General features: G+C 38.4%; 1 long non-coding RNA gene across 1 annotated transcript; it reads left to right on the top strand.

The window, feature by feature from the left end:
* Positions 1 to 23,806: 23,806 nt before the first annotated feature.
* Positions 23,807 to 25,204, top strand: LOC111908586 (uncharacterized). Its single transcript, XR_006189173.2, has 2 exons — positions 23,807 to 23,965; positions 24,339 to 25,204. It is a non-coding gene; the product is annotated as an uncharacterized LOC111908586 (long non-coding RNA).
* Positions 25,205 to 72,089: the final 46,885 nt, after the last annotated feature.

Below are 72,089 nucleotides of genomic sequence, written 5' to 3'. Positions count from 1 at the left end.
TCTAAGCCTCGTCGCATGTGATGGTATCTAGGTGATGGCTAATTGGCATCACAAGGAGACCTTCAGCAGCTGAGGACTGGTTTGAGTTGAGTTAGAGGTTTCCCTAGGGTAAGCCTAGGATGAGATAGAGTTGGGAGCAGTATTAGCGGATAAGGGACCTGGTGGAGTCAAAGCAATTCCTGAGGAAAGTACGGATAGATGTGGAAGGTAGTATGGGCCCGTACTACTGAAAGCAGAGGATCCGTACTCGATTCAGGAAGGGCAGAGGCAAGACCGGGAACCTGGTAGGGCATGTTTGGTCTCGTATCAGTGATGAGTATTCTGATAGTGGTTGTGGTATATTTTCAGCATTGTGACATTGCGAGAGAGACCAGCGGGCGGATCAGGCGCCGGAGAGGGATCAGGCTCGGGTTCAGGGACCGAGCAGCTCGAGGAGCGGATGAGGGAGTTGATATCAGCTGAGGTTACGCGCAGTATTCTAGCTCAGACTCCTGTGATCTTTGGCACGGTCAAGGAGGGCATACTGGAGATCTTGGAGGAGAGGCTGGGAGCCTTCCGTACTGAGATGATGGCATTGATGGGAGCGCGTACCTTGACATTTCGAGAGTTCAGAGCCTGCAGGGCACCAGACTATCATGGGGCTAGGGACCCCATTGCTAGCAGCAGATGGTTGGCTGATGTTGCCAACGCTTTTCGTACGAGCAAGTGTCCCGAGGGGGACAAGGTTAGACTCGCCTCCTGTCTTCTGAAGGACAGAGCGAGGGATTGGTGGGAGGAGATTGGTCATGCTTTGGGGGATGATGCCGCGTTGGACGCGATGACTTGGAGCGATTTCTCGGCCAGGTTCAGGGCGGAGTTTTCGCCGATTATGCAACAGCTGGCACGAGAGTTTCAGGATTTGACGCAGACTACTGAGACTGTGGCGGAGATCACCGCCAAGTTCAGGGAAAGGGCTCTTCTTGTACCGCAGTATGTAGCGGATGAGGAGATGAAGAAGGCTCGGTACCATGAGATGTTGAGGGACGACATCAGGGAGTTCGTGAGCAGGTCCAGCTGTAAGACGCTGGAAGATATGATTTCTCGGGCTAGGGAAAGGGAAATTGATTTGGAGCAGATCCGGAAGAGGAAGCCGGATGAGGTTCAGGTATCAGCGGGTTCGGGCAAAAGGCCCAAGGGATCGGATTCGAGATCGAGGGATCGTCAGGACCGCAGTCGGTGCGGAAAGTGTGGCAGGGCGCACGGGGGCGCGTGTAGGAGTGGTAGCGGTGGTGAGTCTGGCTGCTTCAAGTGCGGTCGGACTGGTCATTTTAGCAGGGATTGTACTGTTGCCTCCGTGCAGGGATCAGACATGATATGTTTTCATTGCAACCAGCGGGGCCACAAGAAGGCCCAGTGCCCCAGTTTGTCTTCAGCAGGACGGGTGATGGCACCCGCCCTTGCAACCTTGAGGATCGCAGATGGCCGTCAGGGCCGGGTAGAGGCACCTGCAGCAGGGAGCAGGGCTTTCCAGATGACGACTTTGGAGACGTGAGCATCGCCGGACGTTGCAGGTATGCAATTTCCATTCTCAGTTCTTTTATTTTGTGCATGATTTCATTGTTATGGTTCTGCATCATTATCGGTATGAGTATTTTATTTTGATTGGTTGATTGTGATCGAGTTATATGCCATCTGCATACCTTGGATATTTGTATGGTAGCTAGGGGATGTACTCTATTGAAGAAGGTTTCGAAAGATGCAGTATCTGTAGCATGCTTGGGAGGGATTTGGTTCGTTCCGCTAGTTCAGAGTGGTGCAGTGATTGTGATGGATTGTCTAAATCCTTAGTTATGGCAGGCTTGGATTCCTCAGTAGACGGGCTATGGAATGGTAGTAAAGATCGGGATCTCTTTGAATATTGAGCAGAAAGGGGTAAGCAGGATCGAAGTGGGGGAGAATCCTCCGGATGTGCCCAGAGAGGAGCACGCAGACCCAGAACGAGTACGTGACCTCCGAGAGGGAAGAGAAGTAGTTCAACGTTTGATGGATTGAGGATTCCAGGGTTGGGAGTTTGAGAAACTCCATATCAGCTAGCGCTTGGGATGGTATGGTTGGTTATGATTGAGAATTCAGATTGTGGATCGCCTGAAGGACTCGCAGAAGTCGGAATAAGGATCTTGAGAAGTCGATGGCACGTGGGTGCCTTCGTATTAGCAGTCAGTGGTAGGGAGTGTTGTAAGACTACGGGGCAGCCGTAGCATTCACTAGCAGTCGGCAATGGTTGGTGATGTAAGACTACAGGTAAGCCGTAGCATTCCTTAGTAGTTTCGTTAGCAGGAGTCGGGGCGAGGCCCTTATCTCCTAGTGATCAGGTAGGGATCAGGAATGGGTAGTGAATTAGAGTAGTAAGGAGTTGCCTGTGTAGCTCTAGAGAGATGAGACCTTGGGAGAGGCCGCTCCAGGATATAGCTGGGTGAGACCCGTGGGCGAGGCCCGTATGAGATTGGCAGTGTAGATGAGACCTGGGAGCAGGGTTGCTTAGTAGTATGGTTGAGTGAGACCCGAGGGCGAGGCCCGTGAGTTTAGCAGTGCAGGTGGGACCTGTTCGGGATCTTAGTGTCAAGTTAGGGGATCGGGGATCCCAAGTTTGTAGTGCCTGGATGGCAGGATTGTATGATCAGTTATAGGTGGTCGAGGTTCTTTGGAAGTCGTTGGGAGCGACCAGTGATGGTGTTGGGACTAGCTACCGGTGGGAACCGGTAATCCAGTCATTGATAGGTTGGTAGGGACCAGGGCGGTCCCGGTTTATCAGGAAGTCAGTCGGGGAATAGTTGAATTGCCAATCGGTGGCAGTGCGAGTATGCAGCGTATGGTGGACTTCAGTTAGTTGAGTCGAGGGGTGCTCGACACCAAGTGTTGGCAGCAAGGAGTGTCAGTGAGTGTTGACGGTGATGACCCGTCCTGGGAATAGCAGGGAGATGATGGAGTTATTGAAGGATAGGACCTTCATAGTGTCAAAGGAAAAGTCGGTAATGAGTCTTTGCCTTGGGAAGGTAAGAGATTTGCGCAAGGAAAGAAGTGGAGAACCCCTGCGGGTTCAGTGCAGTATTCGGTGGAAGACCAGCGTAGGTAGGCGGCTGGTGTTGGGTATTGGGGGCAGATCGCAGGCAGTGGGCCATGGTAAACTTCGAGGACGAAGTTCAGTTTAAGTGGGGGAGAGTTGTAACACCCAGGATTTTGAAAGCCAAGAAAGCAAAAGGAAACCCTAAATTTAAGAGGGACTCGACGAGTCCAAGGAAGGACTCGGCGAGTCGGAGCGGGATCCGGGTCGATAAGGAAGTGACCAACTCGACGAGTCGGCCAAGTAGACTCGGCGAGTCTGGTCTGTGCGAGGAAAACCCTAAATCCGGGGATTTGAGCCTATTTAAACATCTCAATCTTCTTCCTAGGGCTCCTTTACAGCCTCTCACACCCAGAACGCCGCACCTTAAGCCCCCATTGTGTTTATTCAAGCTTTTAGCCATTCTTGAGTGGTTTTAAGGAAGAAGAAGGAGTGGGAATCTTGGAGGCATCAAGGAGTGGCCTTGGATCTGAAGTTTGGGGAACATTTCAGAGCATTGGAAGGTATCAATTCGTTTCCCTCCTTTAGATCTTCTTTGGTTATGAGTTTTGGGGCTTTTAAGCCATGTTTAAGACCAATCTTGAGCTTGAGGTCCAGATCTGAGGTTGCTACCTCAGATCCATGCTTGTTTTGGTATGGAATCCCATAAAGTATCAGCCATTGGGTGGAAATTGGAGTCTCTTGGTCCTAAACCCTAGTTATGGGTGTATTTTGCCTAGATCTCCCTCTCTACACGTAAAGTTTGCAACTTTACGTGGGAAATAGGCTTGGGGAGGGTAGATCTACAGTTTGGAGCTCATGCATGACTCGGAAGTCCTCTGCATGTAAGTGGATCTTAGTGGACTCGACGAGTCCTTCGAGTGGACTCGGCGAGTAGCTTGAAGATGAGGAGGAACTCGACGAGTGGGATGAACAGCTCGTCGAGTCGGATGAAGATAGGCATGAACTCGGCGAGTTGGATGAACAACTCGGCGAGTTGGATGAAGATTGTCGTGTGCTCGACGAGTCTGTTCTTAGACTCGGCGAGTCAGGTCGAATGGTCCCAAACCCTTCGAGTTAAGACTCGAATCAGCGAGTCGAGCCGGGACTCAGTGAGTTGGACAGGACAGGAATAGAGAATCAGTAAACTCGGCGAGTCAGGGGCTGACTCGGCGAGTAGAGTCGCGAGTGGAAGGACTCTGGATTTATGGACTCGGCGAGTCAGTAGGGTGACTCGGCGAGTAGGGTTGACCTGGAAGGTTGACTTTGACCAGGACATCGACTTTGGCCAGAGTTGACTTGGTTGACCTTTAGAGGTCAGTTAGACTAAGTGTTGGGTTGTTATTGGTAGCTCGGGGAGCTAGCAGAGCAGCAGTTCAGAGTTAGCGGTCAGGTAGCGGTCAAAGGGGTTAGCAGCAGCAGTTCAGCAGTATCAGGTGAGTTTCCCTTTGTATGAATGGGTCTACGGCCACAATGCCGGCCCATGTAGTTATGAGTAGAAGACCCGGGGGTTAGCCCTAGGCACAGTATGCTAGTATGATATTTGGACGAGGTCCAATGACAGAGGGCGGGTGCCCAAGGAGCGGTTTATGTGATAGTTTATACTTGTTGTCTGTGTGATACTTGTATGTGCCTGGTAGGGAGGTGAGAGAGGGCGAGGTCCCGCATCTCACCAATAGCAGAGTGTGGATGGTGTTCCATATCTCAGTAGCAGCAGAGCAGGGGCGAGGCCCAAGTTAGAGAAGGAGTGAGGGTGGGCTGGGCCCGAACCTCACTATCAGCAGGAGTATGGACGAGGTTCCATGACTCATCAGTAGCAGGACTCGGGCGGGGCCCAGAGATAGGCGAGGCCTTAGAGCAAGAGTTGTTAGTATATGTTTAGCTTATGTAATGTTATGTGATACGTTTATGTGCTATTATATGATTAGTGGGCGAGGCCCTGTGACAGGCGAGGCCTAAGTGAAACAGATCTGTATCCGAGCGGGGCTCGAAGCCAGGCGGGGCCTGGAGCGGCGGGGCCGTTGTAGCGGGCGAGGCCCGAAGTAGGGGGCGAGGCCCCGGATAGCGGGCGTGGCCCAGTATGTGCAGTATGTGGTTATGCATGGTATGTGGTTAGGTGGGGAACTCACTAAGCTTCGTGCTTACGGTTTTCAGTTTTGTTTTCAAGTACTTCAGGTAGTGGAGGGAGGAGCTCGGGGTGATCGCATGGCACACACCATAGATTAGTCAGTTTGGGAATGTTTACTCTGATAATAAACAAGTGTTTTGAAAACTTATAATGATATTATGATTTGAATTTATTACTCGAAAGTTATGTTGACTTATGATACGTTTTATAAATCCAGTTTTAGTAATGTATTAAAAAGAAATTTTTGGTCTTGAATTTTGGGATGTTACAGTACAAGATAAGAATATGGGCGGAAGTCTCTAAGGAATACTGCCAGAAAGAGATTGGAAGTGAAGCTTGACTCATCATGGAACGAACCATGTCCAACAAGGTTCGATTACGCGTTTCAGCCACCTTATTAAGTTGTGGTGTCCTAGGAGGTGTCAATTGTGAAATTGTTCCACATTCATTGAGGTAGTCATGGAACTCAATTCTAAGATACTTACCACCTCTATCGGATCTAAGCATCTTTATATTTCCTGCCCAAGTGATTCTCAACTTCTTGTTTCTGACTTATGCTTGATTATGTAAATGTAGCCATATCTGCTATAATCATCAGTAAAAGTCACATAGAATCGATTTGCATCCCTTATGGTGGATTTGAAGGTCCCACACAGATCTTTGTGTATGAGATCCAACAATCCTTCACCTCTTTCAAAGGAACCATGAAAGGTGATTTTGTCATCTTTCCTAGTAAACATGACTCGCACATATCATCTGACCTTTAGTCAAATGATTCCAACACTCCATCATTTTGGAGTTGGTCCATGCGTTTCTTGTTGACATGTCCAAGACGACAATGCCACAAGCATGCTTTGTCTATACCATTAGATGAACCAATATGAAAAACAGTATTACCTAAATTGTTTACAATCATCACAGTTTCATACACACCATGACAAGGTAAGGCTTCAAAATAAAACACACCATTTTTATAAGCATAAATAGGACCATTCATATCATCAAAAGAATATCTAAAACCTTGTTTAAATAAAGCATGAAAATAAATGATGTTTCTCTTTATGATCTCACTTATGGTACTTTTCCGTAAGGTCCTTGTTCATCTCATACAGCCAATAATCCTCTTAGTGTCTCTGTAATTTTGGAGTCAGCATGGCCACCATGATGCAAGAAACTTTTGCTGCATCCTTGTAGTGTTTCTCGTAGGCAGTCATCTCTTCAGGAGTGGCCTTCGTTTCATCGATCTCATTGAGTGGTTTCGTGACGAAATACTCCTTATCCTCAAAATGAAGTGCCATATTGATGTTGCGCATCTATTCGTTGTAGATGGTGCGATCCAATTACACCTTTGAGTAGATGTTCAGTAGAGAAAATTTGTTGTTGTTGTTGCAACAGGAGAAACCAGAAGCATCAGTTGGGGTAGACATCTAAAAAGAGTAGAAAAGACAGTTTTAGTCAGATAGAATAGAATATTCCTCAATATCATACCCAAAATGAAATATCATGGCTAGGATACAACTAAATAATTCACAACTTAGAAAAGGGATGTCGTAATCTAATTGCAAATTATATAAAGGTAGGTAAATGATGATTTACCAATTTCACCATCGAAAAACGATATTTTAACGAATTTAGCTTTGAATGAAATTCCTAGAGCTTTTGAGAATCATTTAACTTTTCAATAACATATTTAATCTCGATTATGCTCTTCCATTTGTGACTGGGATACCGAGGATCACAACCAAGATGTGAATAACCATGCAAATTAACTTGGTACCCACGATGACATTTTTCATCTCATTTTAATATGCTAGTTAGACACACGCGCTCTATTAATCAATGATAATTTACGAGACACCCAAGGCCACTCTTTATTCGTCCCTATTAGCATGTCGGTTAACCACACACGCTCCACTAACGACTCACAAAATGCAATATGTAATTTCATGAGTTAGCATACAGGTTCACATTTTTCCTAACTAAGATTGGGAATTTTTTAGAATATGTTTACTTACTTTATAATTTATTATACATATTAATGAGGATTAAGTTACCCTATCAAACTCATTCGGCTAACGACCCTCCACCAATCGAGTAAGCGGTACGTGAGAGTGGACACCCATTCAATCGTCATTTTATAGGCAATTTCTTTATACCCCCTTATAGATCGGCTTCGTGAATAAGACGTACTAATGGTTCGACTGACTTTTCTTATATATATATATATATATATATATATATATATATATATATATATATATATATATATATATATATATATATATATATATTAGATCTTTAATGTTACATATAATACAAGGGTGTATTTTTAAACTTTTCAAAAACACTAAGGTTATATTTTATATATATATATATATATATATATATATATATATATATATATATATATATATATATATATATATATATATATTAGATCTTTAATGTTACATATAATACAAGGGTGTATTTTTAAACTTTTCAAAAACACTAAGGTTATACTTTAGCATTTCAAAATTAATATTTAATTAATTAAATTAAAAATAAAACCAATCACGAATTCAAGATAAGGATAACAAATTACATTTTAAAATATTCACTTTTATACAATTAAAAACATTGTTAAAGGTAATTACCCTAATCAATTCATGATATATCTTAAAAAGCCGAATTTTTCGAATCTGACAGTCTACCATGTCGTGGTAAACAATTACCACGTCATGGTAGATCAAAATCGTAAGTCACCACGCCGTGGTGGCGGAATAGAATGACGATTCTATTTTGCTTCTCGTCGTTCAAGTTCAACAGTTGTATCAATTCAATAGAAAACTAAACCTACGCTCTAATACCACTGATGGGAATTATGCAAAGCATGTAATCCTATATGAACAACAATGTAGAAACCCTAGAACACTAGTATCTAATCAAAATACACAATTAGGGCTACTGAAACATACCTTAATTGTTATATAGAAATAACAATTAAAATCCTTAGTATTGTTGAAGCTTTGAAAGCAAGCATTGCAATTGTCACGCCTCTAATGGCTCGCACCGTATGCTAGCAATGAAAGATGATTGAGAAGGAAGAGAAAGACTCAAAATTTTGAGTAGGTCTTCCAATGAACAAGTGGTCGAAAATCATTGGGTAACAACCCTATTTATAGTGCAGTCAGGAAACCCTAGATAAACCCTAATCCAATATAATCTTAAACCGGGTAATTATCCACTTTCATGTTTATCTACTAAAAACTATTCTAGAACCCTTAGGCCATAAGAAAACTATCAATGCCTAGAGGAGGGTTGTAGACTGCCTCTTGCTCAACTATTAATTAATTACACTTCAGTCACTACACTTTTAATTAATTCTTTTAATCCCAAAAATTAATTCCAATTAATTTCTAACTTAATATTAATTAGTTATTACTATTTCTAATTAATATATTATTTTCATAATATATTAACAAATCATTTATTTCAATTTATTAATCAAATAATAAATTAACCTCTTTCTCCAAAATCATTTTTGTCTAGTTGCTAGTCTTGAGAGCAACCCAAAAGGACTGTGTTGCTATCAATTTAAGTACATATCAATTATAGTTATACGCTTAGACACCTAATCCAACAGGTGTTCAAGAGGTGGCTTACAAGGAGATCTGTTGGGAGTTCTGTTCGACAGTCATCTTCGAAAAGGAGTCGACAACATCGGTTGATCGATTGGTCTGTACATTTTGCCTAGGAGGCGTATCCCGCTCCTGCAGCCTGATCGAGACGGGGAGGCGTCTAGGGATTTATACTGTTGAGGAGACTTTGTTTCCTCATTTTTGTGCTTATTTTGACTACTGTATTATTACCCCCATCACATAAGTATAGCTACATGCAAGTCTGGGGTCATGCTAAGGGGACTTATGTTTCTAGGACGGCCAAGGAGAGCACCTTTTGATCTCCTATCTATTGGTTCATCCACTGACTAGTCGCTTCTACCATTTTCCACCACCAGGAGTGTTTAAAGGTTCCTTTTGGAGACCTCTTTTATATTTGGTGCCTCACTCAAACGGATGGTTGCCTTCATTTTCATTTTTCTCTTGCTATCTACTTATCTGTCATGGCTCAAGGTTACATACCTTCAAGAAGGAAATGCGGGGTCACTGGGTTACTAGGTTTGCCTTATCTTATGAGGTTAACAATAGTGGGATGGCTCCTATTCCTATCCGAGAGATAGGTACTACCATTCTTGGGAACATACATGTGTTGGTTCGAGGAGAGGGGCAACAATGGAGGATTCTGCTTGATGATGATATTGTGGAGCTGGTTCGATAGGTGGAGCCAAAGGACATCCCTAAGCCACCTTTATGATCCGTCATAGACCTAGGCACATAGATCCTGATCAGCCGGATCCGACTCTATGTAATATGATGTAGTGTCTGTTTCTTGGCAGGAGGAGCATCGTTGGATCATGGTTTCAATCGCTAGGGTAATGTGGCATCTACGGATGGACCATCCACCTTTTCCTCAAGCGGGTCTTGCTGTTCCACGCCTTCTTATCCATCGGGCGTTGGTCATGATGGTACTAGTCCTTCATACACACATCATCGGGATACCGATGATGAGGGTACGGAGGACAAGGAGGGTGATTATCATAGCAACGATGAGTATGTTGAGGTTTTTGGATTGATACTTTGTATTTTATATTAATTTCTATTTATTTTGTGGGATGTATTTGATACACTTAATGTATGCTTTAGATCTGTATTTGTATATATGATTTCCGTTCTATCGTTTATCTATCCCCAATCCAGTCGATGTATTGGTTCACACAAGACTAAACATAGTTGATCAGACTACGTTTAGGAGTCACTCAACCTTTACATACTTAACCATCTTGGATAATTGTCTTATATATTGTGTTTTAGATTTGTATAAATTATCAATATTGGCGGTTATTATTGCTTTGTACTTATATACTATCAAGTAAGGATCGGCCAGGTAAGAGAAGTCGAAGTGTTGGTCCATTTTGGTATATAGCTATTAGAAAATCCAGCAACCCAACATGACAATTCTAACCTAGCCACCTTTCTGGTACTTAGTCTATTAGTAGGGTTATTAATAGTAAACCTTTTATAGGTTTGAGATAAAATCTAATTGAAGTATATGACCTAATCTATAGTCGTAATCCCAAAAGAAATACTAATTCGACATAGCATCTAGCTCTGATACCATTCTGTCACACCTTAGCAGGCCACTAATGGAAATGTCGAGTAGTGATGGTACATAGATTTCCCAAACCACAGAGCGCCAATCATAACTATATATTTAAACAAAAGCCTATATGTCTTTAAGCTGATAATCTTTTCTTGACTTGATCTTTACTTCACCCTAGGAACACATGTGAATTTTTAAAACGTCAAGCTGATGTTGGTGAGTTCATAGGTTTTGAGGTAAAGGTATAATAAACTCTTTTGATGACTTTTTAGAAAACTTTATGATTCTTAATTTCTTACCTTCCTATGTTTTATTATATCACCTCGTAGATTATTTTCTTTTAATGATATTATGTTAACCATATCTTATTATCTTTTTAGTATATTTTATTAATCCTAATTTACTATCTTTGCGGGATATCTAATGATCCTATCTTATTATCTTTTAGGATATCTAACGTTTTAGCTTTTCTATGCATCAAATACAATCTAAACTAAGTAGCATAAAAATCGAAACTACGATATACTTAAGTCTACATGCAACTGATGGATATATGATTTCATGCTAATTACATATACACTAGAAAACGGTAATCCAATGAAGAAATACATTCCTTTTATGTAGCCCTTGATCTCTATGCTTGATATCTCATCCTCCATGAAGTTTCAAGGATGAAAAGAACCAAACCAGAATCCTTCTAATGGTTTCATACCTAATGACACCAAAGAGTGGAATAAAAAAACTAGGATAAGGGTCAATTTCACAAACCCTAAGAGGGTTATAAATTTTCTATAAAAGGGGAAGGAAGAAGGTTTAGTGAAACTTCAAGCCAATGTGCAAGGAAGAATGAAATCCCTATGCCCCTATTTATAGCCTTGGATGTCTTCCTAGGTTTTGTACTCCTTCCCATGTGGGATGGAATACCTAGAACGAAAATCACACATTTTCCCATGGGGATGGAGTTATTTTCATTCAACCCTAATTCCATAAGGGTTATGTAACATTCTTGATTAACCAACTATCGATACTCTTTAATTAATTAAACTGTTAATTAATTCCCAAAATATATTTCCAATTAGTTTCTAATTAATTATTAACCAAAATATTTAATATACCACTTTCTCCTTTATTTATTCTACTCAATTTGGGTCTTGAGGGCAAAACAAAAGGACCCTTTTGTTAGTAGAAATATTACCAATAGTTAATGACCTTGGAAATTCTTTCCAACAGTCTCCCACTTGGACAAGTCATCAACTATATGAGATCCAATATTAATAAACCGCTTTCTCCTTTATTTATTCTACTCAATTTGGGTCTTGAGGGCAACGCAAAAGGACCTTGTTATTATTATAAAAATTACCAATGGTTAATGACCTTGGACAATCTTTCTAACAACCTCCCACTTGGAAGAGTCATCAACTATATAAAGTCCAATATTTCTCCAACAATCAATAGAGATTTAGTCATCTAATGGAACTACCGAACTCTTGATCTAATCAAGATTTGACCTTAAGATAAGTGATCAAATATCCCTTCGTACAATGATATCTTTAAGAACTCGAGACATGGATAATGGTCAATCTCATAATTCAATATTATGTTTCCCGATATATATTTGTGACGATTGCATCTGACTACTAAATCGAACACAACAATTAGTCAGGGTTCGGCCTAGCACTTTAGATATCATCACAAGATCATTAAGGGACCCATAGATATCACTTCTCTTGTTAAGCCATAAGGAACAAATAAACTTAGACTACATAGTTTTTGTCTAGTTCATCATGTCACACATGGGCATACCCTTTGTAACTACCAGTTACGAATTGCGTTGGAGTAGACCAATGGATAACAGAATCATTGAGCAAAACCCCACATGTATCTACGTTTGAAAAGTAAAAGATATTATCGTTTTAGAATTAATCATGACTGGATCCATGAAGTAATCTCTAAGTGTGGGTTGATCGAATACTTAAATCTATGTTATGTACTCATGAGTGTTAGCACAATAGCTATGCTATGTCCATTCACTATGGATAATCCACTAATACTCATAACAGTTTTGAATTACTACTTACTTCCAAGAGCATGACCGACTGTGGACATTTGAGTAATTAATACTCGGGAAGTGTGTTCTAAACATGCAAAAGGATAACACATTGATAAGCTAATTGAAATGACCGAACTCTATATATATTAAGATCTCCACCTAATTATCGTTAAATCGAATTAACAATTATACTACTTAAGTTCTCAAGTTCAAAACAAACTAAACTAAGAATCTTTAAGCCAAATCCTTTTCAAATCTAATGCCTCTCAAATTTGTCAGACTTGGTCAGTGACATTAGCTTACGGAACAGATCGACGAGATTTCGATATGACTTATTGAATACGATGTCTTTACATTTGGCACATTATCAAATGTAATGGTAATTACTGAGTATATGTCTTGTGAGATTGTGTGACTTAGGATCCATACTAAAGGTAAGTTCACCCTTAAAGTCACAAAGAGCCTCTAAAAGGACCATCAATGATTGAATTTCAACAAAGATGTCACTAACGAATCTCTTTTAGTCACATTGTTTTCTTTGCAATTTAACCAACTGAAATATACTCTAAGTTTGTTAAATCCATTACTAGGTGTAGAACCCGTGTATTACACGGGTTGATTAAAAATAATATATCAAAGTTTAAATATTAAGAATTTTTTAAAATAAAATTTCAAAATAAATAGATATATTCAACTAATGAATAAATATAATCACTATTAAGAAGATCATCCATAATATCAATGATTGTTTTGTCATATTCATTAAATTTATTATCCTATTCAATGTATTTTTTATATATTATATATTTTTTAAGATTCTTTCCATTTATTATCACATTGAATATATTTAATACTTTACATATATAAATTTAGTATTATATTATGTGGCACATTAATTGATTCAATTCAAAAAAACCACAAAATGACATGTGGATTTAAATTTAATCAAAAAATTTACAGAACTACATGTGGCAAATTTAATGAGAAGATGACATTTGGCAAAATGATCTTCATTTATTAGGATAGATGGTGTATTACTTGTTACTCTTCCAAACTAATACATGACCATTAAGTAAAAGCAAAAATTCCAACAACAAATGAATTTGTCTTTATCACTGTGGAAATTAGCATCATGTAACTTTTAGAATGATCTCTTCCACACTGTGAAGATCATCCCCTCTATCCTCTTAGGACACTTAAGAATGTTCTTGATCTTGATTCATTGATTCTTGCTAATTTAATCTAATCAAACCATTCATGATCAGAGCATACGATTCATCAGATATGGTACATGTCAAGGCATATATGATCGATCCCATAGTAGAAGCATGTGAGACACAAATCATAGCCTCTAGTTCAATAGTACAACTAAGACGTTTTCATTCCATATTTTAATTAAGCATGAACCTTTCCAAGTTCTGCATGTCCGCAAGATTCCATGTACTTTGTCTTAATCGAATGAATCACTTTGATCTATCTCCATAGATCCTTATAATGTACGTGTTTTGTATCTGCCATTCATATCACAACAAAACAATTCCCATACAAGGGTGACAATAGTACTCCCGCTAACACTAACATATATATATATATATATATATATATATATATATATATATATGTGTGTGTGTGTGTGTGTGTGTGTGTGTGTGGCTTATCTATGTTTCTTAAAATTTAAACTCCTTGAACTTTCTCATTGAAACAAATATTCCAATAATTCCCACTAGCTTTGACATATGTATGGCATATCTTTATTTATTGAAATTCAAACTCCTTGAACTTTCTCATTGAATGAATGATCCCACTTGCGAGATGTTGATTTTGGTCCATATATGAACTTATTAAGCTTACACATCCTTCACAACATGTCTTGGTTTTATTATGTATTTGTCCCTATCCATGATTGTCTCTTCTTGAAGATCCACTTATACCTAATCGTTAAGGCCAACTTCTTGATCTACCAAGTTTCAACATACATGGACTGGATTTCGCTTTCCATGTCTTTCTTTTATTTTGTAGCCTTTTGGGCCTATTATAGCTTCCGATAGCTGGTAACTATGATTGCTATCTACCAGTGGCTCATATACCTTAGTAATAAAAAAACTTGTATGACGTCCTCTATCAGATCTATAAGGAAAAAGTGGAAATATTTCAGTGTCCTCAATGGCTATTTTAATCCCAACTTGAAGGATATGTCCAACTTTAGCTTCTTTTTTGGCTGAGTCTTGAATCTTCTCAAGATCACTATAGCTCCCATTCGCCCTTTTGGATATTGGATCCCATTCTTAGAAGGTTTCCCTTCGAATGACATACAATTTCTTCTTAAAAGGTTGTTAAACAACTATGCAAAATGCTTGATGGGTTCTCCAACTAGATAACACATCTCTATTCTAAGTTCTAGATTGTCGAGTGCTTCATGATGAGTGTAAGCCTCGTAATCGTAGATTTCCATATATGCAAGCAAGGGATGAATCCCACTTCATTTCTCATAGATTGTTTCATGAACTTTCTCAGTTGGTACAAGACCAAAGGACTTCTCGTAACACTATCCATGGTACAATCCATGAATTGTTAGCAAAAATAGAGTGACTCGTCTAGTACAAATTAATGAATGATTTGCCTCACTATCCAACTAACACTCCTAGTTGCATTGTTTTGGGTAGAGGAAGCTTATGAAACTCTTTCACAGTTACTTAGATGATCGATAAGGTTTTGGACTAGGATGCTCACTATGAGTGTCTCATCCTATTGCTCAATTGATTTTTAACTTTGCTTTATGAGAGTTCTAATCATTTGAAAAGTTCCAGAATCACGTTCTACGAAGTCGATCTTACCAAGTTTCGTAGTTAATATGAGTGGTCCATTAGTGGAAACTAATTCCAACACATATTCCCATCACCTAGTGATGTATTCATCATCTATCTTGATAAATAAGATTTGCAATTATCATAAGACTTGCAGTAAGATGATATCCAAAAGCCGATGTGACTGGATACTTGGTAATGCGTTTCTCATTTATGTATCCAAGACTATGATTCACAAATACATTTCACCCAAACCTTTTGGATGTATTTGAATAAGTACGTATTGCGGTCAATCTGAACGTTCCATTAGTTAAACTAATTTGAACATATATTTGCACCACTATAATACACCTAATTTAATTATTCAAATCAACTTTGAACTATTGTTACTATATTAGCTTCATAGATTTCATGACTTTCTTCTAACATGTTATAATGTTCTACATTTAAATAATTCGAAACTATCGCATGAAACAAAGTATAAACAATTTCAATTATAAGACCATAGACTAATCATTTTGAAAAGAGCTGTCTTTTGATCCTACGAATAGTGGCAAGGGCTTGGCATTCATGATCGAATTATCTTTTTTCATGCTTTAGTCTTCTTACTTCATTTTAGTCACTGCACATTCTTGCAAATGTCAGTACTTAATTCATAGAAGTAATTTTCAATAATATTATAAATTCATATATATATATATATATATATATATATATATATATATATATATATATATATATATATATATATATATATATATATATATATATATATGTTTGAACACCAAACATAGGAGGACCAGTTAACTTTTGATCATATGGATAGTAACATGGGCTTGTACCCCATGATCAAATTATTATCTCCATGTTTTAGTCCTTTATTGTTTGAATCACCTCAGGAAAAGATTTATCAAAGGCATGATCTTTCTTTTCGTTTATGAGAATTATTCCCAAACTACAAATTTCGACAAATTTGATCATCCTCATAGCTAATCTTTTCAAAGGTTTTATAGCAGTAGATTTTAGTGGATAAGGTTATAGACATCATTCAATATCAATTTCCATTATAGTTTGTTTTACTTATCCTTAGAAAATAATAACCCTAAATAAAATTATTTAAGAAGGCTAGGATCCATATTTGGCTCCATGATGTATAAAGGGATGTCGTAAACACACCATAGAGATACTTAGGTAAGCAAAGCTCTTGATTTCAAGCCAACACAACCATCCATGGTGGAATTCAAGAATTTTATTGTCAGTCAAGAAACAATAGTAAAACAAATAGGAGAAATGTCACTTAATGCTAATGAAGAGGTCCTCTATGTTGATAAATGGTAAAGTAAAACATAGGGTGAGTACTAACCACAACTACAAAAGTAATTGGCAAAATAATAGAAATCATGAGCATCAAAACAATAATCATGGCCATGAAGTAGGAGAGCAATCTAGAGAAAAAGCACAAGCTTTGTCACTCCAAAAACAAACACTTCCCATTCAAGTTCCACAATTATGGTCGAAGAGGGTACATGGCTTGAGATTGTCATTCAAAACTCATGGAGGAAGGTGTCATAGCCACAACCTAATATAAAGAAGCATGGGATAAAGAAATGCATTTTGACTCGAATTGATAGCGTTTTGACCCTTACTACTATAAACGAGAGTCCATGAATCAGACTTAATGAATGGATTATGGAATCATGATGTTTAAACCAAATAATAGAAGAGAAAGAAATGCTTCTAAATCCCATAAAGTGTCATGGAAACAAATTATTTATGATTACAAATGTTTTTAACCTCTCTAATGCTCATGTTGGTGATATCAAGATTAAGTCGGGAGATAACAAGAAGGAACTTAAGTTGCAAGGTGTGTATTAGATACCTAGAATGAAAAAGAATCAAATTTTTGTGTCTTAAATAACCTTAGTAGGACATTGTGTTGTATTTAGGCCCGATGATGAAAATATTTGCATAAGTTTTGAAACTGCGTCAAATCCCATAACCTGATGATGTAGATCATATTGTATGCATGTGATGTGTGCTTAAACTACATAAGTAGAAAAATCGAAGAAGTAACAAAATATCGATCTGGCACATGCGTCTAAGCTACATAAGATGAGGTGTTCATGGTGTGTTGTGGTGAAGTTTAGAGTCAAAACTACAAACTACAATACACATGCCGTTTGAGTTTACGACCAACAACAAATCGCATCACATAACGTATTATGCAGTGCAGTTTGGTGTAGAAAGTTTATACGGTTTGTCTGTGATTTGTAATGTTTAATGAGTTGCTCAAATTTGTAAATATTCTTTTTATTTGTTTCCCTAATTGAAAAATAAGCAAGATATAGGACATTGTAATTCTCATTTGCTAATTAACTTGGTACCTATTTAACGTTTTAAGATACAACCTTATACTTTTACACAATTGGTATTACACAATTTACATCTAGTTCTTGAGTTTTAGAAAAAAAAAGGGGGGGGGGGGGGGAGGGGGGAAATAAAGTAAGGAGATAAAAGAAGAGAACTGAAAGGAAAAGAATATTGTATTTTGTGTTCCCGAGTTGGAGAGAAGTGAAACGAAAATTAAACATTTTGTTCATTTCTCTCCGAATCCTTCCAAATTGGAAGGAAAGTTAGGACATAAAATTTCCCTTCCATTCCCTTCCATTTTATTCCTTTAACGAAACTTAGGATCACACTATTTTTTTTTTACTTTTTCTTCATTTCCATCCATTTTGCTTCTTTTCCCTTATTATGTTGAACTCAAGAACAAGGTGTAAGATGTCAAGTCCACAAATTCTATAAGGGTTTCCTACACCTAAGTCATCATAAAAATCATTTCTTTATGAACATGCATGTCTCTTCCCAAACTAGGTCAAAATCCTGAAGAAAAACACTCAGCTTATTCATGGGACCAAAAACTCCAAGAAACTCTAGTTCTATAGCATATAACACCAACAGGACTTTAAGGATCCATAAGGTTGCCAACTTTATAGGATCCATTCCTCCAAACTTCCATAACATGAAGAAAAGAGACAAAGAACTTAGATCTAGAAACATGAAACCAGCTTGAATCTTGGACACTTACAAAGGTCTAAAATATACACAAGAGGATGATGATGAGGTTTCCTTGCTAGATCAACACACTAAACACCTTCTTTTTCTTCTTCAAGCCACCAAAAGTACACAAAATGAGCCAAGAATCACCAAGAGGTATTAGGGTTGGGATTTCTGAGGTTTGAGGGTTATGGAGGTTGGGAATGATGCCCTAATCCTTTGGGCGTGATGCTTAAATATGAGAGAAACCTTAAAATCACGGGCTTGTGCCAGAACAGATGTCATGTCGTGGCCAACTTACTGGCACCTCATGGTGCTCATCAGATGGATGCATTCCATTTAAGTCATGCCATGTCGTGGCATCCATGCACCATGTCGTGGAGTTTTTGCTAAAAAAACTCCACCTCTGATCTCGTCGAGTCTTAAGCTAAACTAATCTGGAAAACGGGTGTTACAATTTAGAGAATGTAAGTCAATGGAGGAGTTAGTGTTTGTAACGCTATACTTGTAGATTAAGGTTAAGAAATTTAAGTCAATAGAGGACTTAGTGTTTGTAACGTTATACTTGTAGATTTTTTTTAAAAGAATTAGTGGTATGCGTGGTGATGTAATTACCACTATTTAGGAATCAGTTGTTAGTGGTAAACTTAGTGTTGTAATTATCACTATATTATCTTCGATGTAAGTATTGATTGTAATGGTATGCTTAGTGACTATAACACCATGGTATTGAGGATAAGATATTTGTGGTGGTCTTGGTGACTGTAACATCACTGTATTGGGATCAAATATTCATGGTGGACTTGGTGACTGTAACACCACAGGGTTATGAGAATGTATAAATGCTTGAATGTTATAATTTCAAATTAATAGTAGCCTTGATGGCTGAAATACTATACTTGCAAGAGAATACATTATAGTGATAGTTTGAATTGTTGTGATGTCAATTAGAGGAACATTGGTTGGATAAATTGTAGTATATATAGTATACATGCATTATAGTGAAAGTTTGAATTATTGTGATATCAGTTTGAGGAACGTTGGTTGGATGAATTGTATGTAGTATTAATTATTACTAAATAAAGGTTAATTAGATGTGAGAGTAGCTTGCTTGGCTTTAAGTCTATTATGAATAAATGACAGACATGGTGTCACTAATGTCGTACTTATGTATTGAATGTTTGGAAGAGACATTAGGATTATATGGTTGACAACGTGATGATATATTTAATGGTGTAATTAAATTATTTCTTGTTGATATGGTTACTCACTAAGCTTATTGTTGGTTACCATTTTCTTGTGTATATCTTTGAGCTTCAGGTTCAGGTTCACTTATAAAAAAAAGGTGGAGTTTGTAGTGTTTGTCTTAGATTCTTACACGAGGTTATAGTAAGATTATTTTGATAACTATTTGTACTTATTTGTAATATGATTATACAACGAAATTGTTGTGATTCACGTTTTATAAATGAATTTTTTTTGGAATATTTTGTAATAAAAAGTCAGATGCTACAAGAATTTGCATGAAAAACATGATAAAGGAAAAATGTGCATGTTTTTTTAGCGAACCATCTCAATGAATCATTAAAAAGTTATAAAAACATGATCTGGGAATATAAATCCATATAAAAGTACAGGAATTGATTATTTTGGGATGACTCGCTAAAATAATCCGAAAATTGAATCCTCGCTTAGTTAACTAAAAAATGGATCACAAAAGCGTTTTTTGGAGAGATTTGTTGTCAAGCATAATATATATATATATATATATATATATATATATATATATATATATATATATATATATATATATGGTCAAGTTCAAATGAGAACAATATTTAATGTGAGAACGTGAGAACACTACTTTATGTTACTATTCTACTATGAATTTTGTATATACAACGATATGACATTATTCATCAACAAATATACGAACAATCACACATTAATATTAACATTAAAATTTTGTATGTACAACTTTATGACATCATTCACCACCGAATATATGAACAATCACATATTTAACATTCACATTAGAATTTACTAAATTACTATATATATATATATATATATATATATATATATATATATATATATATATATATATATATATATATATATATATATATATAAATTTTATAGTAGAATAGCAATATAAAATTGAATATATTCATATTATAATTACTACAATACGATACATATTAAATTCATAGTAGAATAGTAAATAAAGTAGTGTCCTCACGTTCTCACATTAAATAGTGTTCTCATTTAAATTTAACCCTATATATATATATATATATATATATATATATATATATATATATATATATATATATATATATATATATATATAGGAGTAGGATCAAATGAGAACACTAAAAAGGTTGAGAACGCGAGCACAAATCTGGACCATTTAAATACTTAAATCTAAGGTTATTATTGAAAGGGGGGTTTTATGAAAAATTCTTAAACTGTTGGCATTAAAATGTAACTTTTAAATGGTTAAAAGGACATAACAGGAATTTCAACTATACTATCTCCTATAATTTCTCACCCGTTCATATATTTCCTTTAGTCTATCGTGTATATATTTCCACCTCTTCTTTTTAGGGTTTCATAAAACTCATGTCGTCATCGATCTGGGCATCACCTACAACCCACCACGAAGATCTGTTCCCATCATCAGTGGTGTCGGTAGGTGCAGCAAGGGCTGCTCAAGCAGTTTTTGGCTGCTTCTCCTTCGATTCTGGTAGCATATGCGAAGGGGAGGAGAACATTTGGCCCGGTGGAGCAAGGCAAGCGGAAACAGCAGCTCCGGTGAGGGTTTTCGCCGTGGTGCTATGGTTAGTTCCGCCTCCTCATCGACTAATCCATGCTTCATCTGCTTCGAATCAATCCAACCGACTCACAATCGCTTCTTCCCCATATCTCTACAAATCCCGATCAAAGAAAGGTACGTTCGACTTGCTGTTGTTATTCGATTCAATTGCGTGTTTATATTCTAAAATTTGGTTTTTGATCCTGATAATCGACTTTCTATTTCCTGAATTTGTGGTTTGTTAGTCTCGATTACGGAAATCTCTCTTAGGTTTTTGTCTATAGATTTAAAATCTACATGTGATCAATCACATTGATAAACTGTTCTTTCTGATCCCAATGTGATACATTCGTTCAAAACTCATATGAGAAAATTGCCTGGATGATTGAGCGCAGGAGAGATGGATCTAACATATGTGTTTTTTTTAAAGGCGATGAACTGTGCACATAAGGTGCTTGATAAAATTTCTATGAGAGAATTTTTGAGTGGAATGATGGAAGGGGTCTCGATGGGGCAGTTGCTTCGATCGATAATGATTATCTTCTCTTTTCTTTTTATTTTGACTGTAAATCAATGAAGTTTAATCAACTACATTTCTTTACTCGTATTTCTTTCTATTCATACATGAATCTAGCTATGGAATTAAGTTTTATGAACCACACGATCTTATCGTGAAAACGTCTTCTCAAAACCACAAGGTTTCTGCTATTTTGGTGTTCGGAGACTTCACTTATGATCCTGGAAACAACAACTACATTCTGACCCCTTTCAGGGGCAACTTCCCACCTTATGGGAGAGATTTTGCAAACCAAAAAGCGACAGTGAGGTGTACCAATGGAAAGAAACACAATCCTAATTTTCGATTTTTTAGGTAATAATTTCTTGTAGGGGGTGCGTGAATGGTTGTATTTATTTATGAATAGCACGTGTATTCATTTATGAATAACATTGTAGTTATGTGTGAATAGTTGTATTCATTTATGAATAACACGCGTATTCATTTATGATAGAATGTGTATTAATTTATAAATAACAGTGTATTCATTTGTGAATTGCAATGTATTCATGTCTGAATGATTGTATTTATTTATGAATATTAGTGTATTCATGTGAATCGGTGTATTTATTTATGATTAGAGGTATTCATTTTATGAAAAGAGATAATTTTTACACTTTCTTTTATTTTCAATTTATGAAAAATGCATTGAATTATTTGTAATTTGATGTGTTTTCATTTATGACTGGAAGCGTATTGATTTGCGATTGGATTTCTATTCATTTTTTTTTTTTGAAAAACAAAAACGTGAAATAGTATAAAATAATATTTTTTTAAGATTTTCTTTTCAGATATAAAATAAAAGGAAATATTAATTTTTTTAGATAATTTTTTTGAAACGGTCATAAATAATTTTTGGGAAAAATCATAAAAAAAAATATTTACATATATTTTATTAACTAAAACGAAATATTAATTTTGTTAGGTAATTAAAATCATTATCTCTAGATTTTAGGAAATCAATAATTAATATTTATATAAAGTTACTAATATACCCTTATAAAATGATTGGTCAAGAACTGTTCTCGCGTTCTCAACCTTTTAGGTGTTCTCATTTGATCCTCTCCATATATATATATATATATATATATATATATATATATATATATATATATATATATATATATATATATATATATATATATACACACACGTGGACGGGTTAACATTCGTTGGGAAGATAGTAGCGTTTACAATTTCTTTTATTCCTAACATATACTTCTATAAATAGCCAGTAGCACCATTGAAAAGCCCCCTCAATTAGCCATGTCGAAAATACCTGATATCCGAATTACCTGCCCGATTTTTCGGGTATCGAGTAAATCGGGTCGGGTAAATTTTTCCAAGTAATCGAGTTACCCGATTTTTTTTCGGGTCGGGTAAAGGGTACATTTTTTGGGTTTCTGGTATACCCGAATTACCCAAATTATTTTAAAAATTCTTTTTTTTTGTAGAGCTTGTACTATATAGCAGGTATTTGATCACGCTTAAACTAACTATCATTATTGTAAAACATAAATATATTTATTATTACAATACGACACTAACAATATTAAAAGTAATTTTTATATATCATCACGTTCTTTAAAACTTAACTTTTTTCTAGATTATAGTTTTTATTGCAACTAACAAATTTATTATCTTAACGAAACTTCAGAACATGGCAAAACTTATGGTTACATTTATCTTAAACATTTTAAACTTTTAAATTAAGATCTTTAGGTATTTGTTTTTTTTAACATCTTATTAGATTAGATTAAGTTGTTAAAAAATTAGTTGATATCTCATGTATTATTGACTAAAAAATCTCAATGTTCAAAGCTTGAGTAACTTCGTTTATGTCTCGTTTGTTTATATAAACAGGACTAATAAAGCACGACGTATTTATTTCATTAAATTTATTTTTAGATGAAATTAAAAAAAAGATTATATATTTCGGGTAATACCCGAATTACCTAAACCCGACCCGATACCTGAATTACCCGAATTTAGTTTGGGTAGGGTAACGGGTAATTTTTCTAACATGAAAACCCCGAATTATAAACCCGAAAAAAATACTCGTTCAACACCCCTACCCTCAATACATGATCAATTCAAAACCCTACTAACTTTGAGAAAAGTATATTGATATGCTTTTACGTTTGGCCTACAACTCGAGCATGAATAGATGCACGAACGTTATAATGATACAAGACAAGCATTATCGACATCTGCTTTCATTTCATATGCTTTGAAGGAGAAGTGGAGGCCGAAGTATTATAATATAAAGCAAATGTACTTATCCTACCACCTGCTTTTTAATTTTATTTTGTTTTCTTACTTTAAATTATTAGGCTGTCAAAAGACAATGTCACATGAAAACAAGCTTTACAGCCCGAATTATAAGCCAGATGCAATATGTGGTGCTAATTTCACAATTTAAAAAGGAAAATCTTTAGAAAATTTTCCATATTTTAGGATCTTTAACTGTATCTTTAATTTTTGAAAAAAAAAACACTTTAAATTAGTACTAATGTCATAAAAATCCTCAACTTTTCAAGAAATGTTTGGTTATATCCTAAATCCATTTTTATGTCCACAAAAAATTGTCATAATTGCCGTATTTTCCGATTTTACCCTTCAATGGTATTAAGTGTGTTTGGTTCAGTGGTTTGTTGTTCAGTAATTGTCACTCAAACGCCATGCCCTCTTGCTCGATTTCTATTGCTGCTGGAGACCACAATCAACTCCACCGGTGAGCTTCCTGTCGAGAGAATACGAGCCAGAAACCCACCGGCTGCCATCTCCTGCTCATAACCGTTGCAGCACCTCATTCGATTGTTGAGCAAACCGACAAGCACCCCATGAAGATCGATGCTCCCCTCTGAATCGAACCTCAAGTCCAATGAATCGAACGATGTAACATTTCTTCCCCAGAATTCCACCCCCATTTCTCCCAACCACTGCCATGAAACCCAACGCTTGTCGTCACCCCTGATTGTTTATCAGATGCAAACTTCTACGACTTTACCCACTTCCCACCGCTGCCCTTAATTGTTCATCACCATCATCTCCTTCACCTTAGAGCAAAAAAAATGTATGTTTTGGTTTAGGTTTAATTTCAAGTTTGTTCATTTGTGTTGCTAACCACGATTATGATTTCATCTGTGGTTTTTTAGTTTAAATTTTGGGTATCAATTTATCATAGTTGGGTTTAATTTTTAGGTTTGAGCACCCATGACATCATTTTGGGCATTGAGTTTAGATATGGGTAAGAAAGGGAGGTGGTGGTGGTGGACGATGTCAATGTAGATGTGGTGGTGGTGGTAGATTTCAGGGATGGTAGCAGTGATGTTTGATATTTGATGGTTATGGTGATGCATATCACAGGTGGTGGTGGTTTCTGGGTCACGAATGGATGATCTTGTTCATAGGAATTGATTCCTTGAGACCAACCATATATTGTTAAATGGAATTTGTTCTATTACATGATGTAATTACTTAATTTAATGATATTATAACCTTTTTTTCTCATTCTTTTCTAAAAATAAATATTTACTCTTACTTTTTACACATGTTTTATTTTATGAAAACAATTGGTTTTTATATTACTTTACTATCTAAGATATGTTACTTTATTATTATAACTAGGAGAAGCTCCCCACTTTAGTGCGGACAAGTGAGGTTAGTGTACGTATGGAATAATGTTTACCAACACAACCATTTTATAATTTTTATAAAGAAAATTTGCATACATACCTTTAGAGTAGGAAGTTATAAAGAGTAGGGACTAGAAGTGGCTAATCTCAAAAATATGGGGCCAGCACACCAATTTAGTAAAGAGTAGGGACCAGAAGTGGCTAATCTCAAAAATATGGGGCCAGCACACCAATTTAGTATAAAGAGTAGGGACCAGAAGTGGCAAATCTTGAAAATATAGTGGCAAGTTTCTGAAACAACAATATTGTACTCTTCCTCAATGTTATGGAAATTAATTGTATGTATAATTATAATTATTATTAAGTTTAAATTTACATAAAAAAATAACATTTTTTTCATAATATATCTTGGATGAACACAACAAAAAATAATATTTCCAGTTTAACAGGCAAGATAATAAAATCATAGTAACATCATATCATATGTTTAACAAAATAGTGTCACTATATTGTTATTTATAGTAACACAATATAATAAGATTATAGAATATAAACAATGTTGCAAAACTCGATACTAGTTGGTAGACTAGGGAGTACTGAATAATCGGCAGTGGTGAATTTAGCACGTAGAACTCAGTTGTGAATCTTGAACAATAAATCGCATGATTCCCAAATTAAGTAAAGTCGATAAAAAATCAACAACATATGTGTGGGATCGAGTCGGGTCATGTACTATAAAAACTGGATCAATCAGTTCAACCGATTAACACCAACTAGGCATAACCGGTTAAAAATTTTAAAAAACCCGACTGAAATATAACTAAAAAACGTACGGTTTGATGAAAAACTAGTTGATTATTAGTCCATTGATAAAGCGGTGAACGGAGAGTGAAAGTCCTTGTCAGTGTCTAACGTCAATTCTAAAGCGGCGAGCGGATATGCATGGTTAGAGTTTCTTATTTTTCGCTTTTAGTTTTTTCTTATTTATTTTTTCTAGATTTATAATAGTTAAAGAATCGGGAGGAGTTGAGGCAGGTGCTTCTTTTTATTAGATTCATTTATTTATTTATTGATATTTTGAGAGTGTCGATTAAAAGTGACTAACCTTTTGTTATCAATCTCATAATTTAAAATAACAAATTGCTCTTGTTAACTTATTTTTTTTTCCTTATAAAATTGGTTTTAAGACAGATTTTAGAAAAACAAACTCAAGATAGGTCCTCTATTTTTTTAATAGTTCCTAGTTTTATTTTGCTACATATATTCTAAATAAAGTTAAAAATTTAGTTAGGTCCTTGCACCTACCTTTCAAATATGTTATAGCTTGGATTACCGCATACCTCTTCTAAGTTATAATATATTGTGATCGGATCCTAGCCTTAATATTGCATTTGGGTGTTTTATTAAGGACTCTCTTAATATCTAAACTAATCTTGTCCTCTTCCTTCAGATGTCTTCAGACAATGCTGCTTCTGGCTCGAATCCTAATGGCTCCTTTACCCTTATGAACTTGTGTGGGAAAGTCACTTTTGATGGATCTAACTTCAATGAATGGATCAGAAACATTAGGATGATTACCCGCTACGAGGACAAAGAATATGTCCTCGATAAGGAGCTTAAAGAGATTGATGAGACCACTGCAACTCCCCAGGAGATCGCTGACTTCCAGGCACATGAAAGGGATGCTACCAAAGTGGCATGCATCATGATGGCCACGATGGCAGCAGAACTCCAAAAGTCCTATGAGGACTTCTACCCTTTTGAAATGCACCAAGATCTGATGGAAAGATACCATCAAAGTGCACGACAAGAGAGGTATGAAATCATCTGCTCCATGATAACAACCATGATGAAGGACGGGAAATCCGTCACGAGCCACATGCAGAAAATGCAAAGGTATGTGGATCGGTTGCTGAAGCTTAATGTGAACTTCCCTGAGGAGCTTGCAATAGATATCATTCTGCACTCCTTACCATCGTGCTATGATCAATTCTGCATGACATATCACATGAATAAGGAAGAGGTCACACTCAGCAAACTTCAAGGTCTTCTCAAGACCGTAGAAACAAGTCTTAAGGGGAAGTTGGTTGTTAACACTCCTACTCCAAACTCCACCCCGGTTTTGGCAATCGGGAAAAGTCGAGGGAAGAAGAGAAAGATCTCTTCGAAGGGTACCAAGGCTAGGACCCTTGATGGCTCTTCTTCAAGTGGAACCAAGAAAGGTTTCGTCACTCCTTCTTCTGACCCAAAAGAGGGTGAATGCTTCTATTGCCATGAAAAATCACATTGCAAGCGGAACTGCCAAAAATACCAGCAAGATGTGAAGGATGGGAAAGTTAAACCCAACCATGCAGGTATTTACACTATCTTATCTAATAACTCACCCCATTCTAACTCTTGGGTCCTTGATACCGGTTGTGGTATTCGTATCTGTTCTGATTTGTAGGGACTAAGAAGAAGTGAGAATGTGGAGCAAGGAAGAGTAAACTTAATCATGGGGAATAGGAAAGTTTTACCTGTCACCAAGATTGGACTTTATACTTTATCGCATAAGCCAACTCCAAAAGGATGGAGTCTTGGAGTCATTTGACCTAAAGTCAGATGATAGTTGCGAATCATACTTACTTGGAAAAATGACAAAGTCACCCTTCACAGGTTCTTGTGAGAGGGGTGAAGGTTTGTTGGATCTTGTACACACGGACGTGTGTTGGCCCTTCAAACATGCCACAAGGGATGCTAATCGTTATTATTTGACTTTTACTGATGATTACAGTAGATATGGATATGTCTACTTAATCAAGCATAAGTGAGAGACTTTCAAAAAGTTTAAGGAATTTAAACAGGAAGTCGAGAATCAATTGGGCAGGAACATTAAGATGCTTTGATCCGATCGAGGTGGTGAGTATCTTAGTTCAAAGTTCCTTGACTATCTTAGGGAATGTGGGATTGTCTCACAATTGACACCTCCTAGGACACCACAGTTGAATGGTGTGGCTGAGAGGCGTAATCGAACCTTGTTGGATATGGTTCGTTCCATTATGAGTCGAGCTTCGCTACAAATCTTATTTTGGGGGTATGCCTTAGAGACTGCCACCCATATCCTTAATTTAGTCCCTACAAAGAAAGTTGCCAAAACTCCTCATGAGATGTGGACTGGTAAAGTACCCAAACTAGACCACATCAAGATTTGGGGTTGCGAGGCTTTCGTGAGACGCGAGACTCATGATAAAATCGAATCTCGAAGCGAGAGGTGTATTTTCATCGACAACCCACAACAATCCTTTGGTTACCTCTTTTACAGACCAAGTGAAAATGTGGTCTTTGTAGCTAGAAGGGCTTTCTTTAGAGAGAGAGAGAGAGAGAGAGAGAGAGAGAGAGAGAGAGTTCATAATCCAAGGAAACAGTGGGAGGCAAGTTAACCTTGAAGAAATTCAAGAGTCAAGCGGTGAAGGAACTTCAAACCCTAGCACTCAACTTGAGGATGATACTCCTGTTGAGCCAATTGACAAGTATGTACCTCTGAGGCGATCCACAAGGGTTAGGAATGTACCTGAGCATTACTATGGATTCCATATTACTGCGGAAGGTTATACACTTATCAATGATGAGACACTGATAAGTTTGGATGAACCTAACAGTTACGCAGAAGCCATGGGAGGCCCTGAGTCAGCCAAGTGGAAAGAGGCAATGGACAGCGAGATATAGTCCATGTATGACAATCAAGTTTGGAACTTGGTTGAGAATGTACCAGGTCGTAAGACAGTAGGGCGCAAATGGATCTTCAAGAAGCAGACCGACATGGATGGTAAAGTACACACTTATAAGGCACGAATGGTTGCAAAGGGTTTCTCACAAACTTCGGGAGTTGATTATGATGAGACCTTTTCTCCAGTGGCCAAGATTAAGTCTATTAGGGTTCTGTTAGCCATAGCCGCATTTCATGACTATGAAATATGGCAAATGGATGTCAAAACCGCTTTCCTTAATGGAAAGTTGGCTGAGGATGTTTACATGAGTCAGCCAGAGGGTTTTGTCAATACAGAGTACCCTAATAGAGTGTGTAAGCTTGAGAAATCCATTTATGGGTTAAAGCAAGCACCTCACAGATGGAATCTTTGCTTTGATGAGAAATTCAAGGAATTTGGCTTTTCTAGGAGTGAAGATAAATCTTGTGTATATGTCAAGGCTAGTGGGAGTATAGTTAGCTATTTGGTATTGTATGTGGATGACATACTGCTCATAGGAAATGACATCCCAACTCTATAGGAAGTTAAGTCCTGGCTTGGGAAGTGTTTATCTATAAAGGACCTAGGAGAAGCTGCCTATATTCTAGGGATAAGGATCTTGAGAGATCGGAGTAAAAAGACTAATTGGACTTAGTCAAAGTACCTACTTGGATAAAGTGCTGAAGAGATTCAGCATGCAGGACTCTATGAAAGGAGGGTTACCCATCCAGAGTAATGCCGGATTTAGTAAGACACAAAGCCCTAGTACTGAGGATGAGATAGCAGAAATGAGTCGAATACCTTATGGTTCGGCTGTAGGATCGATCGTGTATGCTATGAAGTGTACTCGACCTGATGTAGCCTTTGCCTTGAGCATGGTTAGCAGGTATCAGGGGAACCCTGGCAATGCACACTGGACTGTGGTAAAGAATATCCTCAAGTACCTATGGAGGACTAAGGACGGGGTCCTTACTCTCAGTGGAAGTGATGACTTGAGGGTTGTAGGGTATAGTGATGCTAGCTTTCAGACTGATAGGGATAATTTCGGCCCTCATTCAGGCTGGGTCTTTACCCTAAACGGAGGAGCAATTTCTTGGAAGAGTTCCAAGCAAGAGACAATGGCTGATTCAACTTGCGAATCAGAGTATATTGCAGCTAGCGAGGCAGCAAAAGAGGCGATATGGCTGAAGAACTTCATTGGAGACCTTGGAGTTGTACCAGCTATTAAAGAGCCAATGGAAATTTTTTGTGATAGTGAAAACGTTGTTGCCTTAGCCAAGGAACCAAGGGATCACGGGAGATCCAGACACATCAACAGAAAATACCATTTTATCAGACATCGAATAGAAGAAGGACTCCTCGTGGCAAAGAGGGTATCATCGGATGAGAACCCAACAGATCCCCTCACAAAGGGGCTGTTTCGGATTAAGCATCTCCAACATGCTCGGAGCATAGGGCTGAAGGATGATATTAGATTCAGTAGTTAGATAACCTCGAAATTTGTAAAGTGTAATTGACATTAGATGATGAATAAAAGGTTTTTTTATTTATGAGTAAAGTGTTGCTATCTCTTGTCGATCGTTTACTGTATTTCTTTTGCATGTTTTAACTTCCAGAATAATTGTGTTTGGTATATCATATTATTCAAACGTCCACAGTCGGTCATATGTCGGAAGTAGGTATGAATCAAGACTGTCATGATTGGTTACAAAGGTCTAAGGTGTTGGACATGGCTACAACAATCTTGAGTGCTCATAAGTTCTGAGCATTGGACTCAACCCACGCTCACTAGAATCACTTCATGGAATTTATCTCGAGTGATCGTGAGACGGTAATATCATATAAGTCTTCAAACCTAGAGATATGATTTGTTACTTACGAGTTGGTTATGCATTGATTGTACGAAAATGCATTCGTAACTCGATGTTATAAAACGTGCTTTTGTGTATAATTCAATGAGTGGTAGAACAAACATATGAGTTGAAGTTTATCTGTTCCTTCTTGGATTAGAAGTTGATACCTGGGCCCCTCAATGATTTTGTTTTGACCTATGTACCGGACCCGGTCAAAACTAAGTTGATGTGTTCAATTAAGTTCTTTGTCAAACAAATCGGAAATCGGGAAACAAACTGCTGGACAATAAGTAAGACATTGTTCCATGTATTTTTCCGGCTGATATCTAGAGCAGAGGATTATATGATCAGTTATCTTAAATGGCGTATCATCATCTTCTCAGTTTCGAGACACCTTGAAAGAGCTACGATTGCCGATCGGTTCCTGAAGTACTGCAGTTATAGTTATTAGACTTATCCAAGTGGGAGACTATTAGATAAGGTGTCTAAGTCAATAACTATTTCTAGTAAGTACTTGACCTGACCCGGCATGGTCCATTTGGGTTGCATGGCACCATGCAATTGGATAGACTAAATGAGAGAAATAACACTTGGAGATTATTAATATATTATAAGTTCTAATATATTAATAATATTATTTAATTAGTTTGATCAAGAATTAATTTAGAATTAATTAAGTGATCAAGAGATAACTAATTAAATATATGGGTTGATTATGTAAATCATCCATATCTTGTATAGTGGGCTAAGAGGCTCCATGGATTATCAAGTTGGGTTCCACCCATAGGATGCTCCATGGATGCTCCATGGGAGTTACAAACCCATGGGTCATGGAAATGAAGAGTCATGACACATTAGGGTTTTACATGGTGTAACCCTAGATGTGTCAACACTATATAAGAATCCCATTCTCCACCAATATCGGACACACATATGAAACAAGAGGGCTAGGCCGATTTTAAGAAGTGTGTGTTCTCTCAAAAGTCTTTCCAAGAGCATTTGGTATTGTGTGAAGCATTTGAGGCATCACACTTGGGGTGCTAGGCTCACAAGGTTTCAAGGAACACTTTCAACAACAAGGTATGTAGTTCTATCTTTTATACAAAGAAAATTGTACCCCATGTATGCTAGATAGGTTCATAACCTTGGAAAACAACTTTGCATGATTATTAGAAAAACATAGATCCAAGGTTATTAGGGTTGCATGTACACTTTGGAAGTGTTAGAATGCTCAAAACCCATCCTGTTTCAGGTACATATGAGCCCAAGGGCAAGGGCAAGGCTTGATCACACGACGTGCGCTCTCTCACCAACATTTTATGGGACAATCTGATGCTTTTAAATAAAGTTGTAATAAATGTGGATTTGAAAACAATTGTTTTGGGATTTCATGGTTTACGGAAATGTGTTTGATTAATTAAAAATGAAAAATTTTCTTTTGAAAATTTAGGTCGTTACAAGTTGGTATCAAAGCCTTGGTTTGAGGGATTCGGGCACACTCTCGGGTGTGTCAGGACTCAAACTAAGGAAATGGTAAAATGGTTTTCAAAAATAAAATAAAAGTTAAAACTTTTGAGACTGGAAAGAAGGAGAGCACAACGTGCGTGATCAGCCGAGCCAAGTAAGTAGTTTCCCTAATGTGTTAGCCACGTTCTACTGATATTTGAGATTTGATGATCATACGAAATTTGCTATGTGTATGCTTTTAAAATTGTATACGGTTAGGAGCTTATAGCCCTGTAATGATTGATTTGGCCTTATTTCCTGTTCCTTGTACGGTTTTGGTCCTAGGGTAGAATCTTTTATTCAAAAGTCTATTTGATCCTTTTCTGTCTATAATTTGCATGCATAAAAGCAACCTGTTATGATTGGTATGACTGATGTGAGTAGAGAAAATCTTCGGACAGCCTAGGATTTGAGATATGCGGTAGTCCGTCGGATATGGTTTATTTGGGACGAATTGGAATTATCAGTGTGACAACCCCAACCTTTTCCGTCAACGTTAATCAAATTTTGTTAAATAAAATTTCAAATTTTATTTGTTCTGCTAAATTATTATGGTTTAGAAAACCGTTTTGTAACGACGTAAATTTCAAAACAATTTTTCACATTTAAAAAAAAAACACACTTTCATTGATAATTGTTATAAAATGTCATTGTATCACATAACATCACATCCCAAGATCATAATAAGTAAAACTCCGCATGTGTGTGTGCTGATCAAGACGGCGCCTTCCCGCGATCCTCACGGGTACCTGAAACACATCAGACAACACTGTAAGCATAAATGCTTATTGAGTTCCCCAAAATACCACATACAACACACATGGCTTTCCAGGCCATAACTTTGTGGAACCTTCTAGTCCAAGTGTCTCAGGGGACTTCCGTCCCGAATCCCGGTAGACCTTCCGGTCCTACCCGTATCGACCTTCCGGTCCGTAACCTCCTGACCTTCCGGTCCATGTCCTCTTGACCTTCCGATCCATATCATCTTGACCTTCCGGTCCTTATCATACATAGAATACATAACACATACATATCACATATTAGCATATAACACATATATCTCATAACATATAAGACCTTCCGGTCACACATAGGTACCCTTCCAGGTACAGTATAGTGAGAAGACTCACATCGGTATCTCGGATAGTCTTGCACTGGATCACACTGGTCTAGCCCCCGCCTAAACACATAGCAATACTCTCAAATAAATAACGGCTCTCAAAGGCTAGATTAAACCCATTCTACAATTTCCACAGAAGGGTAAAAGACCATTTTACCCCTCCCTGACCCAAAAGTCCAAAGGTTGACCAAAACCCTAAAAGTCAACGAAAGTCAACAGGAGGCAGTACGCGGTGCGTACCTTCTCTATACGCGGGACGTACGCCGACGAACCACAATCAGGGTCTCAACCCCTTACGTTGCGCGTATTGAGAGTTACGCCCAACATAAGTCTCAGTTTCAGCCATTCCATGGATTTTGGTCTTAAACGGTTAAGACACTCCTTCAACTTCGAGATCTGACTCTCCTAAAGCCTCTTACCCCATAAAGTCGGAACCTTTAAGCCTTTGCATGGCTGTAAAGGTCCCTGCACCCTCTAACACCTTTCCTTTCTCCTCCAAAGGTCTAGATCTCATGCATGGTTCAATATTTACGTCCAAGATTGCATTTTTATGAACATACAACTCATACAGTCCTGAAATAAGATAGATCTAGGCCAATGGAGACCATTTTCTCATAAAGTCTCCATCTTGGGACCAAAAACCCTAGAAATTAATCCAAAAATCACACAACACAAAAGACAAGGAAAGCTTTGAGCAGTTTACATTAGGAAGAAGTTCCAACCTCTGAAAAGCTCGGATCTACTCTTTCCCACAAACTTCTAGCTTCAAAAATGTCCTCTTCTTCTATTACACCACCTTGAAATGACATTTAGAAGCTTAGAACACCAACACACTAGCTAGAAACGAAGGAGGACTCTCTTTCAGGGTTTCACTCTCTAGAATAGAGGCTGAGGTCAAGGCTATAACATTCCTTTTATAGTGCACAAGCCCCAAATTAGGGTTTACACCTGGGCTCGCAACGCCCAGCGTAACCCTGGGTACACCCAGCATACCCAGGCGAGTCCACGTCCAAATTAAGTGTGCGAGTACGCGCAACGTACTCCTCAGTACGCCCAGCGTACTCACAAGCCTAACATTTTACTTAAGGGACTTAACTTGACTACTTGGGAAAAGTAGAAGGGTTAAATAGCTTTACCAGAATTTCGGGATGTTACAATTCGCTCCCACTAGAACCAGACTTCGCCCTCGAAGTCTCATATCAAAAACAACTCCGGATGCTGCTCCCGCATCTCCAACTCTGGCTCCCAAGTCAGCTTGGACCCCCTCCGAGTACCTCCCTGTTCCTTAGAACCTTAATCTTCCGATCCAAGATTGTGATCGGCCTCTCAACATAACTCAGACTCGCGTCCACCTGGATATCCTCCAACGGTACCACTGCCGACTCGTCGGCTATACACTTCCTCAGCTGAGACACGTGGAAGGTATCATGAATCTGGCTCAACTCCGCAGGTGGCTCCAAACGGTATGCTACTCTGCCCACCCTCGCGATCACCTTATACGACCCAATATACCAGGGCCCCAGCTTGCCCCTCTTCCTGAATCAAATCACTGCTTTCCAAGGAGACACTTTCAGGAGTACAAAATCCCCGATATGAAACTCGAGCTCGGATCGTCGCCTGTCCGCGTAACTTTTCTGGCGACTCTGAGCTGTCAACAACCTCTGCCTGACCTGTTGTATCTGCTCTGTCGTCTGAAGCACTATCTCAGTGTTGCCCATCACTCGCTGCCCTACCTCTCCCCAACAGATGGGAGTCCGACACCTCCTCCCGTACAATAACTCAAAGGGAGGCATACCAATGCTCGAATGGTGGTTGTTGTTATATGAAAACTCAGCCAATGGTAGATACGTGTCCCAACTCCCTATGAAGTCCAACACACATGCCCGAAGCATGTCTTTGAGCGTCTGAATCGTCTGCTCACTCTCTCCGTCCATCTGTGGGTGGTAAGCGGTATTGAAATGCAGCCTCATGCCCAACTCGTCGTGGAACTTCTTCTAGAACCTGGAAGTAAAACGTACATCCCAGTCTGATACAATCGAGATCGGCACTCCATGCTGCGATACCACCTCCCTCACATACAACTTTGTCAGCCTCTCAGCAAAAGAGCTCTCATTGATAGCAAGAAAGTGAGCGCTCTTCGTCAGCCGGTCGACGATCACCCAAATTGCATCTACACCCCTCGCGGTCCTCGGCAACTTGGTGATGAAATCCATACAAATCTGTTCCCACTTCCATTGTGGAACCTCAAGTGGCTGCAACATGCCATGCGGTCGCTGGTGCTCGACCTTAACCCTGCGACAAGTTAAGAACCTCTCAAGAAACCATGCTACATCCCTCTTTGTACATGGCCACCAATAATCCTTCTTCAAATCCAAATACATCTTAGTGGCCCCGGGATGGATCGAAAATCTCGATGTATCCGCCTCCTCCATCAAGGTGATGCGCGCCCTGCCTGCATACGACACCCAAATCCGACCCTGAAGGGTCATTAGCCCGCGACCATCGGTAATGAACTCCGGCACCTGCCTAATCACCCGCTCCCTCTTACGGTTCTTTGGTTTCACGGCCTCTGCCTGGGCCTCCCGAATGGTGTCCAACACCGAAGTCATCACTGTCAACCGCATACAAATATCTCGAATCGAGGCGCTCTCTGCCCTATGGCTCAGGGCATCAGCTACGACATTAGCCTTGCCTGGGTGGTACAGAATCTCACAATCATAATCCTTTACCACATCCAGCCATCTCCTCTGTCACATATTCAGATTAGGCTGGTCCATCAAATACTTCAAACTCTTATGGTCCGGTGTAGATGGTACACCGAACCCCATACAAATAGTGACGCCAGATCTTGAGGGTGAACACCACTTCCCCCAACTCCAAATCATGGGTGGGATACCTCGTCTCATGAGGGTTTAGCTGCCTCGACGCATATGCTATCACATGTCCCCTCTGCATAAGTACTGCACCCAACCCCGATATCGATGCGTCACAATACACCACAAAATCCTTCATCCCTTCCGAGAGGGCTAGCACCGGGGCTTCGCACAATCTCTGGCGAAGTGTCTCAAACGAGGTCTGCTTCTCTGGACCCCATGAAAAAGCAACACCCTTCCGGGTCAACCTGGTGAGAGGCACGACGATCTTGGAGAAATCCCTGATAAATCTCTGATAATAGCCGGCCAATCCTAGAAAACTTCTGATCTCAGTGGGTGATCTCGGCATCTACCATTTCATTACCGCCTCAATCTTGGCCGGATCGACCAATATCCCATCCTGGTTAACGAGGTGTCCCAAGAACTAGACCTCTCGTAACCAAAAATCACACTTGGTGAATTTGGCGAAAAGCCTCTCCGATCTCAATATCCTGAGAATCTCTCTCAGATGCTCCTCGTGCTGCTCTCTAGATCTCGAGTACACCAAAATATCATCAATGAACACGATCACGACCGATCCAACATCAACCTGCACACCCTGTTCATGAGATCCATGAATGCTGCCAGTGCATTGCTGAGCCCAAAAGGCATCACCACGAACTCGTAATGCCCATAACGAGTTCCGAATGCCATCTTCTGGATATCTTCATCCCAAACTCTCATCTGATAATATCCCGACCTCAAGTCTATCTTGGAGAACCAAGACGGCCCCTGCAACTGATCGAACAGATTGTCTATCCTCGGTATCGGATAACGGTTCTTGAGCGTCAACTTGTTTAACTCCAGGTAATCAATGCACATCCGGTGTGAACCATCCTTTTTCTTGACAAAAAGGATCGGTGCTCCCCAAGGTGAGCTACTCGGTCTAATAAACCCTTTCCCCAACAGCTCCTGAAGCTGCAAGGATAACTCCTGCATCTCTTGTGGCGCAAGGCGATAAGGCGCCTTGGCGATAGGTGCTGCCCTCGGAACCTAATCGATACGGAACTCAACTTGCCTCTCAGGAGGCACACCTGGCAATTCCTCAGGGAAAACATCCGGGAACTCGCACACTATCGGAACCTCATCAATCGAACATGGCCTCTCAACGGCCACTCGTGTGTCCATCACATAGGCTACGAACTCACTGCAGCCCTGCTGCAAACTCTGTCTCGCTCTGGCAGCTGAACAAAACGCTGACCCACATCGGGTACCCTCGCCGTACACCGTAAGCACTCCCCTGCTAGGGTCTCGTATCGTCACCAACTGATGCTCACCGTCTATAACAGCTCCAAATCGGCTCAACCAATCCATGCCCACTATGACACATACGTCCCCCATTGCAATCGGAACCAGATCTATTAGGAACTCCACACCGAAGATCTCAATCCTTGAATCACATCTGTAGCATACATTGCTCGCTCGTCTGCTATATGAACTCGCAGAGGTCGACTCAACGCCTCTCATCGGATACTGACGTGTTGACTAAATGCCAAGGAAACAAATGACCGACTCGCACCCGAGTCAAATAACACCAAAGAAGGTACACAATTCACAAGAAAAGTACCTACACATGTCGTAATATAAGCACAACACCTCAACTCAACATAAATAAATGGAAGAATACATACCAGCCACGACATCGAACGCTGCACAGACGTCCTCCGCTGTTAACTGGAAGGCTCTCCCGCGAGCATTCGGTGCCTCGGCCTTCACCGGCCGAACCTCAGTAGCGTGCACAGCGGCAGGGGCAAATCCCTGTTGTGCTCCCTGTGTTGTTCCCCGCAGCTGTGGATACTCGGCCTTCCGATGGCCCGTCTGGTTGCAATGGAAGCAAACCGTGAATCCCTTGGGGGCAGTCCTTGGCTATATGCCCCTCCTTGCCACATTTGTAGCAAGCACCAGATCGACAAACCCCATCGTGTCCCTTGCCGCACTTTCTGCAAGTGCGGCCCTTCTAGCCTCCAGATCTCGAATCGGCGGGTTTGCCCGCTTGGCTACCGGCTGAGACTGCGTCGGCCGCCTTTCCATCCCCTGAGACTCGGCCTCCTCCCTGGCCTGAGTCTCCAACGAACTCCCGAATATCTGTGACATCCCCAATTTCACGGCCAGAAAAGACCGATTTGTTTATGCTTTGTTTTTAAAAGCAGTGTAATCGTTTAAAGAAAACTGTTGCGGAATTTGTTCCCAAAAACAAAAATATGATAACCATTTATCCAAACATTTCTCAAAGAGAATGTATTTTCATTAAATAATAAAACCTTGGGATGTCACGTTCGATACAGACCAAAAGCATAAACAATATAAAATAGACCTTACAATAGTTATTTATAACTACTGATCTATAATCCAAAATCTCTCGTCAAGTCCGCCAACTTATACCCTTGTGCCATTACCTGTAATGAAAAGAAAACTGAGTGGGTCAGGCTTGGGAGCCTGGTGAGCATATAGGGTTTTCAACCCACAATAATATAATTATTATATGTAATCAGCAAACAATCAACCCAATTACCCATCCCCATTATCTTCTTAAGGTTTCACCCTAAGAACCAACTATCCTTCATTCATTTATTCGTAAGGAATTGGCACGAATTTCATTGCTGCCAAAGTTTATTTATAAAGTACTAAATCCATAGTTATCAGGCGCTAACTCCATAGTCACCAAGGTTCACTTAACAAGCGCTAACTCCATAGTCGCCAAGGTTTACTCAACAAGTGCTAACTCCATAGTCGCCAAGGTTTACTCAACAAGAGCTAACTCCATAGTCGCCAAGGATTACTCAACAAGCGCTAACTCCATAGTCGCCAAGGTTTACTCAACAAGTGCTAACTCCATAGTCACCAAGGTTTACTCAACAAGCGCTAACTCCATAGTCGCCAAGGTTCATCAAATAGGCACGAAGTCACATCGTCGCCAAGGTTTATACAATAGGCGCTAACTCCATAGTCACCAACTATCCCATCTACCCAAGTTCTACCCAACATTTTTGTAGATATAAATACTTACACAGTTTAAATCATTTAACACTTGTATAAAACATCAACTCCACACCCATCTCAAATAGACAAATAATGCATAAACACATAGCACGTATTTCATAGCAAATACTTCATATTTATGTGATAGAAGAAAGTAACTACACCCTCACACATATAAACAACAATATACTTAATACACTCAAACCATACTTGTATTATTATCGTGTTTGTGAAAGGTAGTATACACTCACTTGATCAGAAGATGATCCGATAGCACTACGGCTTGCAGAAGTAGTATATCTCCGCAGATCTGGAAGATCTTCACAAAAATTGAACTTCTCGCGGGCAAAGCTTCGGCTCGGGAATCACACTCTTCGGGATTCTCGGGGCTTCGGATCTTGCTTCGGGACTCGGGATTGAGACCGGGGCTTCGGGACACTTTGGGCACGCAAAACAATGCAAAACGGGAGAGAGAAGAGAGAAAAAGAGCAAATAAGCCGGCTGCCCTCGCATCCTATTTATAGGAGGCTCGAGCCTCGGAGTACGCGGGGCGTACTGCGTTACGCAGGGCGTACTGGTCCGAAATTGTCATTGCTTACGTATCCGAAGAACTCGAGTGCGAGGCGTGTCATGCTTCGCTGTACGCGGGGCGTACGCTCGTACGCTGGGCGTACTTCGGATGAGTCCGATGGCTCCTCTTCGGATAATGCTGGATTTAATAATTAAATTTAATTATTATTTATTTAATAAACTTCGAAAATTCATATCTTCTTCATACGAACTCCGTTTTCGACGTTCTTTATATCCACGCGTAGGTGAGACTACGTTCTACGACTTTCGTTTAGACTCCGTCGGCTAATTTTGACTTTTATTTTTATTATTTATTTTTAATAGGCCGGGACAGAAAGTTTCGTTATAAATTCATAACTCCTTCGTTTGACGTCCGTTCTTGCCTAACTTTTCATCGTTTCGCTACTAACAACGAGATCTTCGATTCTCGTTTAGATCGCTAAGGCTAAATATCACTCTAATGTAAATTCACTTTTTACGTCATTCAGCGTTGTGCCGGTTCTGTCGCGAAACTTCAACAAGTCATAACTTCTTCGTTATAACTCGGATTTTGGCGTTCTTTATATGCACGGAAGCCTTGTAACATATACTACAACTTAGTTAGGATTATTCATCCTAAATAATCTTCTATCAAAAAGTCATTTTTGATGCTTATCGTCTCTAAATTGACTAGCCCTGATCTACGGGCATTACAATATCCCTCCTCAAAATGCTCAAATATCGGCTCTTGCATGCCTGCTCGGTAGACACCTGCTTAGGGCAGAACATCGCCCTCTCATGAAACTTGCTGGTAATCACAGTAACCGAATCAATACCCTGCTTGAGGGTCAAGAACTCCTGAGCCAACCACTCCCTCTCCACAGGGGGACATACTCGTCTCTGAACATGGTGGTGAACCTCTCCCAGGTCACCTCAGAAATCTCCGCAAGAGTGAAGCTCTCCATCACGAACTTCCACCAATCCTTCGCTCCCAAGCGAAGCTGGTTCAACGCGAACTGTACCGACAGATGCTCCGAACAAGAACACGTGTAGACGCATCCCTCGATATCAGAAATCCATCTCATCGCAGTGATCGAATCCTACATCCCATCAAAATCTAGCGACTTCATGTTGTTGAACTCCCGAAACAACAACGAGTGACCTCCCTGAGGCCTGGCCGTAGCAACGGCAGCAGTAGCTGCAGCAGCCACAACCTCAGTCACTGTTGTGTACCGCTCATCGAAGGTATCAATCAATGTAGTCTTGATAGAACATAACATCTCTAGAATCTCGGCTCGGATGGCAGCAACCACCTCCTCATGAATCAGCCTACGGATCTCATTCTCGCTAACAGTACTGCTCTCAGGTGTTTGGCGTGTCCCAACCATGATGTCTCTCTGAAATACAACATAAAATATCAGAGACCCGCTCGAGCATACTCGCACTCGATAACACATCCCTACTTGTTCTCCAGTACCCTAAGGATTATTACTTGGACTGCGCATTGATACGGTGTCTTCGGTAGTACGGGCCCTTATACTACCCCCAACACCACATCAGTATTCACCCCAAGTCCTCCTCCTTGGATCCTAGATCACGAGTACTCTACACCTTGCTAGCATAGGCTACCCTTCGATAGATCTCTCATAAGCTCCTCACTACTATCTACTCACTCTCAAGCAGCAGAAATCTTCCTAGGCTAAGGCATCACAAATCAGGCCACTCTAGTCCTAATATGAATAGCTAGCCTACTCTAGCATGCATATCATATCATAACATATCTCATAACACATATTGTAAGGGTATTTTGGGAAATCACCGTTCGGGCGCTGACTGACCGTACACACTGGTCCGTTCTGCCTTTTTCCAAAATCCTTTACTCTCTTAGAAAAAATGTTTATTTATGAAAAACTTTCTCAAATCCTCAGTTTGAGTTCAGATACATCCGAAGTTGCACCCGAATCCCTCAAACCAAGGCTCTAATACCAACTTGTAACGACGTAAATTTCAAAACAATTTTTCACATTTTAAAAAAACACACTTTCATTGATAATTGTTATAAAATGTCATTGTATCACATAACAACTCATAACATCACATCACAAGATCATAATAAGTAAAACTCCTCATGTGTGTGTACTAATCAAGCCCAGCGTAACCCTGGGTACGCCCAGCGTACCTAGGCGAGTCTGCGTCCAAATTAAGCTCGCGACTACGCGTAACGTACTCCTCAGTATGCCCAGCGTACTCACAAGCCTAACATTTTACTTAAGGGACTTAACTTGACAACTTGGGAAAAGGAGAAGGGTTAAATAGCTTTACCTGAATTTTGGGATGTTACACGTTTTATTTATAAATAAATTTTATATAATAGTTGGAACCACATTAATGCAAAAACCTGAGTTTTTCTTCAATTATCAACAAAATACGGTCTGAGTGGTGTTGACGGCCGTGAACCCGATCACGGCCGTAAACCGTTCACGGTTGGTGGACCCCACCAACAACCATGCACCCAGCCTATGTGTATACATGATTCCTACCCTCATTTATACTTTTCTGACCGCAAACACACTTTCTCTCTCTAAAAATCATCACCCAAAATCCCAAATTTTCGCTTCATATATCACTCAAACCACATTGGAACTCGTTTTAGGAGCATCAAACATCCGTGTTTTCATCATATCAAGCCTAGTTGTTCTTGAGTTCACAACCATAAACCCTTTAAATCTTCATATTTCACCAAGAACACCAAGAACAGGTCGTGAACCCTTCAAGGACCGTAAACCCTTCAAAGGCAGAGAAACGTTAATGGCCGAGAATAGTTCACGGCCATAATCCCTTCATGGCCGTAATCAGCCCTATATCGTGAATTTTGGCTACAAACCTACTTTTCCATTTCAATCGAGTCTTGGTAACATTCCTTAACCAAAAGAAAGTGTTTATCTAACACTTTAACTAATGGATTCACTAATTTAGATACAAATATGTGTTTAATTATTAGGATTCCGTTAATCTCGCATACAACTCGAGGGTCCTCAATTCTAGTCCCGTTGTCCGGCACGTACACGCAACCAACTATGAGTTCGTACCCCTATACCTTTACTGTTATTAACATTTTTAGGGGGGATACAAGCAAGTCACAAATAAATTTTGTGATTTATATAAAGTATTTAAACAGGATTAAAACTTATGCGGTTGATTCAATCCAAAGATTATTCATTTTATAAAACACATAGATCTTTATCCCTTTTGTAAAATGTGGAGCATAAGGGAAGATTTCAACATATTTATAGAGTTTTCAGTGTAAAACATGAATTGAATACATTAATGAACATATAAGCTATAATAGGTGTAGTTTATGGAGCAATTACCTTGTCAATGCACGAAACATAGATTCAATGCGATCGAACATATAAGCTATATACGGTATAGTTTATAGGTCATATAAACAATAATTTAAATACAAGGGATCCATTTTATTCTACACTTAATCGTTAGTATAGCATTTTATGAGTAAGCATTCTTTAGGTACTTATTTAAGTACTAACAAAATCCTAAGATTCTAACCAGAGTCTCCTGGAGGGAGAACGTGAGTTTGTGTATAGATCAATATGAGATTGACAATCCCGCACCACAACTATTAGCTACAGTTAGGCCAATAGGCCTGGGTGACATTCATTTCAATTCCGACACCTGAAGAATGTCGTTCAGGCAATTCAATGGTCAAGTATGGTTATAACAACTCATAAATTTGGTACTAAATAATACGATTAATGTATGAATGGTAACAACTTCAATTAGTTTTATTTTAAGGTAATAGAACTACTATACATACTGGAGGATTCCTGTGTTTTCATAATATAGTTTTTAAGTAAATTAAAACTATAAAATACGACTGGTGGTATCCAGATATATAAAATAATGTTTTCATATAGTTTTATAGTACACAGTAACGAACATACACTTCGGTCTTAGGGTTAAACACTACTTTTCAAAACTAAAGAGAATATTGGATTTTCTTGAGAACATGTAAACATTTTTACAGATTCATAGACACGTTTCCTTTCTAAAAACATTCTTATGAACTCACCAGTTTTAATGTTGATACTCTTCCAAAACCGCTTGTATTCTCAGGAAATTAGTAGACAGGTAGTCCCGTAACTTTTGAAAAGATGGAGCGTATAGGGTCACGTCTTTTATAATTTTGTTATACTTTTGATGTATACAAATTATGTATCTAACAAATATAAATATTTTTACTTATTAATGTAATGGTTGTGTTTACTTTGATTACTATGATGTAATTGTTGTGATACTATACATGACGTCATCCACTCCCGAACATTTCTGCCATTTTGGTTTGGGGGTGTGACAATCAGGGAGAGCCTTAGGGAAAGGTACAGGTAGGTGTGGAAGGTAGTATTCGGCCCGTACTACTGAAAGCATAGGACCTGTAATCGAACAAATGTTAGACCTGAGAGCTCTAAGGAGGACGATTGTGGGAAGATCCATGTTATGGATATTCTGATCATTATGTTTTATGGCATTGCAATACAATATGGTGGTGACACAACACAGAGCTGGGGGATCGGGATCTGGATCTTGGTCGGGCAATGGTATTGAGCCCATTGACAAGAGGTTGTGCAAGCTCATCGCAGCCGAGGTTACAACAGGCATTCTTGACGCTACCCCAGTTATATTTGGGACGGTCAAGGAGGGTATGATGGAGATTATGGAGGAAAGGCTCAGGGCATTCAAAGCCGAGATTGTTGCGGGCCAGTTCGGGGATCGAACTCCCTCGTTCTGGGAGTTCAACACGTGTATAGCGCCAGTGTTTTTCGGGGTCAGGGACCCCATTGTTTTCCTACGTTGGGTGGAGCATACTGAGAACGCCCAACACACGAGTTCTTGCCCTGATGCGGCCAATCTAGGTTTTGCTTCATGTATGCTGAGAGACAGAGCCCGAGATTGGTGGGGAGAGGTGACCAGCCTAGTGGCAGCAGTTGGAGTTTGTTTGGCGATTCGATGTGGAGTTTGCACCACCTATTGAGGTGTAATGGCTTGTGAGGGAGCTTCATGACCTTCAGCAGACCACCGAGACTATGGTGGAGATCACCGCCAAGTTTTGGGAACGAGCTTTGTTGATACCACGGTACGCTATGGATGAGGATATGAGGAAGACGAGGTATCATTCCATGCTGAGAGATGATATCCGGGAGTTTGTGAGTTTCACAGGGTGCAAAACCCTGAATGAAATAGTGGAGAAGGCCCGTGAGTGGGAGATGGAGTTGGACTTCTACAGCAAGTGGAAGCCTGAGCAGGTCCAGATAGTAGTAGGTCAGGCTAAAAAGCCTAAGACCTCAGACACTTCCAGCAGCGGACAACATGGTTGTGGCCGGTGTGCCAAGTGCGGTAATTCGCACAGTGGGGTTTGCCGAGTGGCAGGCTCGGGATGCTATGCTTGTCGCCAATTAGGCCACGTGATCAGGGATTGCCCCATGAAGGGCTTGATTTGTTTTCACTACCACCAGACCGGCCACAAGCGGGCCGACCGTCTGAAGTTTCAGGGAGGGGGAGGAGCAGTGGTGGTGCCAGTGTCCACCACGATGAGGATCACAGATGGTCGCCCTGCTAACACAGATGCTCCAGCGGTGAGGAGCCGGACATTTCAGTTGACCACCGAGGAAGCTCGGGCAGAGCCAGACATTGTGGTTGGTATGTACTTATCTACCTGTTCTCTATTTATTTATTTGCATTGCTCATGTATTCATTGTGCTTATGTATAGGGATCTTTATGGTCAATGGTATGTCTGCTCATGTATTATTCGATTCGAGGGCTACCCGATCATTCGTATCTCTTGCATTTAGAAAGAAGTTTCGGGATGCACCAGGGACTTTGGATTACCCTCTTCAGGTTGAGATTGCAGATAATTGCCCCGTTAGCACAGTAAGGGTGTATCGAGACTGTTTCCTGAATGTGCTTCGGTAGAGGTTTCGTGTTGTTCTAGTTCCGATACCATTACGAGGACTGAAGGTGATTATCAGGATGGATTGGTTGGGGGCCAATGGGGCCATGATCGATTGCGAGCATTAGTTAGTGAGGGTTTGAACCTCAAGTGCAGGAGAACTGGTTATACATGGTGAGAGGGCCTCATAGGAGCCAACCCTCTGGCCGGTTGCGAGGGCTAAGAGATTTCTGCAGTAGGGATGTATAAGATTTCTAGCTTATATGTTAGATACGAGGGTTGAGACCACGACGGATGTGGGCAGTGTGCCAGTTGTACAAGAATTTTTGGATGTCTTTCCCGAAAAGCTACCAGGGGTGCCTCCGGAGAGGCAGGTGGAGTTTAGCATAGATTTGGTGTTGGGTGCCACTCTGATCGCGAAGGCACCATACCGGTTGACACCACCCAAGATGCAAGAGTTATCTATGCAGCTTCAGGAGCTACTAGACCGAGGGTTCATCCGTCTTAGCAGTTCCCCATGGGGAGCACCGATCTTGTTCATGAAAAAGAAGGATGCATCACACAAGATGTCCATTGATTACCGAGAGTCGAACAAACTGCATAGATAAACTAAAAATGAAAAAATTATAAATTTGTTTGATTAATTAGAAATGAAAATTTTCTTTTGAAAATTTAGGTCGTTACACTACAGACTCAGAGGATGCCGAGGTTAGGAAACCCACCCATGTCGGGTGCTTTGTGGTGAATTCAGAGAAGTAGGAATGTGAAGGCAAGTCCTTGATGGTTCAGAATTGTGTTTCAGAACCAAGGGGATATGCTGTTGGATTAGTGTCTAAGTCCATAACTATTTTGGTATGTACTTGACCCGATGGTGCACGGTCCTTTTGGGTTGCCTTCACCAAAGCAACTTGATAGGATGAATTATGGAGAGAAAGGATTAAATATGATTTATTAATATATTATGAGAATAATATATTAAAGGAGAAATCATATTGTTTAATTAATATTAGTCAAGAATTAATTGGTAATTAGTTTTGTGACTAAAAGAGATTAATTAAACTTAAGGGACTAGAATTGTAATTATAAGATAATTGCAATTTGGGCTATGGATTGCCTTATATTAAGGAGTGGACGAATTCTATGGGGGAAACCGATTAGAAATCGTCCAAGGCCTTTAAGGAAAGGAGTCCATGGGTTGCTTAGGGCTTAAGCATCCAAATTAGGGTTTCCTTGTTAGATTACCCTAATAGCCTCACTATATATATATATATATATATATATATATATATATATATATATATATATATATATATAACCCTTATGCTCCAAAAACGTTGAACTTGGTCTCTAGGGTTTCCACACGTTTTTGAGAGCCTCCTTCTCTTCTCTTCTTCATCCTCTTGCTCTTGGTGTTTATGAGCCATTAGAGGAGTGACATTTGTGACTCTAAGCTTTCTAAAGTCATTACAAGGAGGATTTGAGATTGTTATTGCTACATAACAATCAAGGTATGATCTAAACCCTAATTATATGTTATATTGATTATCATATGCAAGATCTAGGGTTTATAGTCTTGGCTAAATTGCATGTACAATAGAGAAACCTAGATCCAAGCTTTAAGGTTTGTATGAGTACATAGGATGTTCTTTTGACCAAAACCCATCAGTGGTATCAGAGCCTTGATTGGTTTCTATTGTATTGATGCACTGTATGTTTGTTCAAGTTAAAAAAATTCGATTTTTGTGAATCTGTCTGATGGACTCGGCGAGTCCATTGGGGTACTCGGCGAGTCCAAGCGTCAGAAAGAGCAAATATCAGGATTTATTGCTGTTTATCTTTGAGATACTTGCCTTTATCATATTAGATCAATATAAATCCGATTTTATGATATATATATATATATATATATATATATATATATATATATATGTAGATATATATATATATATATATATAGATATATATATATATATATATATATATATATATATATATATATATATATATATATATATATATGAGTATATTCTTGATCTAATTGAAGATATTTATCAACTAATAAAATATTTATTTCCTTATGTGATAATTGATTAATTATTTTGATTAAATTGGTAAATTCTTTTGCAAGAAATTATTAAATAAATCAAATATGGATAATATGTGATTAAATGTTAATTTAGATTATTTGTTATTTGATCCCCAATGTTTTGAAAAGGTTTCAAAACTTGCCCTCAAGTTTTGGAATTTAAATTTTGATTAAAAGTTTAATTTTGATGTATATTTAAATTCTAAACCTAATGTTTTGAAATGTTTCAAAACTTGTCCTCAAGTTTTGGAATTTAAAAGTTGATTAAAAGTTTAATCTAGGAATGTTAAATTCTAAAACCCTAGTATTGTTTTGAAAAGTTCAAATCACACCCTTATGGTTTTATTAATTAATTAAAGTGTATAATTAAAAGAGGTTTAATAAATCCATAAAAGTTTTGGTTCACAATTTAATTGAATTAAAAGTATAATCGTTAAATTTGACCACCAAGTATTTTAAAAGTGTAAAATACACCCTATACTATATATAACATTAAAAGTCTAACATTATATATATGTATGAGTAAAAGTCAGTCTTACCGTTAGTAGGCCTCATTCACGAAGCTGGTCTATAAGGGGTGTTTAAGGAAATTGCCTATAAAATGGCGATTGAATGGGTATCCACTCTTACCCACCGCACTCTTGATTAGTGGAGGGTCGTTAGCCGAACGGGTAGGATAGGACAAAACCTTCCATTATAAGTATAATGAAGTTCAAAAGTAACTAAATATTTTACAAATTCCCAATCGTAGGTACTTAGGCAAAAGTGAATTGATGCAATTCCATGAAATTACACATTCTGCCCTTGCGAAGACGTTAGTGGAGCGTGTGTGGTTTACCGGCACACTAAATGGTTCTAAGCAAAGGTAGCAAAGGGAGACTCAATGTTTGTCATAGTTCGGTGGAGCGTGTGTGGTTTACCGGCACATCGAATAAGTGACCGTAACATGTGAGGGCACCATGTAAGTGTGCATGGTTATTCACACCCGCTTTGTGATCCTCGGCATCCCAGTCACAAACTAGAGGGGCACATCGAGATTTAAACATGCCATTGAAATGTTCAATGAATCTCAAAGGATCTAGGAGTTTTCATAGATTTAAAACTTAAATTTTTTTTTTCGTTTTTCAAGGTGGAAAGTAGTGAATCGTCATTCACTTACCTTCAAATATTCTGCAACTAGATTACGGCATCCCTTTTCTAGGTTGTAGCGTATTGTGTTGGGTCCTAGCCTTAGTATCTCATTTAGGTGATTTACTAAGGACTCAATCAATCAACTAACTTGAATTTTTTTCTCCCGTTTTGTAGATGTCAAAGTCCGAGAACTATGCTCTTCCTAAATCCCGTGGAACAAGCATTCCACATGAAGATGATATTCCACGATTCGATCGACGAACAAGAAATCATACTTCACTTCCTCAACCTCCTCCAATTATTCTCCTTTACCCACAAGTTCGAAGACTTGAAAAGTTCAAACTCACTCGAGCCCTTTTGGCAAGTAAACATAAAGAAGGAAAGTCGGTGTGTGCACACGTCCTAGGGATGAAGTCACACATTGATAGGTTAAGAATGTTGGGATCCGTTGTCAGTGAGGAGATGGCTGTTGACTAGGTTCTTCACTCACTTCCTAACTCATATAGTGAGTTCGTAAGAGAGTACTATATGATGAACTGCGACATGACCCTTATAGATCTCACCTATATGCTTATTGCTGCTGAATCAGCAATGGTTTGGCGCAATAGAAAAACAAAGTTGATTGGTGAATCTGCCTTCAAGACCTCTTGGATATAGACAATGGCGACGAAAGACATGCTATGATCAAAAAGTTTGATCATAAGAGAAAGACAATGTCTGAAGTAGTTCCATTTCCTGTTCCAAAAGAGTCAATTTGCTTTTATTGCCAAGAGAAGGGGCATTGGAGACGAAGCTGCCCTATTTACCTAAGAGATCTAAGAGATGGGAGAGTCAAAACGTATGGCTTTGCTTTAGGTAAAATCCATTGACTAACTCTTTTAAGCTCCTATTCTAGGTTCTTAATACATAATGTGATAAGATTACAATTGATGTTTTGTAGGATCGAAGAAAAGAAAGGAAGCTTAAGGGAAGAAGTGAGCAGAATCTAACCGTGAAGAAATGGATTTCGATCGCATTACTTGAAGATTAGATTCTTGAGCTGCTACTTAAAGTTAGAATTAGATTGCTAAGAAATATGTATTAGCATAGTTTTTCAATGAATTGCGTTGTAAGGACAAATTTTTTCCGCAATAAAATAAATTTTGATTTTATATTATTTATTTATCCTTGCAATGGCGTATATGAAAAATTGATGTTTGAATGTTTCTAATATTAGCAATAATGGATTTGATTCTTAATTATGTTGTTTGTGGAAATGTCGAGAATTTACCAAATAGGGAGAGTTTCTCATCGCCCAAGTTTCAATTGGACAGAAACTTGGAATCATGCAACTTGGTTGCACGATGAATGAGATCAAGTACACAAAGTTGCGTGTTGATCAAGTCCAACATAAGAGTAACAAAGATATTTGTCATGATTTACTAAAAGTTTAGAAAATATGATTATACTTATAAGATTAAGTGTAATTCTGAATTGATTGAAAAAGTTAAATCAATAGCAGAACGAATAAGAAGAATCAAGTAGGCAGAAAGATAAAAGTTATCCATTCTAAGAAGAAGGGAGAGTACATTTTATGCTTTATGATAGGTCTTAATGATTAAGAACCATATCTCAATTGATCCTCTAAGTGAGTCTTAGTACAATTGTATGTCTAAGAAGAGGAATCAAGAATTGAAGAAATGGTTAAATCAAGAAGTCAATCATACTTCGTTCCAAAACAAGTCTTAGAGTTAAGATTGTGACATTGAGTGAAAAGTATTCATCAAATGTGGAAAGTTGTGATGTCTTGGATAAGACAAGGACCAACTAGGATCAATTTATGAAGTGTTTTGATAAAAACTACACTAACTCTTGAATGTTTGTTTGTCAAGAAATGTTTATTGGCAAAAGAATCTTATATGTCAAGGAATCAATGGGAGTCTTATTGGTCTTGAAAGGTTTCAAGAACAAATCAAAATAAACCTTATCGATCATCACTAGCACACGAGTTGAGGTTTACAACCTATCGTGTTGACACTATTTTGTTTTTTGAGTTCTATGAGTTCTCATTTGAACGCATAAAAGGCAGGCACCTTGATCAATGAAAAGTACATTGATAGGAAAAGGTGAGCTGCTTAATTACTTGGAAGACATGGTGGGCAGCTGTGCTACCATAAGGCAAGAAATCAAGATTAAGAAAGTTCGGTCCATATGAGTTTGAATTTGTCGTAAACTTTGGTTTTAACAAATTCACATGGATAGGAACACAAACACCATTAAAATCTAAGTGTCATAAGATTCCCTCCTTCGTGAAGATGACTGTGAGGAAATACTTTCACTAAGAGAGATTTTAAAAAAGGATAGTGATTGTGAAAATTATATTCTCGAATTCGATTACGGTTACGGTATCCCTTTCCATGATTCGAATTGTGAGATTTGACAATTAGTCTGAATTGTTTAGACACACATATGAACTATCTAAGGCAAAGGTGTATAAGTTTAAGAAGCCTGGATAAAAGATTATCAAAGCATTAGGTATTAGAAACATGGACTTAAGAGATTCAATAGGTATTGTTTTTCTAAAAGTTAAGTTGTTTCTGAATACGTGTCAAAGCTAGTGGGAGCATAAGTGTTATGTTTATAATAGTCATCATGATAGTGGGAGCATAAATGTTATGATTGTATGATTATTATGGAAAGTATTGCAAGTTAGCAATATTAATTATAGAAAACAAGAGTCATACTTTGCAGAGTTGTAAAGGTTGAATAGTTGTTTTGCTATAATTAAGGGAGAGAATATTATGCTACATTTCAAATCTAAAGGCTTAGGTTGTGGAATGTTAATAATTTAGTCAACGAAACATAGTATGTTCACAAATTTCGATTATGATTACGGCCTTCCTCTTCATAGTTTGAATTTTGAGAACGCAGCACATAAAATATTATGGCAGAAGATCGATAAAGTATCAAATCTTTGTGTAAGTCATTATGCATTGTGTCTCATACGCTTTGGGTATAGGATCGATTGCAAATGCTATAATATGTGACCATTCTAAAATTTTCCAAATGTCTAGCGCATTTAGAGGGAAAAAATGACAAGAATCAGTTTTGACTAAGATAATTAAACAACTATCAAAGGACAATCCAAAGTTCGCCGAGGATTGGTCGCTTGTGAGTAGTTGGAAGCATGATATTGGATGGACCATATCGACATTATTATGAATAGAAAAGATTCTATTAAGAATGAGTTGTCATATGGAAAAATATGGAAACGTGTCCATATTAGGAATTGAATATTGAAAATCCATGTCTAGATTAGAAACTTTTATGCAAAAGGATGTTCAAAGGAATGTACTTTGAGTGAGAGACATCACATCTAAGGAATTCTCTTGTAACAATCTCTGATAGAGGACTTTGTAATATCATTGGCAATAGTCATTGTGACTTTTGTGCTATGACACTACGAAAGGATCATTGCATAAAATGTTAGAATCTAGCATATTCCATAAGTAGCAAGAATTTGATATTCTTTCACTTATGAAAAAGGATTTGGAGTAGTGAAATGAGTATGATTGGAAATGTGTTCAATTGATCTATTTCACAAAGTAAGAACCATAGGTAAACATTGTGTGCATGATAAGAAAATGGGACAAGTGTAATAATTCAAGTAAGAAGTTGATTACCCAAAACAACAAATAATGAGTAATCGATATGGTGATAAATAAAAGGTGTTTTGTTTATACTCAAAGGTTTGAGGCCATATGGGATTAGTATTATTCTTGTGTTTCACTTTGCATGTTTTGACTTCCTGAATAATTTAATTGGTTTAGAACAATCAAATTATTTGAACGGACCACAGTCGTTCATATGTTGGAAGTAGGTATGAATGAAGACTGTCATGAATTGGTGTGTGGATTGTCTAAAGAGTATTAGACATAAGAAAATGTTTGCTGCAACGTTCATGAGTGCTTATGAATATGATTTGAGCATGGGATTAAACCAACACTCACTTGGATCACTCCATGAATTGTATCACAAGTGATTGGTGAGACGATAATATCTTATATTCTTGAAACCGAGATGTGTGAGTTATATCTTGCAAATTGGTTGCACATTGATAATATGTAAATGCACCAGTAACTTGGTGTCATAAAACTTATTGTTGTGTGTGATTCGGTGAGTGAGTGCAAGCGAGCATGGAATCAAAGTTTATCCGTTCCTTTTATCCAAAGTAGGAAAAAAGCGATATCTTTGGGCCCCTCGATGATTTAGTGATGACAATCGTAAATGCTCGGCCAGGCTAGGGCTAATTTGATTTGTTCAATTAGTCTGTCGTCATAAATCGGAAGTCGAGAAATAGTACAGAGAGATTGATTAGAAATCATGTCTTACGATATCTAGAATGGAGGAATATATGATACCTTATCTAAAGGACACGCGTATCTGATAGGATCAGAGTTGACAGCGGTTTTGGAAAGCTACGATTGCAGATCAGGATCTGAAGTCATACGCATAATAGTTATTAGACTCATCCAAGTGGGAGACTGTTGGATTAATGTCTAAGTCCATAACTATTTTGGTATGTACTTGACCCGATGGTTCATGGTCCTTTTGGGTTGCCTTCACCAAAGCAACTTGATAGGATGAATTATGGAGAGAAAGAATTAAATATGATTTATTAATTATTATTGGAATAATATATTAAAGGAGAAATCATATTGTTTAATTAATATTAGTCAAGAATTAATTGGTAATTAGTTTTGTGACTAAAAGAGATTAATTAAACTTAAGCGACTAGAATTGTAATTATAAGATAATTGCAATTTGGGCTATGGATTGCGTTATATTAAGGAGTGGACGAATTCTATGGGGGAAACCCATTAGAAATCGTCCAAGGCCTTTAAGGAAAGGAGTCCATTGGTTGCTTAGGGCTTAAGCATCCAAATTAGGGTTTCCTTGTTAGATAACCCTAATAGCCTCACTATATACAGAACCCTTATGCTCCAAAAACGTGGTGAACTTGTTCTCTAGGGTTTCCACACATTTTTGAGAGCCTCATTCTCTTCTCTTCTTCATCCTCTTGCTCTTGGTGTTTGTGAGCCATTAGAGGAGTGACATTTGTGACTCTAAGCTTTCTAAAGTCATTACAAGGATGACTTGAGATTGTTATTGCTACATAACAATCAAGGTATGATCTAAACCCTAATTATATGTTATATTGATTATCATATGCTAGATCTAGGGTTTATAGTCTTGGATAAATTGCATGTACAATAGAGAAACCTAGATCCAAGCTTTAGGGTTTGTATGAGCACATAGGATGTTCTTTTGACCAAAACCCATCATATGCATTGATGGCAGAAAGGCTTCTGAGAGTTGCTTTGCTGCAAAGACAGTCTCGGAGCAGGTGAAAGAGTGCAAGAAGGTGGTTGACAAGCTACATTATATTCTCAAATCTCTTAATGTTTCTATTTCCCGTTATCATTCGGAATTAGATGACTTACAATATCCTATTTCTAATTTTAGTGATAGTTTGAAAAGAAATCAAAAAGGATAAAGAGGAAATGAAATTAACTTTTACGTAGAAGTATGACTAATTGTGCGAGAAGTTGAATTCGGAAAATACTCTTGATTCCGAGAATATTTCTGAATTTGATGAAAGAGAAATTAGTGAAATTTTTGTAATGGATGAAATTGATTGTTCTACTTTTGTACAAAATTGTGATGAACCAAAAAAAATATGATTTTAGAAAACTCAATCGAATTTGTTAGAATTGTAGAAATGAAGGTTCAAATGTCTTGAAAGAAAAAGCAACAGTTTTTCCGAAAGTTCAAATAGTCCTGAATCAAGTTGTTGTAAAGAAAGGACTGAACAAAAATGATACATTTGAATTCACATCCTTGGTTGATAATGATAATGCGAATGGATGTGACGAATTCTTTTGGTCCAAGCCAATAGACAACGCAGATGAAACAAAAGGTCTTTCACAAATGACCTCTTCGAAAACAATAGGAAATTATGTTTCAGAACCTTTGAATCGTGTGGACCTTTATTAAGAAAAGGTCATACCAAGCGGGACAAAAGATGTTTCTAGTGAAACTGCTTTCGAATAGAATGAAAAGTAAGTCTGCAAGGAAAAATTGAAAGCTTACATTCACAAATCTGGTGAAGAGCTAATTGCTAAGAAAATACAGTTGAATGCTAGATATAGAAAGAATTTGAAAGAAAGAAAGCATTTTTGGAAAAATGTGAATTCCAATCAAAGTTTTGTTAACTCATTACGATCATCTATTCAAAATACGAATTCATCTCCGATTCCAAAACCAAAAACAAAGTCTTCTTCAAAACCACAGTTTTCAAAACCAATTGTCAAATCCCATGATTTTAAGGGTAAAAGCAAAATTGCTTCGTAACCGAAATTACTCTCAAAGAGTAAGAAGCTAAATTGAAAAAGGAGGAAAAAGAATTTTCTAAAAGAATCGCTCCAAAATTCAAAGAATACAGTCAACGAAAAGATAATTGGGTTGAAATAATCTTTGAGACAAAAAAAAGTTGAAGTTTTTAAATTAGAAAAGGGGAAGAATTGTGCTTTGAAAAGAAAATCCTTTTGGGTTGACAAAACAAAAATCTTTCTTGTTCAAAAGAACTCATCACTAGGACTGTCACACCCCACTAAAGCGGAAACACGGGGCATGGCAGTACAAAGGGTCTCATAGCAAAAGTTTAAAGACAACACTAACCATAGTATTAAAAATCATTACAAATTGACAATGAGTTTGAACAACTTTTTAAATGAAATTACAATGTATTTAAAAGTCACACATGCAAATGCTCCTACAAGTGTTGTGTCTCTACGTGCCTCTTACTAGATGACTCCTGAAAAAGCATGTAAAACGAGCGTCAACTATAAAAATAGTTGGTGAGTATTCACAGATTAAAAATAATATTGGTTTCAAGAATCGAAATAAAAGTTTTGATAAAAGTTTCCATAAATAAAAGTATATTGCTAAAATGAGTTTTCAAGAATCGAAATAATATTCGTTGTTACAAGGAGCAAACAATTTCATTGCTAAAACAAGTATATGGGTTTTGGGTTGACAAAACAAAAATATTTCTTGCTCAAAAGAAATGCTCACAAGGACTATCACACCCCACTAAAGCGGAAACACAGGGCGTGGCAGTACAAAGGGTCTCATTCCAAAAGTTTAAAGACAACACTAACCATAGTATTAAAAATCATTACAAATTCATAATGAGTTTGAACAACTTTTTAAATGAAATTATAATGTATTTAAAAGTCAACACACGTAAATGCTCCTACAAGTGTTGTGTCTCTACGTGCCTCTTACTAGATGATTCCTAAAAAAGCATGTAAAACGAGCATCAACTATAAAAATAGTTGGTGAGTACTCACAGATTAAAAATAATATTGGTTTCAAGAATCGAAATAAAAGTTTTGATAAAAGTTTCCATAAATAAAAGTATATTTCTAAAATGAGTTTTCAAGAATCGAAATAATATTTGTTGTTAAAAGGAGCAAACAATTTCATTGCTAAAACAAGTATATAAGTTTTCAATGATAAAAGTTCATTGCTATAATGAGAAACAAAGTTCGTTGCTATAATAAGCATAAAAGTTTCGTTACTAAAACAATTATACAAGTTTCATTGGTAAAATAAGTATAAAAGTGTTGTTGCTAACATGAGAATACAAATTTCGTATGTGCATAAAGATTCCAATCATGAGTTCACATCCCAAGCCTAATGACCGAATCGTACCCTATTGACTACTATATGTATCGCAAATATAGAGAATAAAATGGTAAAATGCACTCAAGCAAATCATGCGAGTGAGGAGTTGTCTACCTCCTGATAGCGCTATCCATAATAACCATGGGCTCAAAAGAGTTAATGAGTTGTGTTGAATGATTACAGGGACTTAACCGCGATTCAGTCCCCATGAATTAAAGTAACATACACATACATACAAAATATAGCAACCAAGTTTGATACGAGTCATATAAATACAACGAACATAAATAGTTTAGGACATGCTTTTCCACCCCAAAACATTTAAAAACCAAAATTAGGGGGAGTCGTGAATACTCACAATATGCAAAAAAATAGCAACCAAGTTTATACGAGTCAATTAAATACAACGAACATAAATAGTTTTTCGGACATGCTTTTCCACCCCAAAACATAAAAACCGAAAATATGGGGAATCGTGAATACTCACAATATGCAAAATATAGCAACCAAGATTATACGAGTCAAATAAATACAACCAATATATATAGTTTAGGACATGCTTTTCCACCCCAAAACATTTAAAAAACCGAAAATAGAGGGAGTCGTGAATACTCACAATGCTTTAGGATGATGCAAATGAGGCTTTGAACTACGTTCCATTTGTACCACTATCGATTCCTACACGATGTTACACACTAATGAGTCTCTAATAGAAAGCTAATACTAGTATACTTATCACTACAATTAGAATTATGCCAATATTGTGTCAAAATTTAATATTGGTAAGTTACAAACATTTTCTAAAATGGTGAAATTTTATAACTCATGTGATCAAGATAATTTTGAATATTATTTTCCAGAGTTTTGTAATATTAATTGAGGCTATTTCAATACATTTAAAGGTTTTTTAAGGTCATAAAAATCCAAAATATTATCAAACAATTTCCAAAAATTCTCAAACTTTGCTTTTTCATTCTAAAGATAGTAGAGGTCTTCCATAAAGTTTCCCTTGAATTTTTTATGTGATTAACTATTTTTCCACATTTTTATGCCTTCATAAAAATATAAATTCGTGAAAAATAAAATCCAGATGATAAAAATTCCCAAATTTTTTATAATACTGCCATTAGACATAATTATGCTGGGAAAAATATAAAAATCGATTTCTAAACTGTTTAACCTAATTTTATGATTTTTGTGAATTTATTCTAATAAAAATTGAAATAAATAGAAAAAAGTTTCCACAATTTCCCACACTTTTTATATTACTGTTATTAAACATTCCTAAGCTGGGAAAAATATAAAAATGGATTTCTAAACTGTTTCACCGAATTTTAGGATTTTTGTGCATTTATTCTAATAAAAATTGAAATAAATAGAAAACAGTTTTGAAAAATGCCCAAACTTTTTGTAACACTGTTATTATATTATAGAAGCTTTGGAAAATATAAAAGATATTTTTCAATTAGTCTTGATATTTTTATTTGTTGTATCCTCTTAAATAATCATTAATTGGAGAATAATTATTAAACAGTTAAAGTAAATTACCAAAATTTCTTGTAAACTTCATTTACAGTGTAAATAATCTGGGAAAAATACCAAAGGTGATTTTTATCTACTGGAATCTGATTTTGTGGATTTAAGTGTATTTAATCTTAGAAACTAGAAGAAGAATAGCATAGTGAATAGAAAAATCATCCAAATTTTTATTTAGAGTTCTAATATATTATAAGGTCTGCTAGTAAATTTTCATGAATTGGATGAGTAGAACTATTTTTCCTGTTTTTAGTCCATTATAAATATAAAAATCAGGGAAAAATAGGAATGCATTATGTAAAATTCTGAAAATATTTTTCAGAGTCTTAAACATAGCGTAGGAGTTGAGAAAATTATTAGATACCCTTTTCACATTCTCTAAAGTGGTATTATTATTTATTGGGGCTAAACAAAAAGAAAATTCAAAACAACAATAAACAGTAACAAAAATCGATGAAACTTAATGAGAGGTCATTATGTACCATCGGGGTCATCCACGATTTTATCTAGGATTTATAGACATCAGAAAGTTTTATATGATTTATTGCCCGATTTTATTTCAATAATTATAATAATTCAAGAAAAATGAATTATTTTCTGAAAACTTATAGATCATCTTATTTTATTAGTGAAATTCTTGCAAAAATTGGATTTGATAAGAAAGAGTTTTAAGTATTTATTTGAGCATAAATCCTTTATGAATATATTTGAAAACTTTTAACAACAAACTTTGATCATCTAGCATCTAAGCTTGAAGATCATCACACGCATGTTGGTTTGAAGAGCATTCATGAGTTTGAAATTTTCAAAAATCATTTTTGAAAGAAAAATTTGGATGCATGTGGTGTTTTTCCACCAAAACATGTAGAAAAGTGCATTTCCTTGATTTTGACTTAGGTTTAGGTCATGGGACTTCACCATCTACAACATGCAAGTTGTTTTTGGATGAAATGCTACCACCATCATCATCAAAACCGTGAGTAGGTGCAAGTGTTCATGATTTTACAATAGAAGGGAGTAGAAGATGGAGAAAATCCATGAAAAACAAGTAAAACTTGAAGGAACTGAAAGGAAATCGTGTTCTACCTTAATGAACACCACTAGATGATGAAGATTTTGAGTTTAAGGTGTGTCCTTGGACTCATTTTTTGGAAATTTTCGTGGTTCATAATGAGAGGAAGAGAGAAAATGTGTGTGAGAGTGTGAGAGAGAAACGAGAGAGAGAAGTGAAAGAGATGGAGTGTGAGAGAGAGAAAAGAAGTGATTATGTGTTTTGGGAAGAGGGGATGTGTCTTGGGAAGAGGGTGGACGGTTTTGAGGGTTTTATTCCCTCCTCTTTTAATTTTTATAAAAAATTTCAATTCTTTAATAAAAATATCAAACTTTTTATAAAATATACACCCTAACCAAGTTTTTGCTCATGAAACATTGATTTTTGACTTATAAATTAAGAGTAATTGCTAGTGACTTAAATTTTTATTTCTCCTTGGTTATATTTTACTAATTTGAGTAATTTTAAATTGATATTATAAGGTCCATTCCAAATTTTATGGATTTTTAGGTGTTAGAGTTTATAAATTTGCGATTTTAGGGTCTTGAGATTTAATAAATATTTGTATATCAAAATAAATTGAATTATTTGAGATTTCAATTTATGTTAGAGTTTCATAACTCTTTTCTGGTTAAAAAAATGTTTGTAATTTATTTTTATCGATTTATTGGCATTCTATGTAGTGATTTCGAGATTCAACTGAAATTGAAGAATTGAGTATACTAGTCCTAGTCTTCAACTTTGACTTAAGTTTCTGTGAGACTTTGACCTAATTTCTACTTTTAAGTCAAGTCGCATGATATGTGTATATGATACATGAAAATGTGTTCGAGTCAAAGAGTGACCCGAATATGGATAGTCTCTACAGTTAAGTAGTTGTAGAATTCACATACCAATGTGAAATCTAAGTACACTATCCTTCAATCCTACTTGTTTCGAAGTTTCTAGTAGGTTATAATTTAGCTTCTAGTTACTAAGTCTAGTATGTGTCATGCCTATATGTGCAACTAAGTTTAGTCAAATCAAGAACCGAATCGAATTTTGACGGTTGTTGCAAGGACCCAAGTTGATTTGGGTTCCTAAAACTCTCTAAATTTTGTAGGGTATGTGTGACGAACAGTATGATTGTGAATGGTACATCGATAAAGTTGTTCTTGTCACAATTCTGGAGGGAAAGAAGAGCTAAGAGAGTTGCAACCTTAGAGGATCGAGGAAGGGCAAAGTTTGAGAACGTCACTAAGAGATAAAAGGATAAGGAATTATAACGCATAGCGAGTTCTCAATTCAGAAGGTAGTATATGTAGAGGGTTTGCAACACAATCTAATAAGTGCTTTGCAATTGGTTGTAGGTACAGGTCAGAAGGTGTCTTTTGATGAAGAAGGTTCTGAAATCATAGAGAAGAAAACTAAAGCAGTTCTTCTGAAGTCAAAAAATGAAGGGAGAGATGTATCCTATGAATTTGAATTTGATCATAAGGAAACCATTTGTTTGATTGCTTACAAAAGCATCTTCAGATGATAGTTGGCTATGGCATAGAAGACTTTCCCATCTGAATTTCAAGGATATTAACAAGCTCGTCATTGGTGATCTTTTTCACGGTTTGCCTCATTGAGCCACTAGAATTATTGCACATTGATCTTTGTGGTCCTTCAGCAATTGAAAGTATTTGTGGAAACAAATATATTTTGGTTGTTATTGATGATTTTTCTAGATTCGCCTGGGTTTTCTTTGTTAGACGGAAATTCGATACCACTTAGAACCTGATAGATTTTATCCAACAGGTTGAGCTCCAATTACGAAATTATGTTTGGAAAATTCGTAGTGACAACGGTTCGTAATTCAAAAATCATGCATTTGAAGAATTCTTAACTCACAAAGGGATTTCTCACAACTTCTTGTCACCTTACACTCCATACCAGAACGGTGCAGTTGAAAAACAAAACCGATCTCTCTCTGAAGCTGCAAGAACTATGATTTCATTTGTGAATCTACCTTTGTACTTGATGTTGTTGCTGTTGGATAAGGTGTCTAAGTCCATAACTATATTTGGTATGTACTTGACTCGAGAGTAACATGGTCCATTTTGGTTGCATTTCACCGGAACAATTTGTAAGAATGGACTTTTGAGAAGAGGTTATTTAATATATTATGAATTCTAATATATGAATATGAAATCATAATATTTAATTAGTATTTATCAGTAATTAATTTGGAATTAATTTTGTGATCAAAAGACACAAATTAAATATATGGGGATTAATTGTGTAAATCATTCATTCTTATAAAGTGGGCTTATGATCCATAGTTCTTTTTGTTGGGCTAAACCCATGTGGTTACCCATGGATACTCCATGGAGGTTAAAACCCATAGAGTCTAAGGAATGTGAAAAGTCACGCACATTAGGGTTTGCATGGTGTAACCTTAATCATGACACACTATATAAGAAACCCCCTAGCTCATGAAATCGGCACTGGTGAGTCTTTAGAAGAGCATATCCGATTTTATGTGCAATAAACATTCTCTCAAGTCCTCCAATTGTTGGTGGTGATTTGTGGTTCCATTTGAGGCATTCACATTCTTGGTGCTAGGCACTTAAAGCTCCAAGTTTTCAAGCTACAACAAAAGGTATGTCGTTCAACTAGATTTTTGTATTGTATATACTCCATAATATGCTAGTAGAATGATGCCTTGAAAAAACTGAAAGATTGCATATATAATAGAGAAAACGTAGATCCAAGGTATCTAAGGTTACATGCAAACCATATGAGTGTTAGAATGCTCAAAACCCATTAGTGGTATCAGAGCCTAGGCTTGTTTTCATTTATACTTGATGCTACTTGTTTTCAAAGCTTGAAAAAATTGGTTTTCTGCTTTCTGGATAGTGGACTCGCTGAGTCCATTGACAGACTCGCCAAGTCACCCTTAAAAACTGATCAACTTGCCGAGTCAGTTCATGCACTCGACGAGTTGGTGCTCCAGAATGCAGATTTTCAAGTTTTAAAGTTGGAATTCGACTAGGATCATTACCCTAAATTGTTTTTGAACTTATAAACTTGTTTTTGATGTGGTAATGATCATGCTTATCCAATTTCAAATATAATTGTCAAAGTTTCAAGTTTTATATTTGTTTATATGATTCTTGAAAATTGTTGATGTGAATTATCCTTACTTATGAGTTTTGGAGATAATAGATATTATTTGATATTTCTTGTTAGTTTAATTATTGATCTAAATGTCTTTTAATGGACTCCATAACTTGTCCACAAGTTATGGAATTCCAAAAGACTTTTCCTTAAAAGTCATTAAAACTCATAGGTTATAGAATTGAAAGGTTTTAAATAGTTTCAAAACTTACCCTTAAGTTTTGGTATTTGTAAAGTCTCTTTAGAGTACTTTAGATCCAAACCCTAGAATTTTAAAAGTTTAAAATTCAACCCTTACACTTTACAGTATTATAAGTTAATAATATGTGTGTGTGTGTGTGTATATGTGACAACCCGATATTTCGAGTCAATGTAATGTAAAACCGATCAAATTTAAGTCAAAATGTAACCTTCCTAAAATCTTATTCGGATTAAATAAAGTAGTAAGAATCATATCAAGGTTTGCGTACATAAAAAGAACGTCCAAATCTGACTCCGGATGAGGAAGTTATGAAATTTTGAAGAAATTCCTTAATCACGTCATTTTAATAAATAAATAATAAAAATAATTTCGGAATTAGCCATCGGAATCTAAACGAAAGTCGTAGATCATGGTCTCACCTTCGCGAGGATATAAAGAACGTCAAAAACGGAGTTCGTATGAGGGAGTTATGAATTTTTGAAGTTTATTTAAAATAAATAAGAATTTAATTATAAATTCCCGGTATTATCCGAAGAGGAGTCATCGGATTGGACCGAAGTACGCCCTGCGTACCTTCGTACGCCCCGCGTACTGAGATCGAGGGTCTCGGATCATCCACGTCGCACTATCCGAAGAGTCCGACCCGTCCGAAGCTCCGACCCGTCCGACCCGACGTCCCATCCGACCCGCCGTCCCATCCGACCCGCGTACCCAGCAACCCGTCCCATCCGAACCGAGGCAGTCGAGGCTTCGGTCATGCATGACGTACGCGTACGCGCTGCGTACGAGCGTACGCCCCGCGTTCGGAGGCGGTTCAGCCTTCCTATAAATAGGATGCGAGGCTTTCTGAAAATGTTGCTCATTTCTCTCCTCTCTCTCACAACTTTGTCTCGTTTTCCGTGCCCGTTATAACCCGAAGCTCTGGTCTTTTTGCTCAAGTCCCGAGGGTCGATTTTACTCCCGAGATTTCCGAGAATCCCGAGAAAAATCCGTTTTCCGAGACGAAACTCTGCCCGGTTTTCCATCTCGCTTTCTTCAATCAATCAAGTGAGTTTCATACCCCTTAATCAACCTGTTAAATATTCTAAATGCTTTTATATGCTTTCAAAAGGGGGGAATACAAGTTAAATACTTATAGTTATTGTTTCAATCACATGTGATTGTACTAATCACATGTGATTAATAACTAGGGAAATCAGTGGTTTTATCACTATTCAAACTATCTATCAAACTGTTTTACTTCTAAATGTTTTCCAAACCCATTTACTTTTCGAATTTACACTGCAACTGTGATTTAAGCAAATGTTCCTTATACTTAAACTATTTTAATCAAATCTACACCTTCAAATGGTTTTATAGATTGACATCAAGTCAATCTTTCTTTAAAAATAATACTTATGTTTCAAATGCCTTATAAATACTTATTTATGCTTTTATATTACAAATTGCATGCCCATATATGTATAGACGTATAAATAATGTTTAAAGGACTTAGGAAGGCTATCCACCTTGTTTCCTTTTCCTCGATTTGGATGTGGTCTGATAGGATTTTGGGTGACCATCCGAAGGTCGTTTCCATATTAATTATATATCAAATATACATATATAGACATGAAAGTACTTCCATAATCATATGTACTAAACGCACTGTTAACAAGTTACCATCGGGGTAACACAGAATCATACTATTACAACTGTTAGATCAATGAGTCAGTTCATTCATGAGTCTATACTAGGAAGAGAATATATACAACTATACTACGAGAACATATACAACTATACTAGAACAAGAAACATTTCATCACACATGCAAGAATACGATAACAAATGTGATCCACTGTATCGGAGCATGCCTTAAATGTCATGGCCCGAGTTGTAGCCAGAATTCTCTTGGAGGGAGAGCGTTGAGTTTGCGTATAGATCTATACTGGATTGACTATCCTACACCTTGCTGCTAGCTACAGCCGGACCTGCAGGTCTGCGGGTGCCAAACGTCATTCCGTTATTACGACCGTTCTTTATGTCGTTGTTATCAGTCGATAGTATGGTGCAATTATCACATTATACCTTAATATAAATCCGGTTTAAGGTAGTAGTAATTAGTACAACAGTAGTTCTTATTATACAAAACTACAGTACTACAATGATTTACCCATTACATATTTTGGTGATAATCTCACTTAAGCATTAATGTACACACTATATTTTATCAAATGATAGTTATACTTGGGTAATCACACACTTTTACAACAGACGAGTTTACAAAACAGTTAAGCCTTGGTAGAAGGTTACTTTTATAGAAAATATAGGATTTTCTGAGAGATTCAAACTTTTGCAAATACTTTTAAACATTTATTTACATTTTTACAAACTTATACATTGGGACAAGTTCAAACGTTTTTGACAATGATCATTGACACTAAAATACTTATGAACTCACCAGCTTAATGCTGATAAACTCTTTCAAAATAACTTGTATCCTCAGGTCATCAGTAGACAGGTACCGATGCCAGCTTTTGAGATGATGGAGCGTACTCAAGGCTCATCATTTTATTATTTTGATTTACGTTATATTTTTGGTGTCTAAAACTGTACAGGACACGCATGTATTAAATTTATATATTTAATACAATGGATGATGTTGTTTGCCTATTTACATTTACTGTGTTGTGATTACCTTACATGACGTCCTCCGCCCCAGAACGTTTCCGCCGTTCTTGGTTTTGGGGTGTGACAGATTGGTATCAGAGCATTGTTTATAGTGAATTGAGTATATCAACCCATAAAAGATATACTAAACTATAAACCCATTGGGGATTAAACTCTGACCAAGAGTCTATACTTAAAATAATAAAATATTTAACTAAGTATACTAGTCTGCATTCATACTAAAATAAGTGTCGCAATGACAAGAACAAAAGTATTACGATTGTTAAATATCACAAGTAAGCTCGGGGATGTATGGTCAGTCCTGGAAATGGCATAGCCTGATCAACTATGCTGATCCTAGGAGTGATTAGCACATGCCTTAGAATGGTTGTGATAGGTTAGCAAGTCTAAAAACTTACCAACAATACCACCAGGAGATCAATAGAACTTAAACTTAAAATACTATAGGAGTATTTTGCGCTATTAGTTACACGTATACTATATTCTTATACCTCTATTCTCGCATAGATCTTGATGGCTAGATATCCATCATGGCGACCCGTACTTTCCCAATGAAGGCAATGTCGGGTGGATCTATGAAGAGCCCGAAGTTGATCATCCAATCCCTTTGGATGATCACCTCGCAGAAGGCTTTTCAGATGGGTCCGACTCCGAGCCTGAAGTCAACAACCTACCGATTGTAGGTCAAGCCCCGAACAACAACCCTCGACCAGCGTTTCCAGGTCCTACACCCATGTGGGCAGACAACCTGAACCGCTGGAGTGATGATCAGGGTCAACCCTTACCATACTTTGGGGACCAAACCTTTTACAACGTCAGCGATGGTGGCTCTACTGACCGAGCTCTGCCTGTCATTATCCGCAGAATAGCTCGTATTGTCGAGCAAGGTGGAGCAGCCGTCGACCGGGTCATAGAGATTGATGCCGACTCAGGTGTCAACACAGTCAGCATCCGCCGTCTTGAAGAAGACATGGAACGGACCCGGAGGACAAATAAAACCCTGCAATAGCAGTTGACTGCCTCACGAGCTGAAATATTGGGACTTCGAGCTCGTCAGAGGACTCAGGATCGACCCATTCAAGAGGTGTTTCGTCAAGTATCCGACCGCAGTACTCGCCCGGGATTTTCCCATCGCCGTTGGTTGATGTCTAGTACAGCTCCGTCTTTTAATTAAAGGATAGCCTTTAACATCTGTGCTCCAAGTAGCGCTTGTGTGTAAAATGTTTCTAACTTCCGTACTCAAATTTGAAATCTAAGAACTGTCAAACTTTTCTATATGGTATGATGTATGACCTACTGTTAGGTCGATTTTCACTGAACTTATTACATCGGTAATACCAGTATTTTTGAGATCTAACTATCTGGGAAAAGTCTATACACTTATGCTTTCCTTCAAATATTTCTTATTAAGGTTTCAAGCACCCTTTCAACTGTTGGACTATGTTTAGTTAGTCCATGGGTCACTCTCGCGTTGCTTACAAATTGATTCTTACCATCTTTCTTATCCTTTTAAACTTCCAGCTGAAGGATGCCTCCTCGCAAGTCTCCCAGGAATAGGAATAATCCTGCACCTCCACCACCTCCTCCGCCTCCGGTCATCGATACTGTAGCCCTGAATGCTGTTGTAGCTGCAGCAGTGGCAACTGCCATGGCTCAGTATCACTCTTCTGATGCCAGCAGAGGTGGAACCCCTGTGGAATCTATTCCGGTCGAAATCCCTGTGCGCTCAAGGGAGTGCTCTTACAAGGATTTTACAAACTGCAAGCCGAAGCCTTTCTATGGCACCGGCGGAGTCATTGCTCTCTCACAATGGTTCGAGAAGACTGAATCAGTCTTCGAAATTTGTTCATGCCCTGCTGCGTGCAAGGTGAAATACGCCGCATGCACCTTTGAGGGTAAAGCCCTAACGTGGTGGAACGGCCACGTCAAAGCCCTAACTCTCGTCGTAGCCAACGACATGGGCTGGGAAACAATGAAAGACCTCATGACTGAGGAATACTGCCCGATTCAGCGAGCTGGTGGCCCTCTGCCCCAATATGGTTCCCACCGAGGGGAAGAAGATCGAGAGGTACATATGGGGACTAGTGCCTCCGTATCAGGGGAATGTGCTAGCGTCAAACCCCGCTACCTTCGACAGTGCCAAACGATTGGCACAACGACTCATTGACCATGGAGTCAAAACCCCTGCAACCACAACCACCCTAGCCATCCCGGAACCCTCCAAACCCGCCGATACTAAGCGGAAATTCTGGGATGAAAGGAAGAAGCAGCAGGCTGCCAAAAAGCAGCAACTGGTGGCAATTCATGCCGCAGTAACCCCTACTGCTGCTACTACTGCTCCGGTGAGTCGGTATGCTGGAAGTTCGCCCAAGTGCAACAAATGCAGCTACCACCACAACGGCCCCTGCCGTGAATTGCAGTGCTCTAACTGCAACAAGAAAGGACACACCGTCCGATTCTGTAAGTTCCCGGCACAACCTATCAACCAAGTCCCTGGCTCTGGCGCGAGCCCGACCTGCTATGGATGTGGCGAAGCAGGCCACTTTAAGAGGGACTGCCCCAAAGCGAGGAATGCTGGAGGAGCAGGGAGGGTACTAGCTATTGGCCACGGGGAAGCAGTTGCTGACCCGACAGTAGTAACCGGTACGTTCCTCCTCGATAACTCCTATGCATGCATTCTATTCGATAGTGGAGCGGAGCGAAGCTTCGTAAACCATAAATTCGCTCGCATGCTTAATCAACCACCGCACGCACTCAAAGAACTATTTACAGTAGAAATGGCTAATGGAAAAACTGAAAATACGAGTAGCATATACTTAGGTTGTACCCTAACCCTAGACAACCATTCATTTCCAATCGACCTCATGCCAGTCTCAATAAAAAGTTTCGACGTCATCATTGGCATGGACTGGTTAAGCCTTCATCGTGCCGACATCATGTGCTTCGAGAAAGCAGTCCGTCTAAACCTCCCGTCTAACGAAACTCTTATAGTCTATGGCGACAAACCCGGTGCAAGTCTTCGCATCATATCAAGTATTCAAGCACAGAAATACCTGCGTAAGGAATACCACGCATTCCTTGCTCACGTCGTCGACACGAACCTAGAAACGAAAGAACTAAAGAACCTCCCAGTAGTGAGCGACTTCCCCGACGTTTTCCCAGAAGAACTACCCGGATTACCTCCGCAACGACAAGTCGAGTTCAGAATCGACTTAGTCCCAGGAGCTACCCCAGTAGCCAAGTCGCCCTACCGTTTAGCACCAGCCGAGATACAAGAACTCTCTGGTCAACTTAACGAACTGCTCGGCAAGGGCTTTATAAGGCCAAGTTTCTCACCTTGGGGAGCACCGGTCTTGTTTGTTAAGAAGAAGGACGGATCCTTCCGTATGTGTATTGACTACAGAGAACTCAACAAACTGACGGTCAAGAATCGTTATCCTCTACCACGCATAGATGATCTATTCGACCAACTGCAAGGGGCGAACTATTTTTCTAAGATTGATCTGAGATCCGGATATCACCAGTTACGAGTGCTAGAGGAGGATGTGCCGAAGACCGCCTTCCGAACTCGTTACGGACATTACGAGTTCGTGGTGATGCCATTCGGATTGACCAATGCGCCCGCAGTCTTCATGGATCTGATGAATAGAGTATGCCGACCCTACTTGGATCAGTTCGTCATCGTTTTCATTGACGACATCCTAATCTACTCCCGAAGTAAGAAAGAACATGGCGATCATCTGCGACAAGTTCTAGGGACATTACGAAAAGAGAAACTGTATGCGAAGTTCTCGAAATGTGAATTTTGGATCCGAAGAGTCGAGTTCTTAGGACACGTGGTAAGTGAAGAGGGAATCCACGTGGACCCATCCAAAATTAAGGCCATTGAGAACTGGTCAGCACCGAAGACTCCTACAGAAATTCGTCAATTTCTAGGTCTCGCTGGCTACTACCGCAGGTTCATTCAGAACTTCTCACGAATAGCGAAGCCTCTTACAACCCTAACCCAGAAAGGTGTGGCCTTTGACTGGGAAGAGACACAAGAAAGAGCGTTCCAAACGCTCAAACGAGCCTTGTGCACCGCACCAATACTATCCCTTCCCGAAGGAATAGAAGACTTCGTAGTTTATTGCGATGCATCAAACCAAGGACTCGGATGTGTTCTGATGCAGCGAGGTAAGGTCATCGCCTACGCCTCAAGACAATTGAAGACACACGAGGTTAACTACACGACCCACGATCTTGAGCTAGGAGCAGTAGTGTTTGCTCTGAAAATCTGGAGACATTACTTGTATGGAACGAAGAGCACTATCTTTACCGACCACAAGAGTTTACAACACATTTTCAATCAGAAGGAGCTCAACATGAGACAACGACGATGGGTCGAGCTACTCAGTGATTACGAATGCGATATTCGTTATCATCCGGGTAAAGCCAACGTAGTAGCAGACGCCCTAAGTCGGAAGGAATATTCTGGTCGCAAAGTCAAGTCATTATCGATAACCATCCATTCACACCTGACTAAGCAAATTCAGGCGGCTCAACTTGAGGCCATGAAATCTGAAAATGTGTCAAGTGAATCCCTTAGAGGAATGGACAAGAATTTAGAAGCCAAGGGTGACGGAGCTTTATATTTCATGAACCGGATCTGGACACCGAAACATGGTGGCTTCCGAGACTTGGTCATGACCGAGGCGCACAACACTCGGTATTCCGTCCACCCAGGTTCAGATAAGATGTATCTGGATCTTAAGAAGCTATACTGGTGGCCTAATATGAAAGCAGAGATTGCTACCTTCGTAAGTAAATGCCTTACTTGCGCAAAGGTTAAGGTCGAGTACCAGAAGCCCTCTGGTTTATTGCAGCAACCAGAGATCCCGGAATGGAAGTGGGAGCGGATCACTATGGATTTCATAACCAAGTTGCCCAAGACAACGGGTGGACTTGACACCATATGGGTCATCGTTGATAGATTGACCAAGTCTGCACACTTCCTGCCTATCAAAGAAACCGACAAGATGGAGAAGCTTACGAGAACATACATTAGGGAAATCGTACGGCTACATGGTGTACCTATGTCCATTATCTCCGATAGAGATAGTAGGTTCACCTCAAGATTTTGGCAATCACTACAACATTCCCTAGGAACGAGGCTGGACATGAGCACAGCCTACCATCCTCAGACCGACGGACAGAGTGAGAGGACCATCCAAACTCTAGAAGATATGTTGCGAGCCTGCGTGATTGACTTTGGGAAGGCATGGGATACTCATTTACCCCTTGTCGAGTTTTCCTATAATAACAGTTATCACACGAGCATCAAGGCTGCTCCATTTGAAGCTCTCTACGGCCGTAAGTGCAGATCCCCTCTGTGCTGGGCTGAGGTGGGTGATACCCAATTAGCCAGGGGGCAAACTTCCGACAGTACTCTCACCGGTCCGGAGATCATTCGGGAAACAACAGAGAAAATCGTTCAGATCCGTGAACGATTGAAAGCCTCCAGAGACCGACAGAAGAGCTACGCTGATAAACGAAGGAAACCTTTGGAATTTCAGGTGGGAGACCGAGTCCTCCTCAAAGTCTCACCCTGGAAGGGCTTGATACGCTTCGGCAAGCGTGGGAAGCTTAATCCGAGGTACATAGGGCCTTTCGAGATTCTTGCAAGAGTCGGCCCCGTAGCTTACAAACTCGAACTACCAGACGCACTTCGTAACGTACATTCTACATTCCACGTATCTAACTTGAAAAAGTGTCTATCCGACGAGACTCTCGTAATCCCACTCGACGAGATCGAAATCAACGAAAGCCTCAACTTCGTGGAAGAACCTATTGAGATCATGGACCGTGAGGTCAAGCAGACAAAGCAAAGCCGTATCCCTATCGTGAAGGTTCGCTGGAATGCCAAGCGAGGACCGGAATTCACTTGGGAACGTGAGGATCAGATGAAACTGAAATACCCTCACCTTTTTGCTTAGTTATTTGTAAATTCTAGCTTGCTTAAAATTCTAATTTCGGGACGAAATTCCTTCTAACGGGGGGATGATGTGACAACCCGATATTTCGAGTCAATGTAATGTAAAACCGATCAAATTTAAGTCAAAATGTAACCTTCCTAAAATCTTATTCGGATTAAATAAAGTAGTAAGAATCGTATCAAGGTTTGCGTACATAAAAAGAACGTCCAAATCTGACTCCGGATGAGGAAGTTATGAAATTTTGAAGAAATTCCTTAATCACGTCATTTTAATAAATAAATAATAAAAATAATTTCGGAATTAGCCATCGGAATCTAAACGAAAGTCGTAGATCATGGTCTCACCTTCGCGAGGATATAAAGAACGTCAAAAACGGAGTTCGTATGAGGGAGTTATGAATTTTTGAAGTTTATTTAAAATAAATAAGAATTTAATTATAAATTCCCGGTATTATCCGAAGAGGAGTCATCGGATTGGACCGAAGTACGCCCTGCGTACCTTCGTACGCCCCGCGTACTGAGATCGAGGGTCTCGGATCATCCACGTCGCACTATCCGAAGAGTCCGACCCGTCCGAAGCTCCGACCCGTCCGACCCGACGTCCCATCCGACCCGCCGTCCCATC

This window comes from Lactuca sativa, chromosome 3 (genome assembly GCF_002870075.4).
Source record: "Lactuca sativa cultivar Salinas chromosome 3, Lsat_Salinas_v11, whole genome shotgun sequence".
NCBI lineage: Eukaryota > Viridiplantae > Streptophyta > Magnoliopsida > Asterales > Asteraceae > Lactuca > Lactuca sativa.
Note: the sequence above shows the minus strand (reverse complement) of the source record. Positions and strands in the feature narration are given on the sequence as shown.